Source organism: Onychomys torridus, chromosome 13 (genome assembly GCF_903995425.1).
Source record: "Onychomys torridus chromosome 13, mOncTor1.1, whole genome shotgun sequence".
NCBI classification, from domain to species: domain Eukaryota; kingdom Metazoa; phylum Chordata; class Mammalia; order Rodentia; family Cricetidae; genus Onychomys; species Onychomys torridus.
In genome coordinates this window covers 22,902,343-22,974,431 of record NC_050455.1, presented here as the reverse complement: position 1 = coordinate 22,974,431, position 72,089 = coordinate 22,902,343, and the positions used below count along the sequence as shown (strand labels likewise).

The window sequence follows — 72,089 nt, the reverse complement described above, 5'->3', positions numbered from 1 at the left end:
CTTGCCACTCCTTCTTCCAAGATATCCCTTGAGCGTTAGGTGCAGGGTTGTATTGTAGGTGTATCAGCTCTACTACTTCTTTGGCCAAAAGATTCAGCATCTATTCCACAGATACTTGCTCAGCCACGCTCACTGCTGCTCGATCTATAGATAAGAAACGGAAACAGCCTTAAACATCCTCCAACCGGTGAATGGACAATGGAACACACAATGGAATTCCATTTAGCTGTAAAGAAAAACGAAACCTTGAACTTTTCAGGTAAATGGATGGGACCAGAGAATACTAAACTGAGTGATATAACACAGTTCCAGAAAGACAGTCGCCACATGCTCTCTTTTAATTGTGGACCCTATCTCCAAATGTTCTGATGCAAGTATGTAATTTTGAGTAAACACAGAACCAGGAAAGTGAAAAGGGACCAGTGGGGTCTGGAGAGAAGGGAATATCAGGACACATATGCTTTGAAGGAGGAAACTGGAAAAATTTGAGACAATCCAGTAGAGGAAGGAAAGGTAGGAGAATATGAATGGAGAAGGGAGAATAAATGACAGACAATGCTGGAAAATCTCACAGAAAGCATTATTTTATATTATCTAAAATTATATCATATATTTAATTATAGATATATAAATATACATCTGTTTACATGTAAATGTATCTTAAATTACATCATATGTGTATATATATATATAGTAATTTCAGATAAATATATACCTATGGGTATATGTAAAGATGCATATATTGCTTGAATGAAGTTATATCATTTGGGGTGATAATACTTCCCACCAAGAACCATAGTCTAGGCAATAAAATCCACGGTACCAGGCATGAAAACTTCTTTTTAAGTTGCTGGTCGGGGAGCCAAGAGACTTCCAGAACAATATAGGCTATTGCTGTTGCCCTTGGTTGCCTCCCAGAATCTGAAGACACTGTATTTCAGACATTGGAAGAACTGAGCTGATACTGACCTGGAAGCCACCACTATGAGGTCTAGCAGTCATTGTACTGGAAGGTGCTATACAATCTGCCAAGGGAGAAAATGAACCAGTAGTCTTAGCAACTGTAATGTTCACAAACTACAAAAATGACCTACGGGAGCAAGATACCCTCAAAGGTATCTTAGTACACTTCTGTCTTGGAGGTAACTAAAAGCTGTCTAATTAGACTTAAGGCTCACTCAGTAGGAGGGAATTCATGCCTGGTAATGTAAACCTAGTTAACTCCCCCTGGCTGGAGAGGCCATGGAAGCTAGAGGAGAACCTTCTATTGCCATTTTCCTAAATCAGTTTAATTCCTAACAGCATTCTTACTAGTTATCCTAATACCCACAGGTAAATGTCATTCTCCTCAACAAAAAAGCTTCTCTTTGCAAGAGACTCTCTTTACAGAGAGCCACAGCTGGTCAAAATGCAGAGGACAATGGCTGGGTGGTGCTCAGCATCATATAACTATAAAGAAAAATGCTTCACTGTAGAGATGAAGAATATCAGGTGATTTCAAACTTTATCATTGGTCCTAGAGTCTTCTTTGTAGAGAGTAAAGCAACATTTCGGCATGGGAATCTTGAGTATGACTAACCCAGAGGCAATTCCTACTGATCTCTGTTGTACAACTAAAAACAATAGGTCTCACTCTTACAATAAATTAAGGTAACCCCTCTCTATTAACTATTCTTAGTAACAGAGCAAACTATTTTGATGACTTAGTTTCCACTCTGTGGTTTGAGCAAATCAAAAGCACCCAGTTACCACTATTTCTTTTTTATGGTCAAGACCAAGAAGTAACTTCCAAATAATGATTATTCCATTTGCTTTAGGATTCAGTGTTAACTTAGTGTTCTATTGGATGTGAGTAATTCTGCTCCCTCAGCAAGGAGAGTTCATAGAGCTATTCCTTCCTTGTCCAAGGAATTCACTTTTAATCCAAGAACACAGTATAGAGAGGGTCTTACAGCAATTTCTTTTTAAAAGTAACAAAAAAAAGTGAAAGCTTGGAGAATTAAATAGAACACACATATCCGATAACCTACACAATCCTCAACTGTCTGTTTGGATCCAGAAGAGCTGTGACTAGATTTACCAGTTGAAAGAAAGTTGTATTGTAAGAGCCGAATAGTATTCTACTTTGTATATGTACCATATTTTCATTACCCATTAATCTGTCGATAGATAGGTATACTGGTACAATTTTCTTCCTGAAATGAATAAAGCAGCAATAAACATGAGGGTGTGTTGTAGAATATTATTTTAAGGTGTGTTACTTTTGTTTATGTTGCATTTATTTACTTCTGTGAGGCTATCTAAAACATCTGATGGTCTAATAAAGAGCTGAACAGCCAATAGCAAGGCAGGAGAAAGCTTAGGTGGGGCTGGCAGGCAGAGAGAATAAATAGAAGGAGAAATGTGGGAGGAGAGGAAGAGAAGAAGAGCAAGAGAACAAGGAGAGGAGGACCCCAGGGCTAACCACCCAGCCACACAGCCAGCCAGGGAGTAAGAGTGAAAGTAAGATTACAGATGTAAGGAAAGGAAAAGCCCAGAGGCAAAAGGTAGAAGGGATAATTTAAGTTAAGAAAAGCTGGCAAGAAACAAGCCAAGCTAATGTCAGGCATTTATAAGTAATAATAAGCCTCGTATGTGATTTATTTGGAGCTGGGTGGTGGGCCCCCAAAAGAGCAAAGAGCAATATACCAAAAATAACTAACAACAAGGATGCAAATATCTCTATGGTACAAAATGGAGTTCTTTGAGTATTTGCCTCAAGGTGAAATAGCTGAGTCAAATGGTAGTTCTATTTTTATTTTGTCAAGGGATCTCTGAACTGATCATTTCACAATCATTGCATCAATTTGTACCCCTGCCAGCAGTGAATAAATGTTCCTCTTTCTCTGCATTCTGTCTAAAATTTGCTTGTCAGAGTTCTTGATGATAGCTGTTCTGACTAGGGTTAGGTGGTATCTCAAAGGAGTTGTGGGAAAATGGATAGACTTAGGATGTATAATATTGAGTAAGGCCACACAACCTCAGAAATTTAAAAAAAAAAAAAAAAAAAGCATGTTCTCCTTTAAATGCAGATCCTAGCTGTGCACGCGCATGCGCGCACGTGTGTGTGTGTGTGTGTGTGTGTGTGTGTGTGTGTGTGTGTGTGAATAAAAATATGTATAGTTACAGGAGAACATGCAAAAAGGAAAATAAGGAAGGTAAATATTAGGTGATATGGAAGAGTGCAATATAGGTAATAGAAACATGTCATGAAGAAAGATTTAGAGCTAATCTAAATCTGTTTTTTGAGGTTTTAACTCTGTCACTTATATTTTCAGGGGTTTTGGTGATGGATAAGTTCATAAAAATATATGTGATAGTGAAAGTGTAGAAGCAACTTTGAAGCTCCACAGCTTCAGAACGGTTATTCTAACTGTATGGAAATTAATTGAGATGGCTAGACATTGGGTTAATTTCCCTGTATGACTCTTTTTTTTTTACTTGCAAGTCCTTTATAATGAAGTTTTAATAAATTTTAATTAAGGAAGCATTATCTAGAGCAGCAGTTTTCAACCTGTGGGTTGCAACTTGCATATCAGATACCTTGCATATCAGATAACTTGCATATCAGATAACTTGCATATCAGATACCTTGCATATCAGATACCTTGCATATCAGATATTTACATTACAGTTCCTAATAGTAGCAAACTTACAGTTATGAAGTAGCAATGAAAATAATTTTATGGTTGGAAGTCACCACAACATGAGGAATTATATTTTAATACAGTTGCAGCATTAGGAAGGTAGAGAACCATTGATCTAGAAGAATCTCAAATGGCTGAGAAACAAAGTTCAAAATTCTTATCAGGGAAATGCAAATCAAAACCACTTTGAGATTCTATTTTACACCTGTCAGAATGGCTAAGATAAAAAAAAATGTGACAGCCCACGCTGGTGAGGATGTGGAGCAAGGGGAACACTTCTCCTTTGTTGTTGGGAATGCAAACTCATACAGCCACTATGGAAATCAATATGGCAGTTCCTCAGAAAATTGAGAATCAATCTACCTCATGACTCAGATATACCACTCTTGGGCATATACCCAAAAGTATGCTCCATCTTACCACAAAGACACTTGCTCAACTATGTTCGTAGCAGCTTTATTCCTAATAACCATAAACTGAAAACAACTTAGATGTCTCTCAACCAAAGAATTGACAAAGAAAATGTGATGCATTTACAATGGAGTGTTACTCAGCTGTTTTATAAAAAAAAAAAAAAATGACAGCATGATATCTGAAGGCAAATGGATGGAACAAGAAAAGATCATCCTGAGTGAAGTAACCTGACCCAGAAAGACAAACATGGTATGTACCCACTTGTAGTGGATATTAGCTGTTAAGTAAATGATAATCATGCTATTGTCTACAGACCCAGAGAGGCTAAGTAACAAGGAGAACTCAAGGAAGGATGCATGGATCTTCCTGGGAAGGAGAAATAGGATAGATATTGTGGGTGGACTGTGGGTGGGTGGAGACAGAAGCAAGAGGGATCCAGTGATGGGGGATAGGAAGAAGGGAGATAGCGTGTGGAGAGAAAGCTAGAATTGAGGGGCATTTGAGGGGTGGTGTGGACACCCACTGCAGTGGAAACTTCCTGGAAAGTATGAAGGTGATCCTAAGGAGGATTCCCAGTAATGGAGGATAAGGAGTCTCAAATGGCCATCTCTTGTTGCCAGGCAAGGTTTCCAGTGGTGGGACTGGGTTGTATTCATTTGAGTTGTTGGCTAAGGGGGTCCATGGAAATCCCCCCCAAAACTTAGGCTGATGTTAACAAAGGGTTGTTCTCTACAAACTGACAGCATGGTGGGTGGTATCATTGCTGAGGACAACATTCACATAACTTATTGAACATGAAAAAATTGAGGTCGTGCCTACATGGAGCCCTCACTCCTACATTCTGGTCTCTTTGGTGTGGGAAGGTATTCTCAGGCCACTAAAAGAGAAACATGGACACCAACCCAGCCACAAAAAACAACAATACTGGTCTAAAAAAAAGTATCAATAAAATGATTCCTAATGATATCTGCTGCATTCCTTGATTGGTTCCTTATCCAGTCGTCATCAGAGAGGCTTCCTTTGGCAGCAGATGGAAACATTTGCAGAAACCCATAGCCAGACATTATGTGGAGAGAGAGTCTAAATTGGAGGTCTATAGTGGGTAGCTGTTCCAGCTTTGATATGGAAGTACTACCCCCAGTGAGTCTTCTGGTAACTGTCATACCTACCTATAGCCTGCCCCTGAAGTGGGGCCAAGATGGGAGCCTTTAAGACCCAAGATCCCAATGTGCCAGCTCTCTTGGTTCCTGGTAATCCTGGATATTGGATGGTAGACCCAGCAGAGTTCTCCAGAGAACACCGCTGGACTACACTTCACCTCTCCTGGACCCTGTAACCCATCCCTTTACTTGTTGTAAGTAAAACCCCCAATTGAACCTCCCTTTTAACTATGTGGAGTTGCCTAAATACTTCCACCAATAGAGGTCTTTATCAAATCCCTCCCCTTAGAGATTAGGGAATCCCAAAGAAGAGGAAGCAGAAAGATTTTAAGAGCCAGAGGGGATGGAGGACACCAGAAGAACAAAGCCTCTGAGTGTTGAACAAAACTAAGTGTTGTGAAATATTCCTTTATACTATGTGAAGATATGTCACTGTGATTGGTTTAATAAAGAGCTAAACGACCAATAGCTAGGCAGCATTTTCATGGTAGAGAGAATACTGGGAAGAAGAAGGGAACAAGGTATGAGTCAGACACACAAAATGGGATGGAAGTTAATTCCATGTGGTAGAACATAGATTAATAAAAATATGGGTTAATTTAATTATAAGAGCTAGTTAGGAACAAGCCTAAGCTATTGGTTGAACTTTCATAATTATTAAGAAGTCTTTGTGTAGTTATTTGGGAGCTGTTAAGTGGAACAGAAAAATCTACCTACAAATGGTACTCAGCATCCAGCCATGTATATCCACATAAGACCAGAGAAAGCTTTAAAAAAAAAAAGGTTCTAAACACACAAAACCAGCCAAATCCACTTCCTAGTCTCATGTCTCTCCTGCTGGCTGTGGTATAGAAACATGTCTCCTAGCAGCTATCTGTGTACTTGAGCTGCCAGTGTGCCATGAGCTAAGCTATGTGGCTGATTTAAGGTTTTTCTCATGCAGACAGAAAAGGTTACAGACACACAGTAAAGCAGGTTCAGATGGAAAAAAAAAGAAAAACCTTTAAACAGATTATGGTGTGTTAAAAAATGTGCATAGACTTAAGAAATAAAAGAAAAGGGGTATAGACAGTCATAAGAAAATGTAAAGTCTTTAAAGAGAGAAGTAAAGTAAGAAATGTAAAACAAACAAAAAAGAACAAATCACACAGAGATGGGAAATACACAGGGAGTCTGAATCATGAATATTGCTGTATTGACCTTGAACTTTTTTTTAATGCTGATGAGCAAATAGCAGCTGCTAGAAGACATGGGATTGTGAAAGGAACTGCTGAATTAAAGCAGCCTAGATACTTTAGGAATGCCTTAACTTTAAAATGGGAGTCAGTTTTGCTTTAGGGAAGAGGTTATACTTATGTTTCCACAGGAAATGAAAGGCTGTGGATTCCTTCAAGGTTAAAGAGAATCAGGTTTGACTGGGGGAGACCCCCCCCCTGAAAATTCTGGCTACAGACATAAAGAAATAAACCTAGAAAAACTACAAGACAGGTGACATAATTTTTACCTGCTGAAACAAAAAACAAAACAAGAAAATCTTTGCCTGGCTTATGTACAATGCACATTCCATACTTATGTTAATGTAGATATTACGTTACCTTTGAAAGTTTATGTTTTTTCAGACCAAGGGGACCAGGTTAGCCCAGGTGATCCAGCCCCTCAAAATGCTTCTGTTGCAATTTCCTCAGAATTCTGCATCTAGAACAGCTTCAAGATTGCTGGCTGAGATGATCCAGCCTCACAGACTATTCTAGCAGGATTTGACCATTATCCTAATTTTCTCAGGGTCCTCCAAAGATGCCAGAACACCTAGACAATAAGAAGAAGTCTAGAGAACACAATGCTCACATTCCTAAGATGTAGGATGGTGTTTTTTATTTATTTGATGGGTTATAGATATTTCTCATCATTTAGTGGGGTTGGTTACAAGTTGTTATTGGTCATGGTCAGGAAAAAAGCCAAACAAAGAAGTTAGATTCAAGAATCTCTTTCTGAAGAAAAAAAAGGGAATATAGTATAGAAATGATGAGATAAAAACATAAATTGTGGAGTCTACTTTTAAACAACCACTAGTCTCAGATAGTTTACATTTGTATGGATTTTTATATATTGATACAAATTTAAGGTTATTTTTGTTATACTGCATATATGTTTCTATTCTTCTTTAAGGTTTTATACCTATGCAGCTCATTTTAAAAGGTCTTTGAAAGCTATTTAGGATATAGTCACCTGTCAAACTTATAGTCATGTTAGGTATGTTTTCAAGGTTTATATGGACATATATTTTAGATAGATAGGTGATCTTCAAAGACTTCAAAGACCTACAGAATATGGCCCTTAAAATGTTTTAATAACAAAGGGTTTTTTCATGACAGTGAGACAAGTGTGCTCCTGGCAACACCAGTCTACTTCAAAAAAGGATGGTGAACACTAAAGAACCTCCACATGGAGTTTCCTTTTTTTAATGGCAAAAGCTAACCATTTGGTCAAGAAACTCCTCTTATCTTGACTGCTGACAGTATGCTGTCCAAACTGGACCAGCAGGATGCAAATAAAAGTGACTGATGAATTTTTCCAAAACAGGGTAGAACAGTCCTTCAGAAATTCCTGCTTCACAGAAAAGTTTGTCAGATATTCTAGTCTTGTGGGCTGAAAGATGGATGCCCCAACATTACAGAGGAACCTTGTGTGACTGTCCAGACAGCCAGATCTTTCTATCATTTCCTTTAGTTTTGGAAGTTGCTTGCTCTGCACTTCCTGGTTACTAAGGTAATATATCCTTCTGGGTCTTTGATGGAGTTGAAGACTAGATAGTCACAGTTATACCCTTCCTTAGTTATGATAGGAAATAAATTAGGTACAGGACTTTGAACTCATGAAGATAAGATAAATAAAGAAGTATTTTCTCCAAAATTGCCAAATACAAATGGACTAAATGTTGTGAATATAATCCTTACCTGATAATTGTTCTTATTATATATAGATTTACTGTGTTAGAGTTAAATCTTTTTTTTCTTTTTATGTAGACAAAAGGGGAAATGTTGTGGAATAATCTTTTTGTACGCTGTGAAGATCTGTCATTCTGATTGGTTTCATTAAAAAGCTGAATCACCAATAGCTAGTCAGGATTTTCAGGCACTCAGGATGTCAGTCTGACAAGGAGGAAGTAGCATTGGTAGTGCAGACTAAAGATAATAAAACCACCAAACAAAACATAGATTGATAAAAATGGGTTAATTTAAGTTGTTAGAGCTAGTTAGTAAGAAGCCCAAGCTATCTGCCAAGCTTTTATAATTAATAATAAGTCTCTGTGTTATTATTGGGGAGCTGGTGGTTCTGATAAAAAGGTCTGACTAAAAATGCTCAAAATAATTTCTATATATTTAGTGATATAGGGTGAATAAAATGTCAAAGAAATACTATTTCAAAACTATCTAAAAACTCTAAATTTAAAATTAAAAAAATACAACCTCTATATCACCTCACTTCTGATGATTTTTTTGGTGCAAAGAGACTATTAAAATAAGGTATTGATGGGGCTTAAAATAATAATTTACAAATCACAGCTTAAGGAAGACTGAAGAATTACATATAGACATAAAATATTGCTTGTAAGTTTTCACACCATAATTCTATCACAAATTCTAGTTCTAGTTCTGGGACTTTTTAGCTAGAGTGAAAGGAAACTGAAGAACTTTTTTGTTTTAAAGTTAATAGAACCCATAATACTGTCACTTCCTCTAAAAATTTCCTTAGTTCAGTGTTTTATGATGTTATATTTAGCAATCTATAAACTATTGTAAAGGAAGGTTTAAAAATCATGAATTTTTGCTCACACACTATGACTGAAGTCATAGAGAGCACTCTTGTGGATTTTGACCTAATTTTGGTTTACACTGAAATAGGGAAATGCTGATTTTTGTTGGCATAGTAAAATTCTGTTTCTTAATATTATACTAGCACATAGATATTCACATAATACCTGCACATATATTCAAAGTACATGTATATATGATATATAATGAAGCCTCTGGTCAGAAAATATTGCTTTTAAATCCTTTGTTGCTTATTAACTCTCTCTCTCTCTCTCTCTCTCTCTCTCTCTCTCTCTCTCTGTGTGTGTGTGTGTGTGTGTGTGTGTGTGTGTGTGTGTGTTGTCTGTGATTTCAGCAAGATTATTTCCTTGGTGATCCAAGATCAGATGAACTGAATTCAGCCCCAGTGGATACATTTACACCACAGCTCCTGCATCTGTGGCTCAGGAAACATCTTGGAAAAGAGGGTATGAAGACTGTAAAATCAATAACACCAGGAAATCTGCTGTGAAACATTCTCTCAATGAAATGACTATACAAACAGGATATAAACAATGGCACTATCACTGGACATGCTGAGGTGGAGTCAGGAGAATCTCAAGGGGTCACATCTCTGCACAGGGAACTGTGGAAGGACAATGACAGCTGAAAGGGAGCATCTCCCAGGGATGAGCCCTCTGATTGGTTGTCCAGTGCAGACCCATCAGCCTTGAAACTATATGCACACCAGCAACAATGACAGACTCAGCAGGTTGGATTTTTATATTTGTATATATGTGTATGTATGCAACAACAGTGATTGGGGAGGAAGAGGCTATCAATCTGAGAGGGGGCATGTAAAGAATTGGAAGAAAAGGATCGGGGAGGGGCTGGATGAAGGAAAGGGAGAGAGAAAAGTGGTGTAATCATATTTTAATTAATAATAAAAAATGTACATCCCAAAGAGCTTTATGACACTTAGGAAAATTATGCAAATGAATGTGTTTACACAATGCTTCTCAAAAGACACAGACTCAACAGCTTTTCCTTCCAGTCTTTGCTCCATCCACTCCTGTGTCTTTACCGCTTCTCAGAGGCACTCTGCATGGATTCATCCCAGCATCACCTGGAGGCACTGTCTGACTTCTGGTCTCCTCTGCATCTTACTGTGCTCTGGCTATGTCGCGGCACTCGAGCTGTCCCCGTCTCTTTGAGATTCCCACGAGTTCATGCCTGAAGCCTTGTTCATTGGCGTTTGCACACTGATAAGAACGTTCATCCCCCAGCTCTTTCGACTGCTGGCTCCATTTCATGATGCAGCTCTCAGTGCAAGAGTCAACTCAGAAAGGACTTTCCTGAACACCCCTCACATCAGTCTCTTCCTGGCATCCTTTGGCCACATCATCTGTTGCTGTGGTTAATTTTCTTTATCTGAAAAAGCCTCACTGTTGTTTGTGTCTTCGTGATTGTTTACAGCATGACGTTCCACCAGGACAATGCTGTTGGGTAGATCTTCTCCATTGTTCTATCTGAGATGCCTCACACCTTGTTTTAGGCATAGTAAACAAATGCGCAAAACATACTGAAGGTGATGAACTGCACCAAGTGCAGGAGAGGTGTTGTGATGCTTCCGCCAATGCTTGAAGGATTCTGTTTAATATACAGAACTTACGAAAATTCAGAATTAAGAGGAAGAGAGATTTAAGGATCTTTTTAACCTTGATTGAGAGAATATGTGGAAATGTATTTACATAAACAGGGAATAGAAGATGGTCTCAACTTTCCAAGGGAGATGGCAAATTCAATTTAGATAAAGCATGTCTATGATGCTGTGGATCCTATAGATGGTGATGTTCTGGGGAAACTTAGACAAAAGGAAATCTATGTAGGTGCCAGATATTACTGTCTTAAAAAGGCAAAACACTGTAGTAAAGCCACTGAGAAGAGTTGCTGGTGAATTACACTTACGCCCAGCTTCTTTAGGACTGACGTCAACAGTTGAGATCATAAAATTACTGAAAATGTGCTTTATATCTAGACTTTCAAGAACCTGAACCCTGCTTATTGCATGAATTGATTTCATAAAATATTCCTTTGTACACGTGTGTACAGTTCTATTTGTGTTCAGTTCATCCTAACTCAGGCTGAACTAGCATGGTAATTATTTGAACTCCTGAGGAAATGGTCAACCTCACCAATTGTTCATGTGCTTTTAAATCCCTAGAGTAGCCAGTAAATTAAACTAATTTGTAACTTATGGGATGTTTTAAAAGAGTTTAGGGCATTTAACCAATTCTATAATGACAGTCAGGCTTACCTCTTTGGAGAGGGGAATTAGAACAGGAGATAAAAGTTGGCTAGGCTTAGTAAAGTGGTGGTTGTAATTTCTCCTCCAAGATCCACGACTACACTAGCCCTGGGTGGTCGACTAGGTTTCCAGTATCATCTGTGATTTTTCTCGTGTTGAGTGGGTCTTAAGTTCAGTTACAGAGCTGTTGGTTACCACCAAGATATGCATGCCACTATTGCACCCTTAAGGTTACTGTACCATGCTGGTCATTGTTGTTTATAGGTGTCATAGCTGGATAGGACTATTGTTAGCTTCCTTCCTATAGAAGCTGGTGTGGCATTTTCTGGTACCATGAAGGCTAGACCTCAGGGAGGGGGCATTCGGGTCAGTTCCAACTTGGGGGCCTTTGGTTCCTGTTTCTGAGGTACATGGTACCTTGCTTAAGCCATAGCAGCTTACCCTCCACCTCTGGGGGGATAATAGCCATAGTCCATAATGTGTGGCAGCATAATCTCTAACTACATTCCAAATATTTGTCCTTATACCTATAGATAAGAGTAGTCCTCAACCCTCATCAAGGTAACTGTGCAACAGATAGAGACCATTGCAGAAAACCACAACCAGTCAAAATGTAGAGTTGTGGAGCCCAGTTCCAATGTATTCGTCTACTATACAAGCCATGCACCTAAAAATCAGGGAACAGTGAGGAAGAGGAAGTGGAAAGATTGTCAGAGCCAGAGGTACAGGAGTGTGCGGTGAGATTGTGTCTCCCAGGAATGTCAGAAACTACATCCACGAAGTCTTATCAACATGACTGCTTGAACATGAGCTGAACAAGAACATCACTAACACACATGCCGAAGTGGAGAAGGGAGAAGCACAGGAGACTTCAACACTATACAAATAACCGTAGGCAGCTGAGGAACACTGAGAATGGGAGAAATAGTCTTCCCCAAATGATCAGCCTTGAAAACATTTACATTCAAGTAACATTATACAGATAGAGCAGGGCTGTATTTATGTACTTAGGAACACACACACACACACACACACACACACACACACACACACACACCAATAACAACAGAACAATTTAGAAAAAGAGAAAGTGAATTTGAAAGAGAACAAGTGAGGGTGTATAATAGAAGGTTCTGGAAAGGGAAAGGGAAATGATGGAACTGGGCTATAATCTAAAACAAAACACAAAAAAATCCTACTGATGAGGGCAATGAGTTGGGGGGAGAGTGTTGGCTATTTAGGTTGAAAGATCTTGGAGGAAGGATACGTTTGAGTAGCAATAATGACACATTAAGAAAATGCCTTCTGGTCAAGAGAGTGGAATCTCTGCCTTGGGTGGAGAACTAACATTCTAGTTGGGCTGGGTCAAGCGCTTGGCCTAGAGACCACAGTAAGGTGTGGCTGACCTTAAGTCACACAAAGGAGGTAACAGAATTATTTTTCCTTTAGGGTGATGCTGTACTTTTTCTACCCAGAATTCCTGCTCCACCCCCATCCCCACCCAGTACAGCCCCTGTAAGCTGCCATGAGATGAGGTTCAGTGGGGTTGGTCCAACTTTGTGAGGCCTGAGTGGGAAAAGCAAAACTGTCCCTTTTTCTTTGATCTTTCTTTTTTCTGGTGGCCAGCACCTAAGTTCTCTGAGACTTTGGGCTTTCTTAGTTTTTCTTCAAAGCTACCCTTTCCTCCATGTAGCTTCTTGTCCACCCTGTGACCTCCATACTGGCTTAAACAGCATGGCTGTTTTTCCTTCTCTCTTCCACTCCTCTCTGGGAAGCTGCTGAGATTTCCAGTTGTCTGTCCTGGTGTGTGTGTGTGTGTGTGTGTGTGTGTGTGTGTGTGTACACTAATAAAATAAAATTGTCCTCAAACTTAAAGAGGAAAAAAGAAAAAGAGTTGAGGGAACTTAAAATTGTGAAACAATGTTGACAGAAGAAATTATCTCATTTATGAACTTAGCAACTATATTAGTCAGGGTTCTCTAGAGTAACAACTTATAGAATGAATATATACAGCTGTGAATGGAAAGTCCAGGAATCCAGTAGCTGCTCAGGCAGTGAGGCTGAATGTCTCAGCTAGTCTTAGTAGATGCTGAAATCCTGAAGAAATAGCCTCTAATGCCGGCAAAGGAATGGGCTTGTCAGCAAGGTGAGGGCAAATAGTCAAAGATCTAAAGCTTCCTTCTTCCGCGTCCTTATGTAGAAAATGTGGTCCAGATTAAAGGTGTGTCTTCCCACCTCAAGATATGGATTAAAGGGATGTGTCTGTCTCCCTCAAAGATCCAGATTAGTGAATTTTCCTACTTCAAATTAAGCAAGAAAATCCCTTACAGGTGTGCCTTCCATGTTTTGGATTTTAGTTAATTCCAGGTGTAGTCAAGTTGACAACCAAGAAGGGCCACCAGAGGAGCCAGTGAAGACTTGTCACTCCTACAGTTGGTGAGACAAGGACTGTTCTTGCCAAACCCTTCATGGAAAATGCCCATGTTCACCCCAACCCAGGCCACCACAAATGGAGAGAAAGCAGCTCCACAGAGCAGAAAGCCATGGAGTAACAATGGAATGTGAGATGAGAGAGACAATGAGCTCAGAAAGCTAAGAAAGCTGTGAGGAAGGCAGCTCCAGTGTCTACCTGGTGTGGACCAAGATCTGGGCCGGGGAGGAGTAGGAGAGGGGAGGGATTTGAACGGGCAGATAGGGAATTATTTCCTGCAACTCTTCCCATCTGAATTCTTGATCAGCTAAGCCTGAGGTCACTGTCTGAAGGAGCAGGTGTGTCCTGTCTCTCCAGCTTTCAGGGTGTAGTTACAGGATAGCAGCTGGATGGTTAAAGATGCTGCTGACATTTTGGTGCAAAGTGAAGCAAAACTAAGCAAATGAAAACTTGGCTTTTTTTCTCCTTCGAACTGTCCGAATTTCAGCTGCAATCTCAGACTTCTAAGGGAAGTCCCATAGATCGTCCAAGGCCAACATCAATTTTTTACTGTTTCATTTATTTCTACAAAACACAGAGTTAACAAAAGCAAAAAAGTTTACAATAAAATATTGATTAGTATTTTTTTTTTTCATTCCTGCAAAGTGATTAACATGGGATAAGAAAGCTGGGTGCAACACCAAACTCAAGGTGAAATTGAAGTTGGGAAGTCTGGGGTGTAAATGAGAAGAATTGGTCAGAGGACTAGCCAGACAGCAAAGCCAGGGGTTAAGGTAACAGAGACACACGGTGTGGTCATGTCCAGTGGACCATGGTCAAACAGAGCAGTTGTAGTATAGGAGCATGCTGGTTAATTGGATCCTGGATCCAAGTTTTCTGAGTTCAAGTCTCTTGCCCTTCGTTTACACTGTGTTAAAACACAGTAGATCTTATGTGCATGGTATTCTATTTCCACATTAATTCAACCAACCTTGGATGAAAAATATTTCAGCCAGAGAGGATGTATATAGACTATCTTGGCCATCATTCTCTAAGTAATGCTGTGTGGCAACTCTTCACACAGTGTTCACACTGCATAAATTAAGTCATCTGGTGATGAGTTAAAGTATAAAGTATATAAGCCTGTGCACTTTGGTTCATACAAACATTACATCTATTTATTTACACAAGGGGCTTTATGTTCAAGGATTTGGGAATCAGAGAGAGACCTTGGAATCAGTCCTCTGAGGTTACCAAAGGAGGACTGTGGTCTGATGGCTTAACCTCTCTCTACCCAGTTGTTCACCTGTGAAATATGGATGCTGATGTTAGTATGTAGGCTAAGCAACAATATAAGGACTCTGTCATCCATGGAGAATGCTTGGTTTGAAAGCAGTTTTCTGGGGGAATGTATGCTCTTGTGAAAAGTAGTGCAGTCTAGTCAAGATTTACACTGCCTAAGCAGTTTTGCTGGTGAAAGCTGTGCTCCTTAATAAATCTTTTCACTTGCTTTTTTTTTTTTCTACCTTTGTTTCTTATCTTGAAATGGGAATAAAGAGATATGGTCTTATTGCTTCTAAGACATGCAGTAAAAGATACATTTTTTAAAACGAAAGTGTAATAAACCCATGATGTTACTATTGTCAAACACATACACACATACATGCCTTTTGTTAACTTTTACATGTCTATTTCCACAGATTCTCAGGGGACCACACTGTCTGATGTACCAAGATCTTGGAAGGGTCTTTCCACAGGCAGGAGGGTAATGACCTTACATATTTTAAGAAGAAGGAGGGAGAGGAGAAGGAGAAATAGTAGTAATGGTGATAGTATTGGTAGGAGGAGGAGAGGGAGGAAGGAGGAGGGAGGGGACGAGGGAGGAGGAGGGGGAGGAAGGAGGGGGGAGGAGGGGGAGGAAGGAGGGGGAGTAATAGTAGTGGTGGTAGTACTGGTAGGAGGAGAAGGAAGGAGAAAGAGGAGGAGGAAGAAGAAGGAGGAGGAGGATGGATAAGGAGGAGGGAGAAGGAGGAAGAGGAGGGAGAAGGAGGAAGAGGAAGGAGGAGGAGGAGCCTTCTCATCCTAAGGGCAAAGACCCTTCTGCCTTCCAGACAGCTGTGTATCTCTTGTATAGCTCTTTCTATCTCTAAAACAATCACCACATTTAGTGGGCAGATGAAAGAAGACAGTTAAATGGAAGGGTCCTAAGCCGCACCCCTCTGTACCTCAGGCTGTAGTGAATCCTGGGATCTGAGGCTATGGTCACTAAGGGGACAGACCATTGTTTAGCTGTCAGGTTCTTGTATTAATTTCAGAATTGTATTCCATATGTTCAAGTTTGCATTCTAACCATACCACAATACCAGAAAAATGTAAATCTAGAGGTGCTTTTTGTTTGTTTGTTTGTTTGTTTGGGTTGGTTACTCTACCTGATCAATACAACAGGCAGTACCCTACTATAACAGAATACAGTTTTTAGCAGCTTTGAGTATATTTTGGCATTTTACCAATGTTGTGGAAAAATACTCATTCACTATTTTAATCTTTAATCAACTTTAAAATTCCAAATTTAAGCAAGGTAGGAATTCTTTGTCAAGGCAAATTAGTATACACACACACACACACACACACACACACACACACACACTAAATGCTAGGATTTTAAAATAATTTCCCTTTACTTATTTTAACATGGCATTAAGAACTAATATTACTTTTAAATTTCACCATAGTTCAAATCAATTTTAAGGCAAGGAGAGGAAAACATTTTAATGTGTTTAAAATGCTTGGTTTTGTGGGGTGGGTAGCGGGAGAGCTTTCCTTTGAGACTGCCTTCTCTCATCTCTTTGCTTCTGCAACAGGCCCCCTCTTCTCCTCTCTAGCAAGCTTGACTTTTCCAGGGAGTTTCAGCTATTTCCAGATGTTGAGCAAAATAAAAGACCATGATACCAGATCTTCAAAAATTCTTAACTCTTACATTTACCCTTTATCTTCTAAATGCTTTGACTTTTTTTTTTTCATTATATTTCACAGAACAATGGCACTTTCGAGCCACACTTCATCAAAGTTCTGCGTCTGTTCTTCACATTTTGGCAAGTTCCTACCTGTTTTTCTTCCACTGTCTCTGTCCTCAGTGGCTCAGTTCTTGGTATTTTACGTCATTTCTCAAGACGCACCGAATCCCTCCTTAGGAAGGCCACTCTCTGAGTGAGTGTGTTTTCAGTGTGTGTCTCTCAGGGGCGAGGCAGAGACTCTCTCTGAGCTGTCCTCAGCAGCTGTGTAAACACAGCTGGAAGCTACAAGTAGACAGGGCAGTCGTAAGTCATTTTCCTTTCTGTGTTCTGGAATGATGCTCTGAGCACCACGGACCACGAACTGCGTTTGAGCCTCTACAATGGCACCTTTCACATGCATGTTGAAGTGACTTTTGATGGTTGGATAAAACTCTGTCTTTAGTGTGTAAGGACAACACTGTCTTCCACTCTACAATAGCCTGAGTCTCATAACCAACATGTGGTTCAGGCCCTTTACTTGTCTATATTTTTGGTGCAAGGGAACTAACTATATTAGTTTGCTAGAATTGGCATGACTTCACAAAATACCCCAGACTAGATAGTTTAGACAATAGACAGGTTTACTTATAATCCTGGAAACTGCTAATACAAGATTAAGATACCACCTACTCTGGTTTCTCTGGAACTCTGTCTTATAGATCGCTCTTTTCATCCTGCGTCTTCATGGGTCACTCCTTCTGCCTGTGTCTGTTTGTATCTCGGTTGTTTCTGGTTTAAAGGGAAAGTCACTTAGCCCTATGACTAGGCCAAAATCCATATGATCGCATTTGACCGTTATCACTTTAAAGACCTTCTCTCTGAACATAGTAATAATCTGAGATACTAGGATCAGAACTTCAGCATATGAAGTTGGGGGGGGATATAATTTACCTCTCAACAGAAAGGAAGCATAAGGATAAAGGAGACACTGGTAAGAAACTTACTCTAGGTGAGTGGTTAGGACATTGCGCATGCAGGCTATACCCTTAACAGGCACAAAATGAACTCTGTTACCACCAATTTCTCTACCCAAACCATCGATTTCTCTGCCCAAATTCATTTTCTTTCTGTGTTTTGAGTTTTAGGAAGGATCACCATTATTCCAGCAGGAACAAAGCCAGAAGCCTGGCATCATCTTATCCTCCCTTCCAGCTAATCTCTTGTGTTGTGTGGAGACCCCAGGGGAGCCCGCAAGCCTACCTGCATAATCAACTGGAATACCTCCTTCTTTCTCTGGTCTCTAACCTAACATGAGCCGCTCATAACTACTCACTGGTATTAACCAACTCATATTTTTATTAAGTTCATTCCTTCAATGCTATCCCTCCTCCATGCTCAAATCCATCCTCCAAAATACTTTGAAAATGTTTCTTGGGGGAACAAAAATCAGTCATGTCACTTTCCGGCTAAATTTTCATTTGGTTTGCATTTCAATAAGAATTGCATTTAAATTTTGTAACTCAAATACGCAATATAATTCTTCCCTGTCACTGGGGTTGGTGGAGTTTCCAATAACTCCATTCTCACTGTTTCTAGATTATTACCAAATCCAAGGATGTCAGTTCACATGGACTAAATAATTAGGATCTGCTTCTCAGAGCCATCTCACCTGTACTTGTGGGTTGTATGCGGAGTGAGGAACACCAGGAAAAAGGCCAGTGTTTCACCAACGATGAGGAAAGGCAATCAATCAATAATGGTGTAGTCTGCTTCCAGTGGAGAAGAGAGAAAAAGTGAAGTCAATGTTACTATGTCACGTGATAAAGATCAGTGTACAGTTCAGCATAGAGGAGCACTTTCTAAATTGTGCTGGAGCTCAATGATTGATTCCTAAAAGATACAGATTGGTGTGTGTGTGTGTGTGTGTGTGTGTGTGTGTGTGTGTGTGTTGAAGTGATGAGAATTGAATCCAGACATTCATGCTCAACACTTGAATGCTAACCACTTCCACTATGCTATCCCCTCCCCCTCTAAGCTAAATTCTCTTGTATGGTTGTACATACATCTTCATGTGTCTGCACATGTGCATCCATGGGGGGAAGGGTCAGAAGTCAAAGCCAAATCTCTTCCTCAGTTGCTCTCCATCTTATGTTTTTGATACAAGGTCTCTCACTGAACATGGAGCTCACTTGTTTGACTACACTAGATGACCAGAGAGCCTCGGTGAACTTCCTCCTTCTGCCTCCCCAGCCAAGCACTCAGCTTTTCACATGGGTGCTGGAGATCCATAACCAGGTCCTCATGCTCACACGGTGGAGAAAATCTCCCCAACCTTATTTTTTTTGTTTTGTTTTTGAGGTAGGGTTTTGTTGTGTTTGCAAGGTGGCCTCAGACTCGAGATTTACTTCAGTCTCCCCTGTCAGAACGGCAGGTGTGAATCCCCACACTGGGCATCTGAGATAATGTTTTGAAGAAGCAAGTGGCAGCAAATTGAAGAAGGGGCTAAGGGCTGCCCCAGCGGCAAGAACAGCAGGTGGGAAGATGCAAAGCTGTGGAGTAGTGAGACTCACTGGGGGGCAGCATATCATTCATTTTCACCAGAGAAGGACAACAGCCAGACCAGACTGAAAAGCCGGGGCAGGACATGACATGTCATCTAAGATTTATTCTAGAAACTTACCTATGAGGCTTATTGTTACCTTGTGTCCAATGCCCACTATATGTCAACCACTGCCCACAATGTCACATATGTAACTCTGTGGTATAAACCTCAATGAAAGCTGATGAAGTGTAGACAAAAGATTATATATAATTGATCTAAAGCTTCATAGACCTGTTTTAAGCCACTCTCTATGTAGTCCTCTGCCTGGAATTAGTGATTCCAAGCAAAACACTTACTGAAGTCACAGGACTGCACATGGGAGATACATTGGGCTGTATGAGGATGTATTTGGGAATGAATTTTCCACGTGGGTTGCCTGCACCCTTTCCTTCCGATCTACTCTCCGATGGAATATTCCCTCATGTACTTGCAGCCAGGGGCAGAGTGAGTGAGTCAAGATCTGACCCAGGCTTCACCTTTTCTCCTGCCACTTGGTGTCACCAGCTGTAGAATTTCTCAGTTTATGATCCTGCCCTGCTGCCTGCCTGTGCTTGATAAGCTCCCTCCCCTTTCTTCAGTTTACTGCCTCCTTCTTGTTCAGCATAGGCATTGGCTCCTCATGGGACTTTCTAGGATGCCTGATTTGACTTAGAGCTTGCTGTCGATGGTGTGTCCAATGGAGGGTGTTATAATTGTCCTTATCATACCACCGCAAACCTTTGCCGTTAGTTCTTTCTCCACTACCTGACATTGTCAAAGATGAAGCCATTGTCTACTTCATTTTTTATTTTTCTGAAGAAAACCTTGATTCTATCCAGATGCTTACCCCTTCTCCATGCAGTCCGCCTGACTCCAGAGAGTCAGTTTCTCTCAACTAGGGGTCAGCTTGCCTCCAGAGAGGATTTGGCAACATCTGGGCATATATTATTAGACTGTCACAATGGGTTTGCTACTGACATCTTATGATAGACTAAAGTCTTCTCTCCACCTTATTCCCTGTTCCAGTGAAGATTCATCTGGTGCCAAATTTGAGGTTTGAGACTCCCTTGCTCAAGGCAATTGTTGAGAGACCATTGTGGGATATTCGTGCACTGTGTGAAGATGTATTGCTGCAATTGGTGTAATAAAGAGCTGAATGGCCAATAGCGAGGCAGGAGAGAATAGGCGGGACTTCCAGGGAGAGAGAGGACTCTGAGAAAAAGAAAGGTGGAACTGACAAGCCAGACACTGAGGAAGCAGGATGGGAAATCCAGAGGTTCGGAAATACCGTGTGGCAGAACATAGATTAAAATAAATGGGCTAATTTAAGTTAGAAGAGCTGGTTGAGAACAGGCTGAGCTTTCACAATTCATAATGTCTCTGTGTCATTATTTGTGGCTAGCAGCCCGATGAAAAGTCTGACTACAAGAGACTTTGTTTTCCTACTGGTAATGGACTAGGACTGAATATGTGTCCAGCAGAACTGGTCAGACCAAAGTGAGGGGCTTTGGTCTGATCAAATACTCTGTGATTAGGAGAGAAATAAATGATTAGGAGGGGAAGTTGGTCATTTCGAGGTTACAAATGGCCTTTACCTTGTAACAGAGCATGGCATGGCATGATTAAGAAGAGCAGCTGGCCCGCTGCACAATCTATAGGCTAGACAAGAGTGAGTAAGACATAGTAGTCAGGCAACCATGGAACTGCTATTGCTAAAGCTCTCGAGAGAGGTGACCTGGTGTGAAGTCCTCTCTACCTTGAGTAGTTGGTCCCATCCCTTATAACCTAGAAGGGACTCAAGGATCGTTTGTATTCTTTGTATTGAATAGTTGTATGATAACTGTTTTCTGGCATATAACAGATGGCAGGGCTATGATTTTGAGCCATCATTCTTAATTATCTGTCACCTGAATATCTACAGTTGCAATGATGAAAAACTAACATTTAATAAATACGAAATTGTCCTGGTTTCGAAAGGACATCCTAAGGTAATTTTGCATAAGCACTAAAGTCTGCGTTGGTGCCTGTGTGTGTTTCCATGTCGAACCAGTGTGTATGTATGTGTGTGTGTGTTGGATGTTTATGGGTTCATGTTTGTGTGTGCACAGGTCCATGTGAAGGCCAGAAGTCATAAATAACTTTTCCTGGGAAGACATACTACACACATGTTCACTTACTCCAGAAAGGCATCCCAGCATGAAGCAAAGTAACGATTGCATCCAACTTCAATTTGGTGGACTAGTGAGTTTTTATTGTGGTTCCTGACAGGACTATGGGTGAGAAGTTACTCACAGGATGACTCAGAAGCAGCTGCATCATAGAAAAGCCTACCCCAATGCAAGTCACAACTCAGGAAGGCTACATCAATGGGACTCTGCATCCTTTGCAAGCAGCTTGGCACACTGAAGAAATTTCTTCCCCACGGCTTGGTTGGTCAGAGTCCCTTCCCCAGACCTCTGTTTAATGGTGCTACCAAGCTGGAGAAGGAATGGGGATCTTCTACATTTCACCTTCGCCAAGGGAAGTGTAAACTTGATATCCCTCTTGAGTTTCGTGAGCCCCAACCTCTACCCTGAATGTGAATATTTCAATTCAGAGGGAGCTGCTATACTGCAGGCACTGTGTGGTCACCCTCTGCCTAATTTTTTTATTTATTTATGGGAGAAAGTCTCTTGCTGCACCTGGTGCTCACTTCTCCTGCTAAACTGGCTGGCCAGAGAGCTCTGGGGGCTTCTGTCTTGGCTGGTATTCGCGGCCTCAACTGCCTTTCTCCAACTGTCCTGAGGAGCTGAACTCAGGTCCTCATGTTTGCGCAGCCAGGGCTCTGCAGACTGGTACTACCACAGTGTGCATGTGGAGGTCAGAGGACAATTTGCTGAAGTCGTTTTTTTTTTTCCTACCACGAAGGTCTTGGGGATCAACTCAGGTCCTCAGGCTTGGTGGCATATCCACTGAGCCATCTCTCTTGTCCAAGATTCAACTTCTAACAAGTTGCTGGCATAGGTTTTGGTAATCTTTGGTGGTGGTGACTTTGGGCCGAATAGCAGAGGTCCCCTGTGAAATCCCCTTGGCCAGCCTTTCAGGGGTTCAGACTGGAGAAATGGTCTCCACTCCCACAACTAGACTAGTGTGCTCCACACTTTCTTTCCAGTATTTTCCTGACAGGAAAATATTGACCATGAATGCATCAGGGAAGTTCGATGAATTATGTTTCTTTCCTTTGTTCTTAGCAACCCTTCTCAAGTATTTCTCATTCTCCTCTCCTGGGGGGAAAATAGCGGTTAAATTCTCAATGAACAGAGATCTCCTGGGCCTCCCAAGCATCACACTCATATTCTTCTGAAAGGTACTTGTTGCTATAGTGACTTTTGGAGTTTGAAAAGCACTACAATAAGCTTATATTATTTTAGAATTATGCTTGTAAAAGATTACTTTTCAAGATTTGCTATTTCTGTACCCAGTGCTTGACTCTTAAAAAAAAAAAAAGACACTCTGTAAACATATGGCTTAAATTGAGCTTTGTAAATCTGTCTTTTCTTTGTTAAAATAGAAACATTTCTTTTAATGACTAGGGGTAAAATATAGATAGAAAATTTAGAAGAACATTAGGAACCTTTATCCCCCCCCCCCCCCCCCGCAAAGCAGTTTAATTAGGAACTAATCTTCGCCATGAAACATCTGACAGTTACCATAGTATGATATCCTGCCGTCATGGCAACACCACCAGTTTGTTGCAACATTTTGAGCTATTACATTACTACGAAAAGATCGATTTTTTTTTACATGAATTTAAAAGACAAAACATATTTTCCCCTCCTAAGCAATCCACAACTTAAGGAAAGTTGCTCTACAGGGCCTGAGCATGAGCACTTTGAAATCCTTGAGAGAAAAAGAAAGCTCTGGGTTGCACCCACCAGGCCGCCGCGCTTGCAGTAGGAGCGCGCGGGGGCGCGCACGCGACTGAAAGTGTCCGAGTGCGCGCGTGAGATTGTGCACGCGACCGTGTGCGTGTGCGCCCTCCTGCCCGCAGCCCCTGACCCGCTGCGCCGGGCTGGCGGGCTCCAGGCTCGGGCTTCCCCCGCGCGGGGGCGGGCGCAGCGGGGAGCCCGGAGGAGCAGCTAGGACGGGGCCCTTGGTGCGCGCCCCGGGGCTGCCGTGGGCACCATTTTCTGCTGTGCTCAGGACAGGCACATAAAAGGGAAGGCGGCAGGGCCGTGGCTGTCCCGGTTCCCTCAGATGCCCCGGCCGCAGGTTTATTATTACAGTAGGGCTGCACCGCCTCTCCCTGGCGGGCCGCCTCCGCGCCTGGCACGCCCCCAAACCGCCGCCTCCGCCTCCTTATTTGTCTGCAAAGCCGCCGCGCGGCGAGGTGGAGAACCCGCCAGAGTGTGCGCTGCGCTCCCGGGGCGGCTCGGCGCGGTTTTCCCCCGTTTCTCCCCACCCCTCCACCCCTCGAGGGCCCAGTGCCCTACGGCGGCGACGGCGCGGGTGCGGGGGCCGGGGAGCGCGCGCGCGCGCTCGGGTTGGCCGCGCGCCCACGGGGCCGCGAGCCGCCGATTCCTGCCGAGTAAGCAGTCTGGCTCCGCGGTGGCAGCAAGGCTGGGGCGCTGGCCGCGTGCCAGCTCCATCAGAATTAGCTCATTGTTCACTAGTACACTAGCAGGAGAGAGGGGAGGAGGTGGGAGGAGAAAGGGGGGGGTGGAGAGAGGAGAGAGAGAGAGAGAGAGAGAGAGAGAGAGAGAGAGAGAGAGTTGAGATTGAGAGATTGGTTTAGAGGAACAGAGAGACACAAGACACACACACTTGGAGAGAGCGCGCAAGGCAGGGAACCCTTCCCCTCCTTTTCCGAGGCTGCACTTCTTGGAAGTGGAGCGGGTTGGGGTTTGGTTTCCCTTCCCCCTCCGCCCTCTTCTTCCTCCACCCCTTTCCCCTCCCCCTCCCTCAGCTGTCTTTCTAGCATGATGCCCTTTTTCATCCACATTTGTGTTTCAGGTGTAGAGAGGAGAGAGAGTGAACAGGGAGCGGGGCTTTTGTCTGTAAGTATATGCCTTTCTCATCCCCAGCTGGGAGCGCTGCTTTCTCTTTTGTGTCCATTCCTTGCCTTTGCTCTAAGCTGGACCCTTCAACCTTGCAGAGTTCATGCTTTCTCCCTCCGAATTTTAGAGCTAAAGCTGACACCTTGGAGAAATTATGTCATTTTGCTCCTGCTGCATTAAGGCTGGAATTTAACTTGATTCCCACCCCCCCCTCCTTTGTTTAACGCACAAGTTGAGAGAAATGAATTCTTTTGTGAAGGGGTGGGGTTTTGCTTGCTGGTGTGGTTAATTTTCTTCTTGCTCATTGTTAGGAGCTGTTTTGTTCCTTTGCATTAAATGCACTTTGGTGCATGCAAGCTTCCCCTCCCTGTATAAAATCCTTACACTTGATTACTCTTTCAATGTTGCTGCTGCGGCGGTGGGTCTTTTCATGTTTTCGCTCTTGCAACACTTTCCTCTGTATTTTCTTATAAAGCAGTTGAACTTGGGGTTCGGGAGTATTAAAAAAAAAAAAATGACTACTTTTTCGTGGTGTTGCTAATAACCTGATTTGTATTTATGTTTCTATAACAACATTATAGGGAAACTCTAGGTGCCTCTGATGCCCCGTTTGGAGAACTTCTAGTTTTTCCATTCATCTTAATTTTGCCATAACTTATATTAACAAAGAGTTGCGCTCTAATAGAATAAAGGTGGAGGGTGAACCACCGAAGCATGTACGTGAATGTTTATTTGGTTTCCGGAGAAGGGCATAATGGTGTATATTCCTGACTTTCTCCCCCGTGTAGTTTTTTAAAAAAAAAAAAACACGGAAGGTTATGTAATGCAGTGCCATTTCCAAAAATATCCACTCTGAGGCATTACACTACGGTGGAAGGCTAATTCTTGTTCTGCTGTCTTGATTGCAAATATACTGCCAGTAGTATGTCTGGGAACAAAGAGCAGCCAGAAAACAATCTATTTTTATCACTTGGGTCTACTTTTAAGTTGCTAAACCTTTTGAACTGCAATTTAAAGATGAACCAGACACTAAGAATAGCCCAGGACTGCAGAGCCAGGTGCCAGGGATTCCTTTGTCCCCTATGTAAACCTGTAGACCACTTGGAAAGCTCTTCCAGCAGCTCCGGTGGTTAGAATAATTTGCATGGAACTCATCTTCAGCACACAAAGTAGTTATTTGTCTGTGACCTCCGAGGAGACATTTTTGCATTTGCTGACCTGTGGTGAAGCAATGTGTCTCCTGTATTTAAACGTATTTTGCAGGTTGGTCTCCCTGGACTGAAGAAAGGGGGAACAGCAGCCCGAGACTACTAAGATTCTCAAAATGGTAAGAAACGGTCACCAGAGGAAATTCTCAGTAGCTTCTTATCAGTGATTACATATAAGTATCAGCCACCCACCTTCATGCAGCCTGTCTCTCTATTGTTCCTATCCCATCTGACCTTTAAAAGGTTCTGTCTCCAGTGGGTGAGTGCTTTGCAGTACAGCAGTCTATATGCATCGGATGTGGTGAATTACCTCTATTGACTTGCAGTCATTTTGAATAGACAACTAAAATTCTTATTTTCAGAGCAAGGACGTTTTAACTCTAACAGCAGGAACTATTCTGTTTTTTAAGGCAGATTGACATGCTGTGACATACATGAAGGGGGATGGCAGATGGGCTCAAACAAAGCAGTGGGTCTTCTATTGCAGATAGCCTGAACTTCTCCAAAAACTGAGTCTGTATCTAAGTAACAAGCTGTAGTATATGCTGTCCTTAACAGCAGTAGATATGATCGTTTTAATGAATACATCATGTATTGTTATTCAAATTATATATGCATTTTTCCTATTTATAATTTCCTTTAAAAGAGACATTTCAGTTTTAGAGGGCAGACATATTAACCTCTAAAGTGAAATATAGTGGTTTCTCACAAGGAGTGTGATCCACAGAGAGGGTAGTTAGATTTCTGATAAAGCAACATAGGAAAATACACATCAAAAGCAGCTGAATACATATGTTCGTTCAACTTCTGTGGGGAGGAAAAAAAAAAAAACAGACAAAAACCTTCTGCAGCTTTCTTGCAACATGCCTCCTAAAAATGTTGATGGTCCTCAAAGCACTTATTCCCTACTTAAAGTGTGTGGCTGCCCAATTTACTTCTTTTCTTTCTTTTCTTTTTTTTCTCTATTAAATGAGGGTGGAATTTAGTGAATTAAAATTGGATCTGATATACTTCATGTTTTCTTTGAGAACAACCAAGAATTAGTTCCAAGGAGAAAGATGAATCAGAGGCAGTTAAATGAGTTCAGATTGGCTTTCATTAAGAAGCAAGCTTTCTCCTTTTTTTTTTTTTTTTTTTAACCTGTGCCTTGCCTGGCATTTCAACAAGTGGGTGTCGAAGCCCTGAGCAAAGCAGGTTTTGCTTGGACTGGTTTGCTAACGATGGAATTAAAGAATTGGGGCAGAAAGACAAAAGAGGTGAACAGAGAATCAAACTAATCAATGAACTCCTTGCAAGCAGTTACCTTCAGGTTACCTTCCCAGTCAGCCATTTTTGCAAAGTAGTAGGTAAGGTGGTGGTGGTGGAATTTTCATTACTCGGTTTTTTTCCTGGGGTGGACGCATGACCTGCTTGCCCCTGTTCTAGAGCCCTGCTCACTGCATCACCCTTGGTAAACCACAAAGGCTGTCTGTTGCAATGTCTCAAATGACAGTTTTAGTTAAACATAAATAGGACCCTTGAACCCGGCCAAATCCAGGCCTATAGATCAAGGTCAAAGCCAAGCACCATGTCTCTGTAGTAGGGAGTGAAGTGTGTTTTGTGGAAGGCAGACATGCATGCCAAGCTGAGAATAGAAGTTGGAACCATTCAAAGGCAGAAAAGCAGGGACAAATTAATATTAAATGCTGATTTCCCTCACTTGTCCGTGACGTGTGGTGGCAGGGGACGGTCACACTTTGTTTCTCTTGGGAGGATTTTTACTCATGCAAAAAAAAAATATTCTCACAACTTTTCGATGCTCCTTTCATCAAGATGTCAGTTCCTTCTGGCACAAGCCCATTGCTGGAAATAAAACCGCCGGCAGTTATTGTCTGAGGGTGATTCCAAGTCACTTTCTAGAAATTCTTGTATCTGGAAAGCCTGAGCTCTGAAAAATCTCTGTGTATAGTAATGTAAAAGAAAAAAAAAGTTTCAAATGTGTTTTTTAAACCCTGATACTAGAGATGTCTTTAACCTCTTTCTTTTTAGCAAAATGAGGTTCATTTCCTTTCTTTGATTAAAACTGGGACTACTTTATAGAACTCTGTAACTAGTTTACTTGAAGGTTTGGCTCACATATGATAGAAATTACTTACAGGAAGCAGGGTGTTTAACTGCTGGCCATCTCTGGAATATATATAAGCATTGCTTTTTCTCCTAAACATACCTTTTTATCTACATAGTATAAAACACTACAGAGAATCCAGTTTCCATATATTATAGGAGGTCGGTTCAAACACAGATTTATAGTCTGTTCAGGCCAATGTAAGAAGTTAGTGAACTCTGGAATTCCACAGGTTATGACTGAATATCTGGTCTTTTTACACTAAGTTGGTAGGGTGTACTGGTTAGTCTTTGTCAACTTAATGCAAACTAGAACAACCTGGGAAGAAGACCCCTCCCCCAATTGAGGATTCCTCAATCTTATTGGCCTGTGGGCATGTTTGTGGGTCGTTTTTTCTTGACTAATGATAGATGTGGAAGGGCCCAGGGCACTGTGGGTGGTGTCACCCCAGGCAAGTGGTCCTGGGCTATATAAAAAAGCAGGGTAAACAAGTTGTGAGGAGCAAGTCAGTAAGCAGTATTCTTCCATGGCCTCTGCTTCAGTTCCTGCCTCCAGGTTCCAGTCCTGGCATCTGCCCTGGTGGTCTCCCTCAATGATGGACTATCACTTCTAGGCCAAATGAACCCTTTCCTCCCCAGGTTGTTTTAGGTCTGTAATATTATTCCAGCATCAGAAACTGAACTAGAACTTAGGGTTCCACAGTAGTAAATCGGAGGCATTCAGGATTCATAGAGTGCTGTTTGCATTATTAAAATAATAAATACGATAAATACATACAATGATATACATGACTGTCTTCAGCTCTGTGCCGCCTTTCACAGCACAGAGGGTGCCAATCATGTGATGGTGTTGGACGTGATGCCTGAGGTGGTAACAACCCACGAATACCATTAAGTTGTTATTCTAAGCATAGTTTTCTGCTTCTTTATTGACCATAATATTTTTTATCAGTGACCCATTCTCCAGCCTTTTCAGTTTTTTCACAAACATGCCTTTGCCTTTATTGTTTGCAACTTGTAGAGTTTTGCATGTTTTTTAATGATTGGTAGTCTACAGGGATCTTTGGGATTTTTGCTAAGTTTCTAGACCTCTATTTTATGATGTGTTATTGATTTGTGTATTTTGTTTTAAAAGTACTTGACTTGTATATGCCAATGAGGAGAAAACATTTCAGAATATATACTGAAGTTGGTTTGACAAACCGGATTTTTTAAATCCACTGCCAAAGTGAAAGTCCTGGTTTTACCCTCTGTGGAGTAAACCTGCCTCCCAGTATGTGTTTGCCCTAGACTCCCAGTGGCATAAGAATGGACTTGCAATGTTCTAGCAGAGATCTAGGAACTGGACCAGTTTCAGTTCTCCTTATGGCTGATGCTGGTCATTAAGAAAGATGGGTTGACTCTGTTGTGCTGTTCATGGCCCTCTGCTCCCACACAAGCTGTGAAGGAGCATTCATGGGCCCATGAGAGAACTCCTTCAGCAGTTCCCCCATTAGCATAAACTTCCTGGTTTATAGAGAAAGGCAAAGCTTGGGAAAGGTTAGTCTTACTGGCAGCCTGTGTCACTGGGTTGGGGATGTAAATCGACAAGTTGCAGCAGCGACTTTGGGTGTTACCTGGGAGGTAATTTTATATGGTGCCATCTTGTCTTTCACCAGGCCTTCCTGTGCCCATGAAGGGGAGAATTGGTGATTGTTTGGGGAATTAGGACAGAAGAGATAATCAGTCTATCTGGGTTTAGGCCCGGCCCAGCTTCCTCTTGAGCTATAGAGATAGTCAGGTTGGAGATGGTACTCAAGTACTTACTATCTTGGAGTAAGAACACCTTGGAATAAATAGCTATTCATTTTAACACTATGTATTTCTTGAAAAGTTAGATATAGGACAGATTGCCATAAATACACAAAAGGAATTCGCTTCATTTTAAATCTTAAAATAAATTCTTCCAAAATCAGAAAATGGGCTTCTGCAATATAAATATTTTGCACAGATGAATGAGTAATCCCCAAATAAGAATTTTGAATATTTAAATACTCATTTACCTGGTCACTAAAAGTCCTTGAGTGCATTCAGATGCCTTGAAAGTGGGCGCTGGAGCTTGTTAGTGCTGCTCGTGGCTGGGAAGTCTTCAGACCATATCCTTACAGCTTCAGTGACATGCAAGACTGAAATAATTATCTGAATAACCATGTTTTTAAAAGACTTTGATTTCATCTGATTCATCTTGGTAATTCAAATGATGCTGGAGTGATGTAGTGGTGGAAGGATTTGCTTGCTTTCTCTGTATAATTCTTGTGCTGTGTAAGAAAAGGCTAGGGATAAGGCAGTCTTATCAGCAAATTCAATCCAGATATACAAAGGGGAAAGATTCGAGTGTGCTTGGACTGTGTTATCTTGTCTGAGGGTATGTTGCAAGAGTCCAACTTTAAACTGCTCTTCTGGCTTGAACTAGAAAACAGCTTAGCACTGGGTCTAAATTTATCCAAAATAGATACTTTGGGACATTTTTATCCTTGAGAGAGTGTCAATAATATTTCATCTCATTGGCTGGAAAAAAAATCACAATGCTTCTGTCTTGTGTGCTGTAAGTATTACCAGCCTTGTTAGTTTGTGACATAAGCATTTAAATTTCTCTCCACTAAATTCTCAGTGTCAACCCATTCATGAGTAGCAAAGACATGCTACTAACCCTGATGATATAACTTGTTAGTAGTTCGTAAGCTTTTTTCGTATTGCCCAATTGATTATAGGCCCACAGAGGAATTATCTACTTCATATTTCATGCTTAGTAAAGTTAGTAAATATGGAGTAGAAGCTTAATAAATATTTTGTGTGTGCACGCTAATATCTATTAAGTTGGATATTTTACAATTTAGTTCTAATGAGTCACCATGATTAGTTTTGGTGAAGTAGAGGTAATTTGTATCATTAACCTCTCCTTGTAAAGTGCCAGGAACCCAAAATGAATGTAACTTTCATTTACACAGCAAATTACCTGCCATTATTTGTTACAGGGGCAAGAAACTTCGTGGTTAAACCATAAAGTGTGGCACTTGCCAAAAGAGAGTAGCTTGGACTGCTCGGATTCCCAGTGTTCAGAGCCATGCTCTGAGTAGGCAATGAGGTTCTAGTACTCTGGGTTTGATCCATCTGCGGTACTCAAAGCTCACAGCAGCTTATCCTAGGGCTATAAAAATCCCCTCCTGAATCCAAGAGGAGCTTCACTGTCAGCCTCGTGACTCTAACACTCACTTATTTCTAGTAGAGTCTGAATCTGTGGTTCCAAAGACACAAAGGCAGCATGCCTGAAAACACAAAAATAAGAAGGATTAGCAGTGGGAATATACACCATTTGCGTGTCAACTGAATAGCATTCTCACCTAAACATTGTGCATAGTTCTTTAGATTGCAGAAGGCACATACCCAGCCCCTAGCCTCAGTGGGTGCACATTTTAATTGTAGAAGGAAGACTAGCTTATACAGCAGATCTAACAGACAAGCAAGCCTCCATAATTCAGGACTAAGTGTCAAATTCAGAAGCGGATAAGGAGGGTGAGGATGGATGGTACCATTGGAAATCTTTCCTATTGATGAAATAGAAATGATCTAGAGCTAGACATGGCAGGTTTCTCATGCATGCCACCTCTGGCTCCTCTTGCACCTGTGACCAAGCATCAGTCAGCCTCAACATTTCTTATTCACCCTGAGTGTAGTGTCAAAATCCTCATTATAGTATTTCAGGATGACATGCACACTTGCCTGGTGTTAGCACAAAATCTGAGCCCTAGAAGTGAGTTGTTCTTTTTCCTTGAGAGCGAATAATATGCCGTGTTACATTCTCTATTCTAAAGTCTTGAAAGTAGTCTTTGATAAACATTGGGTCCACAAAGAACTGAGGATATTTGGGCAGATAAGACAATCCCAGATAAAAAGGATATATACTTGCAGTAGTACTTCTTCCCTGTTAAGGACCTCTGTGCTGTCAAGGACAGATCTAAAAAATTAGACCTAGAAGTCAAGGACTTGATGCGCTAAGCAGAAGAAGCCACTCAGTGGGCATCTTCCAGATGGCCCAGCGCACTCACTCAGGTTACCAGACTATCTTGGGTTCTTTTCTGATTGAGCTGAGCATGTCCCCGACTCACATACACTCTGGTTAAAGGTACAGCTGTCTCTATTGCGCCCTTTTACTGACCTTGACCAAGGGTCAAAGGGAAAAGGGATGCCCTGGCCAGTGGTCTGGAACCGGGGAAGAGAGCCTTCCTCTTACTCCTCCCAAAGCAGCAGCAGCAGCCTTTCTTTGGGACAAGTCCCTCAGTGGCGTCCACTGAGCCTCCTGCTGTGCCAGATGCCTGAAAGGAGGCAGGGTCTCCTTCCGTTTAGGCAGACTGGGTGCATGCTCAGGTTGACCAGATGTGTTAGGGATTCAGCTGCTGTCTCCCTCAGCTCTTCCTGACTAGACAGACTTTGAAGTACAAGCCAGCTCCGAGGAGCATCTTAATAAAATTACCGTTTGAGTCCTGTAGACACTTGTTTGTGTCGTCAATAACCATGAGTATCTGAGGGGAATCTGAGGGGAATCGCCTCACATGACTCACCCGAGTTGGGAAAAGCCAAGTCTGTCCACGAGGGACTTTCTCAGAGCCTCATATTGGGAGATGTTAGTTTCCCCATCTCCACAGGAAGTGTCAAGGACTAGGCTCTATGGGACTGACCTGTAGCCTCTTTAGGTGAGTTGGGCTCATCCCTGAGCTTTCCAGTGAGGTCAGTATAAGTCAGCTGCTGTAGTTCCTTCAGGTGAGTTGGGCTCTTCTCCAGGCCTTTCAGCAAGGGCAACATAGGTGAACATTGCTTCTGGAACTGCTTATCTGTCCTCCATCATTTTCACAAATATGTTTTTTTTTTTTTGTTTTTTTGTTTTTTCCAGTGTACTAGATATCCCTAAGTTTAATTTCTGGGGTGAAACCAACCTGCCAGGAACCGTTTGAAATAATCCTTTATTTGTAGCCATAGCTGGGTTTAGCCAGGTTGCTTGTCCCAGGGTTCCTTTCTTCTGGGACTTTTTTTGCTTGGTCTATATGGAATGCACCACCTAACAAAATAAAGCTGTGCTTCAAGACTGAGAATGATCTCTGTGAAATAATCCTAGTATCCCTAGTGGAAATAATCTTACATGCCTTGTCCAAGTATCACACCAATACAATTCCTCTTTGTGTTAACTTACTAAAGCATGTTTTCCGAACCCTCTAAGGTTGTGACCTTGAAGTACTGACACCCTGATCACCACACAAGCCTGCCTTTCTTGGAAGCAGTAAGGCTGTGATGTCTTGCTTTCCCCCTTACTTTTATTGTGTGTGGATAAGGTGGTGAGTTCAGAGATGGAAAAGTTTCATCACTCAGAACTTTTGGACAGCCAGTAAAATAATTTGACATAGTTATTACATATTGTGGAAGCAAACCCTAGCCTTTATTAACATGTTCTAATGGGACCTTGGAATGGAGCCTACCTCCATCTATAAGCCAGGTTGATCTCTGCTATAATGCCTAACTGGGTCCTGGCACAGCCCCAGTGATCAATAAATACCCCAATGCTTGTGGAATAAACAAATGAGTTAGTGTCATAGATACACGACAGTCTGGCGTTTCTGGGCAGAACCAGGTGGCCTACTTCAGGGTTTATAACCATTAACAGCCTGACCCTGTGCAGAGTTGCAATCTCTCAGATTATTAATCTTGTGGTCCACGAAACGAGATGAGTCTGGACAGATGATGCATTCATTGACCAAAGCCTTGATCGCTGAACATTCTGGAATACTCTGTGTTAGGGAGGTGAAGGGAACAGTTAAGCCAGATCCAACCACCCTAAAAGCACAACTCTTAAATTCAATTCTGCACTCTCTTCTTTTGTACCCCTTTAAGCAGAGTGGCACTACATTAGCTCAGAATGCTGGATTTCTATGGCTCACTGTTTCCGGGGAGAGTCCCAGACCTCATCCAGGGTGCTGGCTGTGGAGCGCCATTATGCCCTTAGTTAGCAGTGATGTGTTTCCAGCAGGCAGCAGGGATCGCCTCTCGGTACTCTAATGGATGCAGTCGAGCAGAATCTTCTATGGCTTCACAAAGTGATGAAATCTCTTAAGACAGAGTTATTGCTGAGTATTTCCTTGGCCCGCTTCCTAAAACCGTTTGCCTTCAGGGTGTTATGATTGTATATCTGGAGGCCTCTCAAAGCCCTGGTTCCAGAAGGCTTGGTTCAGTGTCCATCCTAACTTTCATGGAGGACAATGCAAGAGTAACTTGAATTTGAGATGGAGGAAAAGATGTAAGAGAACATGGCGGAAGAAAGGAAGGTCTGTTTGCTCCTTTTTGGCTGAAATTGGCAGTTAGAGACACTGATTGGAAAAGAGGGGGAATAGCCAAATGGTTGTTGCCAATGAAAATACTGAATCAGAGCCTTCCCGATAGGTAGTTAAAACAGAGGGAGTCTCACAAAGTGCAAAGAAGTGTTGGTGTGGCTGGCTGGCTCTAGTCCTTCAGCTCCCGCACTCAGATCACTATCACACACAACTGTCTTTTGATTACTGAGGCAGGTAACAGCCTTCCTGGTGAACTGGGTTTGATACAATTCCAGCAAGGAAAAATACTACAGGCTGAGCAGGGAGAATTTTACAAAAGTTGTTTTGTTTAATATAGGCCCAGGCATTTTGAGGACACTTTTATTGGATAAAGTTGGTGTCTGCTAAAGGAAACCATTGTTTGGACAGGAAGGAGTTAGAAAGTAAGGGAAGAACCTGCTTCTTGGACATTCTGTATGAAGGAAAAACTATCGTCAATAGATAGGTGGATAAAAGCAGTGGCAAACATGGCCCCAATAAGTGTTTGGGATTAAGTACTCAGTACTTCCAGCACAGGAGTGTTTCCTACCCTTCACTAGGTCGTCCTTGTGAAAGTTACCCCAAGGCTTGTTGAGACCATAGTCTGAAAGTTTGTCAGACACTTGCTAAGTGGGCATATTAGCATGTGTAGGGTTGGCAGATTATGGCTGAGCATTCACCCTAATGCACTGTAGGAACTCAGTTTAACCAGATGAAAAAGAGAACAAGTACAAGGCATACAGCCATGGTTCAAAGCCATGAACGTCAGAGGGTTTCAGATGTTATATGATTAAGATAATTAGAACTTGATCAGATGAATTGTATTAACCAGCACACTGCTTTCTTGAACATACTTTCTTTAATTTGTGGCTTATGATTGTGATGTGTGTGTGTGTTGCTCACCCTTGTATGTACGTGTAGAGGCTAGAAGTTGATTCCACTGTCTTCTTCAGCTGCTCTCCACATTGTTTTATGAAACCAGATTCCTTACTAAACATGGAACTTGCCATTTCAGAGAGACTGACCAGCGAGCCCTTGACTCCAACTGTCTCCTCCAGGACTGAGGTTACAGACACATGCTGCCACACTCAGATTTTACAAGAGTACTGGGAATGCAAAGTGTGGTCTTGGTGGTTGTGTTGAAGCACTTTTTCCACTGAAACATCTCCTTAGCACCCCATCCCCCCAAAATCTTTTCGGAAAATTGTGTTTGCTTCTTTGATAGTCCCAGCCCAAATCAATGGGACATCACTTATTGATAAAATAAGTGATTCTGCTTTTGCAAAGCGCCCGCCACACACCTACCACTTCATAGGAAGTAAGGACTTTGTAATATTTTTTTTCATGGATTGATTGGGCAATTGAAATTCCATACTTAGCCAGTTAGTTAATACAGAATCAACATATCTGCTTGTATCTTTAAGCCCTTTGTCTTTATACATGTGTATCATGATTATCTGGATTTGGTTTCTTCCAAAGCCCCAATGATCTGTACCAGGTCAAGTTTCCGAGCTTTGCTCTCTTGTAGAGTTGGGTCTAACTACACATCATCCAGTGCTTTGGCCTGGCAGTTTGCTGAGTTCTTAATAATAGAATCCTAAATTCTTCCAAATCTTGTTATCCTGGACTGGGAGCCAGGTCTCCACATCCTTTTATTTCATCTTTACTGAGTCTCTCCTACACCGACCTCTTTGTCCAGAGGACTGTTTTTTAAGCTTTAATTTTATTATATGAGGCTTGGTTATCTACACTGTCAAAATCAATTCAATCAGAGGTTCAATTAAATTTATTCTTTGGCCTCATAGAAACAACTTATTTGATAATGTGAATTTTTACTAAAATCACCAGCTGTTCTTATAACTTTAGTTATGGTTGAATGTAGTCTTCCATGTGGTCTGATCATGAAATAGGACACATTTTATTGCTTGTTATTTGGAGTCTTTAGACCATGACTACCTAGTAATTGGCTTGTTACCCCTTCTCCATCTCTTCATTAGCCTGTCTTTAGAACTGTCTGGATTTCTGCTACATTAATTAAAACTTTCCAAATTAAATCATGTTAAATCTATTTTCTTTCTGAATTTCTAATTTCTAGTAGCTTGCTCACTGCCTCTCTGCTTTAATTAGTATTTATTTTCTTCCTTTTTAGTCAAGATCACATTATATTTTATGCAATGCCTGGTTTGTCTCCACATACCATTGCTAAAGAGAAGACTCGAATTCTCTTAGTTAGCCATGTGTTTTAAAGTTGGCTAGAATTTTGAAAAGCAAAGGTATAGTGAACAGGATTTCCAATATCTTCCATGAAAGAGCACAGTGAGGAGAATTAGAACGGCCTTTGGAGGCCGTCCGAGGAGGAGCCATTGGAGAGTTCATTTGGGGGTCAGAATAAAACAGTGTGGTTTCTCGGCAAATGGTTCTTGTCATTTGCTGCAGCAATTGCTAGATACATTTGTGCTGTGTTGATCATTTCCTTCCAGGGAAGTCGAAATAGAGGAAGGGAGGGGGAGCAAGGGAGGGAAGAAGGGGAAGGATGGAGAGGAAAACCGAAAAACGGAGACTGCCAGTGTTTTTTTGGTTGGGTTCAGTAACATCCAAAATCTTAATGTCGCCATGTTGAAGTTTCTGCTCACCTAGTAGACTTCCTCAGCAGCAGTGGAGCACTGTGGAACAAATCCTGTGTCCTCGAAGACTGCTTTTTTTTTTTTTTCTCTTAAGGTTAGTTCTATTTGAAGGAGTGACTATTTGCTGGAAATAGGTTTTAGAACAACAAATAATTTGAGAAAATTACTTTTGACAGTGGGTATCAGAAATGTATCTATAGTTCATCTCCGGGGCACTAAGGGGGGGTGATCAGCACCCTTGGGGGTTGAAAGCAGGCCTCTCCATTCTCTGGAGAACCTCAGGGAGACAATCCAGATGGCTCCAGGGAAGGCACACAGTGTCAGTCATGACCAGTGACCCTGGGAAGGACCCCCCCCCCCCCAGTGTCTTCATCTATAGAATGGTAATAGGTGAGTGCTCCCAGGACACTCACCTATGTACTTGGCTCTGGTGCGAATACTGCGCATCGGCTCATTTAATCTTTATAGGAAAATGGTGGGGATTAAATTATTGCCCAGGGCTAAGGGTGTAACTTTGTGGGGGAATGCTAGCCTGGCATGCGTAAGGTACTGGGTTCCCTCCCCAGTACCACTAAATGCACAAATAAATCCACATGCCTACAACTGTTTTTCTAAAAGCACACATGTAAATTGGGGTGTGTAGCTCAATGATAGAATAAACACTTAGCCCTGGGTTCATCTTCTGCAAGGGGGAAGGGAGGTAAACAAACAAACCCTAAGCATTACCATGGACTCCATGACACCTTACTACATGTGCCTGTGGGTCCATGAATTTATACATTCCGTCCCTGGGGGTTCCCACAACACCCACGTGTTTCTCATTAGTATCCTCTCCTGGGAAAGTAGAGTTTTGATGTTTGGTTAACAGTGGAATGAAATCTCAGGATGGGGGTTAGAATAGAAGGTTGGTGAATACAGTCAAGGTTTATGATGATGCTTTAAGTTTAAACAGGGGTTTCACGCTGGTTAGAATACAGGTGGGATCTTGATCAGGCACTTTCCCTTCAAACTTGGAGAATAAACAGTCAGCTTCACAATTCTTCAAAGCATTGTTTCTTCCTTGGTGCCTTGCTCAGAAACACCCTTTCCACTTGGGGTGGAGGTCCTCTGGAGGTCCTCTGCCTTCTAGGACTCTTCAGGAGACAGTGCCTTTAGCCTTCAGCCCTTGCTTCACCCAGTAATTGGAAACCGGGCAGTGTCCAGAGCTGAAGCACATCCATTCCCAGCTTCTGTCATCTCTCTTGTCTGCTTAGACATGGGCTGGTTTGTCCAAAGGGCGGGCTATGGGAAACTGCTCAGTGGCTGACCTCTTTTGACCTGAGCTTCTATAGGATGTGCATGCAGATCTATAGACACCGCTCCTTTTCTCGGGAAGGCCAGGCTTCTTATAAACAGTGTCTTCTTATGGAGAAACGACTTTCCCTCCAGACCTGGTTATGAGGCTGTTAGGGTCCCTCAGTCTACAATGACAGGACAGCGCTCGCTTACCAAGCACCTGTGAGATGACATTTGCCCAATGCCAGGGTGGCTGTGGCTGCCAGCCGAAGACTCTGGACTGATGGAAAGAGTGAATATTGCCTTTTGGAATGAACATTTGTGGAGGAAATGCAGGTTTTCTGGAAAGCTTCTTCTTAGGTCTTTTACAAAAGTCAACCAGATGAATGCTCTGGAATGTCTTCAGACCTTCAGGGCAGCAGTCTGTCATCTGCCCAGACCATGGAAATCTAGCATTCTCTGTCTAGATTATTAAGTAGCTCAATAGTCTTTGAAGGCTTTAACAAAAGAAATATGGTTTTAAGCAACTTCAAGGTTTTTTTTTTAATAATAAAGTTTATAAAATTTAAAATGTTAAAAAATTTTTAAGTCTGGAGTTTCCTGCTAGCCTTGGGATGTCCGTAGAAGGATCTCTGAGGTTCTGGACTTGGAGGTTGGGAAGAGAACAGCAGCGCTACTCCAGTGGGAGAGAGTGCTGACCTGCAGTTTACAGCGGCAGTTGGGCACACTGCATGTAAATCAGAACGAACAGCTCAGTGCTCTCTTCCTGGATGGACCCTCAACGTTGGAGAAATCTCACAAGACGCAATGTTTCTCCTTTCTTACTGACAAATGCAAGCAAATTCATCCAATGGGATGAGGTGGTCCAGACTTAGAATTCAGATGTGTTAAGTAAATATTTACTCCGGTTCTACTCCAGGGAGGTAAAAGATCTTAATAACATATTTGTTGGAGTCATAGGGGTAAAGAAAAGCTTATGCTGTGCTTAACACGCCTCAAGGGCTTTTTGGCTGTAGCTTAACACAGACTCAGTTTTCCTCTTTTATTCTATCTTTCGCATTTGGGTTTTTCCCCCTTTACTAAAAAGGGCAAATCTACTGCAGTCTCTGCTTTAAAACAATTTACTTACCTTTGTTTAATTACTTAATTAATTTGTGTGTGTGCCCATGCACACATGCATATACGAGTGCACATGTACCATAGGACAGTTGTGCCGGTCGGGGACAGGAGCCAGCTCCTACTCAGGCCATCAGCCTTGGCCGCAAGCCTTACTCACTCAGGCATCTTGCCACCCAACTCTTACGTTTTTGTCTATCGGCTGCAGCTACATAATCTCAGAATTTCAAAAGCTTCCCTAGCTTTAGGCTCTTTGTTTGGAAAGTCTCTTCTGAGACACGACGAGCTGTTTCCCAAAGCTTTAGTCTTGTGCTTTCTCTCGTGGTTTCCTTTGAGCGGTTACCAGCTGTTGAGACTTTGTTTTGTCTTCATTACTGAGAAGTCACCCATTAAAGTCCAGATTTGAAGCACGGAGCTTACTTCCTCAAGTCTAGACCACACTTGGCTCTGATTCCTGTACCAGACTGACCTCCAGTCCCGGGGAGGTGTCTTGGCAGAAAACTGATAATTCCTCGGTGCATGCTCTCTGTTTTGGGTGTCTGTAGTCTTAGACGGATTTCATTGTGCTAAGCAAGTTCCTATCGGGCAGGAACGAGGCTGGGATAAAGGGAAGTTGTAAGTGTTTGCAGGTGACCTCAGTGTTACTCTGTTTTATCAAGCCAATGCACTCTACCTGGACTTGAACTGTGCCCCAATCAAAGCCTAGAAAAGTCACATAGTGAATGGGTTCATACAGTAGTGTCAAAGAAAAGCCAGACACAGTTGTTAACCTTTTGTGGCTTGTTTCTGCCTTTGTTTGTTGCTACCCTTGAAAGTCTTTGCTGTTGTTCTTAGAAGACAAAAATCTAAAAGTCAGCAGCCAAACAGACTATTACATTGTGGAACAGAGGGGCTGTGAAAGCTCCTTGTGCTGACGATTAATTTCACATGTAAACACTTTCATTTGGTTGCCAGCAAGGAGATTTTCATTTCCTTTCTCTGCCTAGTTGAAGTCTAGAAATAAAATTCCACAGCTGTCAGGTTCCCACGTATTCATCAGCGGCCTCTCATGGCGGCTTTACAATGAGCAGAAAGAGTTCAGAGGATTCTACTATTAAAGTCCACACAGCTTGTTGCAAGTGCTCTGACAGCGCCAGCAAAGCATTACCAGTCTTTGGATTGTCCAACACATAATGTGAAATGGTCACACAATCTGCTACAGAATATGGAATCAGACAGGAACATATTCTCGGCCCATCAGAGAAACACGCACCTAGGGTCGAGTTGATACCAATGGGTAGGATCGAGTTGGGAGCCATCCTGATCTTTTTTGGGGTACAATTATCTTCCCCCACCCCACTTTCTCTGTGTTAGGGACTCGTCAAACCATGGGGACTCTGGGAGTGTCAGCAGAGCTACAGGGGCCAGCTATTCCTTCTTGGCAGGATGGCCCATAATGTTTTCTCTCTAATTACTCATTGTTCTAACAGCCAGTATGTGAAGGAGTGTGTGTGTGTGTGTGTGTGTGTGTGTGTTTCAGTTAGTTACCAACACAGAGTATTTGCCAGCCTAGGCACTAACACCTTTCTTCTGCTTTCTGAAGTTTGTGAGGATTCTGTACATCATTTGGGTGGTCTGGTGTTTTCCATGCTTTCCTTTCTATCTTCCATGGCAATGGATTTCTCCCCATGTGCTTTCCCTCGCAGAAGCTTTGTCTAGCTAATGCAGGCCTCTAAGACCAGGGCTCTAGAGAGCCAGCACAATGCATCATTTGGGGGGCATCATTTGGTCTTTGGTGTGATGCTGCTTAGGGAAAAATGATCTTTCTTCCTCATTTATGGTTTCAGTTTACATCCTTCACTCTTGAGACCAGCAACACTTGGGACTCAGTGGCTTTTGAGGAAGATTTGTAATTGTGCCACTTCAGAGGATTTTTTTTTTTTTTTTTTTTTTACCAAAACGAGGTGTATGAATACGCACATAAATTCTCTTCAAATTATAGGACTAGGTTTCACAACCTCCTTACCAATTAGGCATAGTAGAACACGTACATATGTAGGCATACACTGTTTAATTGGCAGCTAAATTATGAAATATACCCCTTTGCTATACAAAGAGTTAATTATGGAGGTTGGCCACCTGCTACCCTACTCTGTTTCCTTAATGGCAAGGGGTGGGCATCTCTCTTTTTAAGTCTTAAGCAGGCCATTTGTCTACATCCTTGAAACACAATGGACCCCTCCAAGGGTAAAAAAAATACTGCATTACAGTTATGGTCATTAACAGCTAAGCCATGCAGCAGTCTTTACTTCAGATTTCTTCGAAGGTTTGTTAATAACTAAGTAAGTGGTATTTAGCTATGTGGCATATATTTGCTCAGAGTAAAGATATAATGGTGCCTTTGTTGGCTGTTATCTCAGAACAGTCTTCTCAAAGAAATGTTGATAAAAGCAGTAAACAAATAGGGAAAATGTAGAAGCCTCTAAATTACCAGCTGGTAATACATAGAAATCAAATTCTGCTGTGGAATAATGGGAATGATAGGAAATTGGACAAAAGACTTTTCCATTCCCCTAAATGTGGACCACGAGACTACTGGAAAAAAATAAAAAGAAAAAACAAAAACCAGCAAGCTTTCCAGTGAAAAGCTTGAAAGAATTTAGGCAGTGTTTTAGGTTGCATTTTTTTTCTTTTGAAACATGGAAAGATTGGTCTTTGATTCCCTTCACACACACACACACACACACACACACACACACACACACACACACGCAATTTTTGAATTTACAGTACTAGTTCTTAGTTACAATCACTACCAGATAGCAAACTGCTTTCAAGCTTATGACCTAGAGATTTAAAAATTGAAGTTCTTTTTATTATGGACTTGACAGTAAAGTAGTCTTCCAGGGAAGGAGAAAAGAGGGAGAAAAGGTAGCAAGAAAAGAAAGTGAGCATTTTATTCTCAATATGTATGCTGTGCTGGGATATTTAAACTTAAGGCCCAGCAATCTCTTTAGAGAATAAGAAATTATAAATTTTCATCATAAGCCATCTGTAAAGACACCTTCATACAATTCTGTTGTTCCCAATCTAATCATCAGTGAGGTAGGGAAATGTACATTCATTAGTATGCTCAGAGACAGATATGAACACACTTTCAGGCAAAATCGAGTAAATGCTAACTTCTCCCTCTATGTTTTTGGAGTAAACAGTCATATTTTTGTAGTTCTTGAAAATATAGCTTTTATCTGTGGGTCCCTATTTGAATTTTAAGAGAGGAATATTCTGGAAGAATTTGATGGAAAATGCTGTTTATTTTTCTACACCGGAGACAGTTTTGAAAGACTACATGCTTCTCTTGTGATGATCAAGGCACACTTTGTTTTTCTTGTTTCATAAAACAGTTTTAGGGTATTTTCGTGTACATTATCTAGAACATTGGAGTTTCTGAGATACAAGCTCCCATCCCTCAAAGGAAGAACTCAATAAAGTGTGAGAAAGAATGTTACTTTAGTTTTCACAAAAAACATGAACTTGAACTCAGAAAAGCAAGCACAGTTAGCTCCACCTGTGTAGTTGTGCTGCAGAACCGACTGGTACCAAGGAGAAAGAGAGGCCTTGAGCCAGCATCCATACAGGGACTCCAGATGGGTCCATAGCGCATTCCTGTTGTCAGAGTCCCGTCCGCATTCCCAGGCCTTCATCGTGAGTCATTTCCAGCTTGTAATATTTCCAACAGATAGAAAACCAGGCAGGGTCCCACAGCCTGTGTGCCGCTGTGTTGGGTCCTGAGAGCCACAGTGGGCACAGGGGTGTCATGCCCACTTGGAGCACATTACCATCAGTCTGTTCCTGGATTTGCATCTAAGAGTAACTGTCCTCCCAGAACTTCTTACTGCCAAGTAGCCTCTCTCCTGCCAGAGGTTCTGAATGTTACACTCAATGTTGGTTTTGCTGCTTCTAGCTGACACAGGCACAAGTACCTTTGATACGCTAAATGCTAAAGCAGTGGGACTTTGTTTTAAAACGGAATATCCCCAGAGGGAACACAATCACAAATGTCACTTCTTGACTTTGCCTTTGGTTCCTGAGGAAACCATTTCTCACTGTTTGATTTTTTTTTGTTTTTTTTGTTTTTAACTGTAATGGTCATGTTGAAAAGTGATCAGTCACTGAGGTCAATTTCTACTAAGTGCACTCATTCCTGATTTCAGTTTGGGGTCCAATTTGGAATGTCAGGCTATACTGGGTCTTATGTGCTATGATTTTTGTTCCATGCCTTGAAACAAAAAAAAAGGCTTATTTATTTTAAATTGTCATTTTATTCCCTCTTTTCTGGCTAGAGAGAACTCCAAGACTGGCTGCCTGTCCCAAACAAGGCAGATGGTATCATTCTTTAAGAAGGAGCTGGGCAGAGGAGAAAAAGATGTGGGAAAGGAAGGTGGGGTAGACTTGAGGGACTCACATGTCTCAGAAGGAGCTGCACTCCAAGGGGAGGAAATGGTTCTCACAGGATGAGCCCTCAAGTCTTTGAGAGCCGAAAGTGGGTGGTAGCTGTGGGCTGGTATTGTTTTGAGAGAGGGTAGGGAATAGACATGTTGCTTTAGGGAAATGTGAGACACCAGCATCCTGGGAAGAAGAGAGCTGAGATCTAGGAACCTAATTTGAGTTGCAGTCCTGACCCAGGATGTGTTACTTTGGGCAAGTTGTCCTGACATTTATGAGTTTTCCTTTTTCCCATCTGTGTAATTAAAATATTCCTATTCATAGGCCTACTACCGGGCTCAATTAAATAGTATATGTGGTTACTTTGTGAGCCATGGCTGTGATGTGCCGTAAACACTGATAGAACAGCAAAGACAGTTACTATTATGTTATCCCCAAGAATGAACACATGAACCATCCACGCTTCCTGCTTCAGACCCCCAACCAACTAGCTTGATTGAGACACACAAAATATTAACCGCTAATTCAACAATTAGTACCTTCCCAAACTGAAAATGACTCCTGAGTCTCTTCGTTAACCTGCTAATGAGATATGCTCCTTAACAGTTACTGTGGAGGAGGCTTATTTACAAAACGTAGATCTGGAAGGCGTCCCCTCTAATTTCATCCCTCTCTTCAGGCAGTATGGTATCAAATGTGAATTAGTTCTGACAGATGGCTGTTGGATTCTGTTTCTAAATTTTCTTAAAGAAGATTTCACAGTTTTCCACTCTAAATTCATTTAGTAATTTAACGATTCTTGTGCCAAGTTCTTTCTTATAGCTGACCTAAATCTGCAATTTGTAGTTTTAAGCCTCCCCCGCCCCGCCCCACCCCACTTCCTCCATCTTGCTTTCTGGAAATAGAGAACAGCTGGTCAGCAGCCTTATGCTAATAACCCTTTGTATATTTAAAGAAGACTTGCTCAGCTTGCCTCCCTCCCTCTACCTCTGCCCACCCTCAGAATTCATCAACTCTTATTATCTGAATCATTCATTGCACAGCTGCCCAGCTCCCTGCCCCCTCTCAGATACTAGGCTGCTTCGGGGAGCTGGCTACAGTGTGGAGTGAGTGGCCGCATGGAGCTGGAGAGAATATAAGACATTTCTACCCTCCTCCTAGTCTTCAACCTTCTGATAAATGAAGGATAATTCCTAACAGTGTGGACCACTGCCTGAATAGTTACATCATAAACATTGAGGCTTGCAAGGATACTTCTGGAATGGAAGATGCTTTGAAAGCCCTCTGTGGCCCCTTAAGTGCACCCTGCCATACATGCCATTCAGCTGCCACTTTGCCTGCTATAGCTAATGTTGATTGGTATCTCTGCTCTGTTGGACTCCATCTTGGAAGATGAGCCAAAGCTCTCCTGAGTGCAGTGCATGTTTGGAAAACATGTAATGAGTTTCCTGGTGCTCTGAGCAGACGGGGGGGGGGGGGGGGGCAGGGGTGGTGGTGCAGGCAAGAGGACAGCTTATAATCTAGAATAATCATTGAGAGCTGAGCTTGTGGGGGTGAGGCCATGTGGTTTCAGGATGGACCATGTGATTTGAATGTGTGTGCTTTTGTGTCTCCATAGGTTTACTACCCAGAACTTTTGGTCTGGGTCAGCCAAGAACCATTTCCATATAAGGAAATGGAGGGAAGTCTTACTAAGGTAAGAGCCCCAGCTGCTGTTGGTGAACCCCATTTTCAAGTTTGAAGCATAAACACAAAGAAATAGATCAGGCTTACTTCATTTCATCTTAATATCCATTGTACACTCCCAGAATCATCCACTAATATGATTCTATGCTGGTCTTGGAAAGAACATATTTTTAAAACCATAACCTACAAGGTAAGTCACCAGTTTTCCCTGTACATACTTTGCACTACAGTAAATATCAATTTGACCTCCAGTGGATGGAAGGATTGCGCTTCTTAGCACTGATCTGCTAGTTTCACGAGAAAGAAAACATACATTGAAAATAAAATTTCCATTCAGCAGTTTCTTGGGGCTGGAGGCGTGGCTCCATGGTCAAAAGTTCTGCTCTTCCAGAGGGTAACGGTTTGATTCCCAGTGTCTACATGGTGGCTAACAACTGTCTTTAACTCTAGTTTCAGGGGACCCAATGCTCACTTCTGGCCTCGTGGGCACTATATACTCATGGTACACAGACATGTTGCAGGCAAAAGACCCATACACATACACTATTATTCCACCCCCACCCCCCAAAAAATCAAAGTTTCATGTCATTGAGCAATGGTACCACCCCAGATGTAATACTGTTGTAATTCTCCTGTATGAGACGGACCTGATTTACACTAAATGGTTTAAGCAGTTCCCATTATTGACAGAATTTTTAGAAATCTCAGTCCTGTCCTCTGGCAGTTGACATGGAAAGAAAACAATTCTAAGTCATTTTGAGACCTTCAGAGACTTTCTGAAGGTCAAGTTGAAACTCTTGGCAGAAATGCAGATGGACGAAACTTTCTGGGACCTGATGGAACTCAATTTGTGCTAGTCTTGTAGAGCTGGGCTAGAAAAGAACTGACGTGTAGACCTCATCCTCATCCCACAACTCCAGCACCACCACGTACAGCAGTAGCAACTTAACCATTTAACACTACCATCACCCCCTCCTCTCCCTCCTCATTACTACTATTATTTATTATTATTGTTGTTGCTATTGTTTTTATGGTGCTAGAGGTAGAACCCATGCTAGGTATATATTCCGCCCTGGGCTACATGCCTCACCCTTTAAAATTATTTCTATAGATACATGTGTATTTTTGTCCTTAGACATCCTTTTCTGGGCCAAATCAGGGCATAATTCCCCTGAAGCAGCTGAGGGTGATAGAGAATCAGCTCTCCCCATAGCATCCTTTGATGCTGGCAATATCAACCAAGTGGGAAAGACTAGCAGAGCCCTCAGGTGTGTGAGGTCAGTGGTGTGTCCCTTCACTCTGCCTCCACCAAAGCATGCTCTAGGGTGGGCTCTGTAGGTAGTCAGAGCCACACTCAGCTCTTTGTTATTTCTTCTCTAAATATGCAGTGGTATTTTAAGCATAATATACTTGTCCTTTGTCCAGAAGGAAACTCCTGGAAAAGCACACCTTTGCATATCTGCATGAAAGATAATCTCACTTTACTTGGTCCAAAGCACATTACTTAGTAACTGGGGCTGAACTAGCAGTCATTGGAAGGAACTGCATCCATCTGGAGGTGGCTTCCGGCAAAGCAGGCCTGTTGTGGACACAGAGCATCTCTGCTTGCCCTCCACCCTCAGACTTGCAGATTACTCAGGGCCCTCTGCCTCACTAGAATCATTGTGTGTGGATGGTGGAGAAAGGTGATGTTTCACCTCAACTATCCTAAGGCCTGACTTCTGGGGAAAAAGGTATGCTGGACACAGACAGTTCTTTTAAACAGAATGGTAGGAGTCAAGGAAGAAGATTGTAATCTAGTAAATCCAGGCTCCAGGGAAGAGGTGCAGAGAACTGTCTCTTTGGGAGCTCCTCCCCTTGAAGGCATTTTAGTTTATTGGCCCTCAAGGTCTTTCAGTAGCATGCCTCTGCATGACCTACTGATGGTCTTTCATGCAGTTACTTGGGTGTCTCCCCTAGAACCAGTTAATTAAGGGCAGACTGGTGTTTTTCATGGAGGTCAAAGGTTAGTGGTACTGAGTCTCATAAAGCAAGACACAGCAGATGAGGTGGTGGCATTACTTGGGAATTATCAGTGGGTTTCTTTTTTTAATTTGTGAGTTGTATACCAAATTTCAAGGTTGAAGTTATTTTCACAACTACTAATTTTTACTATGTTTTACACACTATTATTGAGTGCCCCGATAATATGCTTTGAGGAATTTTGATTAGATCCTTAATGGTGTGTGAATAATTATATTTTTCTGGCTGTTTACTGATACCAAAACACTATCACAACCTAGACCAGATTGTTAAAGGGCACACTGTGTGGGTTTCATGTAGGGAAATTTCATGTGGAAATGCTTTCAAAGATGTAGGCACACTGGGTGTCGCACACAGAAGGCGTTGTTTCTTCAGCTTGAATGATCTACCTTGAGGCTACTGGAAATAGTATACTCAGCTTCAGGTTGTTTGGAAGTCCCTGGCTCCCAAATTCATCCTCAACATAGATCCAAATGTGATAATTTACAAGTCACAAAATCAGAATATCACTTCAATCCAAGTACTTCCATCCAGGTAACTTCATTGAAACTTGCTTGTTAGAACCTATAACCCAAGAAAAAAGATAAAAAGAAAAAGAAAAAGAAAAAAAAAAAAGAAATACTGAAAGCCCACAAAGGCTATTTCCTCCCTAAGGAAACCAGTAAGTAATGGTTTAATTAAGAGAGACCTTTGTCTTAACTGTGAGGATGTCTGGATGGGGCATGCCCTCTTTCTCTTTTAATGAATGAAGATTTTTGTGTCAGTTGTTCAGTGGGCCCCACTGTCCTGCTCTCTCTCTCTTTTTTTTTTTTTTTGAACTGAGGATCAAACCCAGGGCCTTGAGCTTGCTAGGCGAGTGCTCTACCACTGAGCTAAATCCCCAGCCCCTGTCCTGCTCCCTTTGCTGCTGGTTCGGGTGGAGGGTGAGGTCAGCCTCACCTGTGTGTCAGCCAAAGCAGCACAGTGGTGGTCATCAGCCATCCATCGGGCCCATCGTCTTAGTCATCAGCTCTGTAAGGAGAAACCGGAGTCCTAGGCTGCCTGGATCTCACCATCTCTGGATGTAGTTTCTCACCCTCCTTCTCTTTCCTACAGCTGCCATCTGGGATTCCTTTCCATTGTGTGCATCTCAAACACTTGGATCGTGGGTACCATTTTAGTCCTGACATTAGCGCTTGGAAAGTGTGCCAGTTGCTGATAGAAAGTTCACACGGAAAGATTTATGCACTTGTGATAGTTAAAGTCTTTTATTGTGTAATGGAAAATAGACTACTGTCAGCCCTCCATCACATCACTCACTGAAAAATAAAAAATATGAGTCTAGAGAGATGGCTCAGTGGTTAAGAACACTTTCTCTTCTGGCGGAGGACCTGAGTTCAGTTCCTAGCATCCACATCATGGTTCACAACCATCTGTAACTACAGTTCCAAGGATCCAATACCCTCTTCTGGCCTCCATGGACACTGGGCATACATGCTGTAGACATACATACATGCAGGCAAATGCTTATACACACATAAAATAAATCTTTAAACAATGCATTGGCATTCTTATGCATACTCCTAACCCAGTTCGATCCTGGGTGCTGTCTATTACTGGCAACCCCTCCAGAGATCTGACTCTGAGGAATAGTGCCACCACCATGACAGAAACACTTGCCTCTGCACAAGCAAAGGAAAGCTGGCCTTTGGTTGCTTCACCACCTGCTGACCTAATATTTACATTCAGGAGAATACTGTTAATGTATAAACTGTTTGCAAAATAGCACAAGTTCAAGGATAAAAGTGGGTAGAAGAAGAAAAAGAAAACCTTTTTGAATGGTTTAAAAAGTGACTAAGTGTATCTTTGTGTGTCTGTCTGTCTGTGTGTTCCCTGCAGGGAGGACTTCCTGTGCCAAAGGAAGTGAACCGTAAGAAGATGGAGGAGACCAGCGCTGCCTCTCTGACTCCACCGGGCAGCCATGAGTTCTGCTCCCCGAATATCAGTTACCTCTACTTTTTTTAATTGTAACACCTCCATTTGTATTGCATATGGTGTATGGGATTTTGATGAGGTCTTGGTATCATATATGGGATTTTTTTTCTGTGTAAATCATCAAATATAAGAAGAAACTATGGGACTCTAAGCCTTGCTTTAGAGAATTTACAGTGGACAAATAGGTATCATCAAAACAGTTTCTAATCATTCTGACTCAAGTGAAAATACTCAGAATTTCACACTGTGAATCCACGTTTACAACCCCTACAGGTGGGCCTTCAGGCCTGGTTCGCTACAACAATGTCTTCCACAACTCAAACCCCTACTGCGCTCACATGACTGGTCCACTCCCACCTTTTCATCACATGGCTCCCGACTGCTTCTTGCAGAGGCTGAGAGTCCCCCCACTTTTTTTTCTCTCACTTAGATGTAACAAGCCTAGTAGTTTATGTTCATCAATTGTCTGTATATCTCTATATTTTATCCATGTACTCTTTTGATGTATAGAAGTAGTTTGAAACTCATTGTTTCCTTGTGGTAAGTGACCGAGATGCTGCCACAGGACCTGAGACACTGATGAATGGTGCTATTTTGGACTTTCAACATGCTCCTTGGCGAGGTAGCTCTGATGGAGTTATTTTTTATTTCCATGTTCTGAGAAGGTGTTGTTGGTACTCTGTTTCCCCGAATGTTGTTCTCTAGACTGGATTGTCTTGTTTTCCTTGTGTCTTCAGTGTGGCTTTCTTCTTCAGTGTTGTAGGTTGAGCGGATGCTACCAGGAGTGTGAGGGGCTGTCCCTTCATGGCTGGCTCTGGTGGATGTGCAGTCACGTTAGCGGGAGCAATCACAAAACTGTAATGTAACTACCAGAACTCTTCCGTTCTGCAGCCTCACCTGCCTGACTTAGAAAAAAAAAAAAGCAATAATTCCCCAGGCATCTCGAGGTATCTCTTTGGATTCTTTTTGTTTGACTGGATATTCAGGGGGGTAAAGGTCCACTCTTTTTCAATAAGTGCCATGTGGGAAAAACAAATCTAAGTACTGACATCTGAGTAGGAATTTGAAAATTATACCTGTCCCAAAGTAGAAATTGAAAAAAATCTCTTTACAAAATGATGATGATGATGATGATGATGATGATGATGATGACGACGATGATGATGATGAAGATAAAAGGCAAAACACCTTTTTTGGGGCAGTTTTGATAAGCAAGGTGTAGAGTTTACATTTTTGTCCTTGCTCCCAATGAAATGGATAAACAAAAATAAAATCCGATAATGCCATCTCTTCACGGAATGTTGTTGTGTTAGCCAGACTGAAAGCCCACCTTAATTTTTATATAACGTCTTTAGCTCTTCCTTTGACAGGGCAGGCCTTGTTCTGAACTGTTTGCGCTTCTGACTGTTAAACACCAATGACGCATGCACTGTCCTTCTTCCTTCTCTTCTTGATCCCCCACTGGCCTGTTTTTCTTGTGCATTCCCCCCTCCCACCTCCACCTTGGTTAGGATAGATATATCAGCTATGTAAATAGAGCAAGAAAACAGTATTGTGCATTTGTGGCATTTATGTAGAGTTGCAGCTGTGCACTGCTGGAGACGCAGGCTTTTGTAACATGTGGTCCTTACTGTTGCTCTCATAAGTACCCAATGTATTCGAGCTATTTTAGTAGCATTTGTTCAATAAATATGCAAGCTGTAAGACAACTGTGATGTGGCTCATCATTGCAGTCATACTTTTTAATGCCTATGCAGATCCATGGTAATATTGTGTTCCCAGGATCTCTCACATCAGGCCAAGTCTTAGAAGGGAGATTTACCTTTCAAGGTAAATGTCTCTGAGGGTTTTATGAGACTAGGGGCAAGGTAGGGGCTTATTAAGATGGTATTAACATCATTGCCTTGGTCACAAAGGAGAATTAAAATCCAAATCCTTTCATTTCTAGACATTTTCTTTCTAGGGCATTCCCACACACCTCAGAATGCACTTTCTCACCCCTTCCTTGCCATTGTGACCCATTCTGAAGTGTTTGCACCTTCACACAGAGAAAAGGCTTACATGTATAAGAGGATACAATTCTGAACTAAGCATTTAAGCCATTAATGTGTAGGTATGTAATCACTCAGCCCTGTGGGTGATAAGATGCCATCATCAGAGCCTTTTAGAGGTCTCAGTGACTGAAAACAAAATTGGGGGATTCATACTCCATGGTACTTGGGCTTATTCCTAGCTCGTTTTTTTTGTGGTGTGTGTGTGTGTGTGTGTGTGTGTGTGTGTGTGTGTGTGTGTATGTGTATACATGTGTTGTTATAGATAGAATCCAAGGTTTTGTGCATACAAGGCAAGCTACTCTACCAACTCAATGATTTTCCCAAACCTCTCAATGTATTTTTGTTTGTTTGGTTGGTTTTTTTGTTTTTTGTTTTGTTTTTGGGGGGTGTTTTGTTTGTTTGTTTGTTTGATTTTTTTGAGACAGGGTTTCTCTGTGTAACAGTCCTAGCTGTCCTGGAACTCAACTTGTAGACCAGGTTGGCCTCGAACTCACAGAGATCTGCCTGCCTCTGCCTCCCATGAGTGTTGTGATTAAAGGCATGCGCCACCACCACCCAGCTTGATATATTCTTTAGGAAGGCAGAAGTTATGGGAACATATAGATAGCTCTAAGCAACACCTATGAATAGAGGGACTGAGTTGCCCAGCCAACAGCCAAGGGAGTGGGCATGGTTCTCCGACCCCAGCCAGAACATCATATGGTTCTAGTCCCATTTGCCATCTTGTCTGTTGAGAAATTTCTGCTGTTTTTCTCATGTGTATGGGTCTGAGGCATCCCCTTGGTTTATGGAACAGCTTCAAAATTGACTGGTGTACTGTAGATACTGAGATTTCAACTCAGCAGAGGATAAAGAACAGAATTATAAAATAAGAGAGAGAAAGGAGGAGAGAGAGAAGAGAGGGAGGGGAAGGAGAGAGAGAGAGAGAGAGAGAGAGAGAGAGAGAGAGAGAGAGATAGAGGTCTTACCATCCCCACACTGGGAGTATATTCTCAGCAGGGTGTATCCTCAGTAAGGTGAGCAGAGATGCTTTGGGGGAGACCCTGGTTCCTGATTGTTCATGACAAGGGATATCTTACAAATTGGAAGTTTATTGGGTTTAATTTGAAATTAATGTATATCTCAGGTGAGATACCAACACCTGTATACACACCCAGAGGCTAATGCCTCTGCATGTAAAGGAAGGTCTTCTTTTATTTCATTACCTTTCTACTTATAAACATTCCTTATTTTCCTACTCAACAAGCTCCCTTAGCTTGGAAGGGTATCACAGCAGCTATGAGGGGATATGCTCTGCCTTATGGCCTTCTTAAATTAAGAGTATGAAAAGTGATGAGACCGGAACATTGGAGTGGCATTTCTCTGTGATTTTATTTCTATCCATCTTAATTGTCTGTTGCTACTAAAGAGGTGGCAATTACATTTTGCATATTGAAACTACATACTTTCATAGAATCCACAGGTTCTATGGGTTAGGATTTATGCAGTAGTATATAGCTGGTGGTTATTATTATCTCCTAGCAGCCAAGATGTCCAATGAGGCTACAGCTATCTGATGTTCTGGTTGGGGTTGGAGAACGGTGCCCACTCCCTTGGCTGTTGGCTGTGCACCTATCTTAGGGTTTACTACTGCTGTGAAGAGGCACCATGACCACAGCAACTCTTACAAGAAAACATTTAATTGGGGTGGTTTGCTTACAGTTCCTGAGGTTCAGTCCATTATGATCATGAAGGAGAGCATGGCAGCATGCAGGCAGATGTGGTGCTGGAGCTGAGAGTTCTGCATCTTGATTCAGAGGCAACAGGAAGTCGACTGACTGTCACACTGAGGGAAGCTTGAGAAAAAGAGACCTCAAAGCCCACTCTCATAGTGACACACTTCCTCCAACAAGGCCACACCTCCTCCAACACTTCCTAATAGTGACACTCCCTTCGGGGGCCATTTTCTTTCAAACCACCACAGCACTTCAGTCCCTCTATTCACAGGTCTCTGGGCAGAGCTGTCTAGATGTCTCCATAATTTCTGCCATCCTAAATAATATATCTATTAAGAGACATTTGGGAATATCATTGAGTTGGTAGAGTAGCTTGCCTTGCATGCACAAAACCTTGGATTTTATCTACAGCAACACATACACACGTACTACCACCACCACCACCACCACCACCACACCACAGTACACCACACACAATAAAGAGCTAGGAACAAGCCCAAGTAACTGGTCAAGTTCAGACCTCACCATTGTGCTAGGATGGTGGCTCACATCTGTAATCACAGAACTAAGGAGTCAAGTCAAAGTATTGCCATCAGCTTGAGGCAGCCTCATTTGCATAGTGAGTTTCAGGCCAGCTTGGTTTACAATCAGAGGCCAGAAAAAAAGAAAAAGAAACTAGAAAGCAAGCAAACAATATTCCCAAACCAATACCATATTCTGTTCATGTGAATTAGCCACTAAATTTACAGCCTTATGGTATACTCTATGAGATAGAAAATCAAGTTACATCTCTTCAAATGGGGAAAACTAAAGAATTTGGGGATACAATTTTGAAATAATACACCATATCTAGTAAAAAAGAACCTAGGGTTTATTGTAGGTTTCTTATATATTGTGTCTATAAGAAAATCTGAAAACTGGAATTACAGATGCTTCTTCAACTGAAAATTCTTGGAGCTCTGGGGACCATGGTTATGAGGAGCATATCTAGAGGAAAACTGGAGGCTACAGAGCCTCCCTTTACTAATCAGAGTGCTGGTACCCCCAAAGAAATAGTTGCCGGCAGTTGTAAAAACAGAAGTTGGAATACATGATGTTTGCAGTTCTGAGAAAAACAAACAAACCTGTGATAATCTAGGAGGCCACTGAAGATGGCTCATTCAGCCTCTATAAGCTTACAGTGATAGATTGTTGACCCTGCCCTCCACTGTAAACATACAAGAATCATCCAGGAGCAGCCATTAAACTGTTAATGGTTAATACCTCTGTGGCAGAGCAAGACTAAATTTGAAGGCTGGCTGGGGTCAAGCAGGAGCTGCAAACTTTAATCAAAGACTTTGTTCTCTTACCAGTGGGGGGGGAGCATTACCATATTGTGATGGAGTACAGATGGTCAACCAACTAGGGACCAGATATAGCCTATTGACCCCTAACGTTTGTCTACACTGTGTTTTTTAAAGAGTGTTGATTAGTTATAAGTGCTTACAAGTTGAGAGATTCCACGTAAACATCTAGGTAGAAAAATGGCCGCTGTAACAGTAGGAGAATGGATGAAACAGCGGACTCTACCTCGGGGTGAAACATGTCTTCTCCTTCGTCTGTTCTCACTCCCTGCCTCACTCACTTCAGCATTAATCTTCTGGGCCTAGGGAGTAGCGGGACCCTTGTTTTACTAAAGGGTAAAGGTCAGGACCCTTCGTCAAGAGTTGTTTGACAGTGGAACTACTTGCAATAGTGCTAAGCAGACTGGAAACAAGCTCCTCCATGCTGTTCCAACAGCCTGACCGTGGTACCATCTGCAGCTCCTCAGGTTCTCCTTGGAAATGTCCAGTAATTCTCCTCCAGGCCTTGAGATTCTATGACTAAAAAAAGAAAAGAAGTCTTGGATTGGTTCAGGGAAGACTATACATGAGCAGAAGAGACTCAAGAAGTTCAGACTGGGGTATGTGGCAGCTTTCCACAAGAGTGTGTACTTGTATGTTTATGGGTACCTTTGAGGAAGTTTGTTTTAAGGTCTTCTGTATTCTTTGCCTAAAATTGATCTGCAGAAAATGGTTCTGGGTTCATAATAATCCTTTTCCACACTATTTCTTCTTAAAGAGAGATTTCATCTATCTCAGATATGACACATGGCCCTTAACATGACACCCAGCCCTAGATGGAGGGAACAGAAGGTTTCTTCTAATTAATCATGAAAACAGAGTCTCAGGCTTTTCCTTCTCCTGTTTGTGTTAACAATGAGATGATTATAGTGTTAATGAGCAAGAAATGGGGTCTTTGGACTCACATGGATTTTCAGATTTTAGATGTATGGAAGGTGGAATGATGGGAAGAAAGACAATATTTACTTAGCTCTTCTTCCTTTTCCTCCCTGTGCTTTTGAGGGAGATCGTGGGGAGGGTGGAGCAATAACAACAACACAACAAAGTGGTAGGAGACATCAGCTGGGGGAAAATGGCTTCTGCAAGGGATTGTACAGTTTTTAACATCTGTCCATAGGGTAGATTTTGATTACTTCACTAGGAAGATTACTCGACTAACAAGAAACAGAAAAGACATCACGGACTGGCAGTGCTGATTTTGTTTATTTGCTCATTCACTCATTCATTTATTCATTCATTCATTCATGCATGCATTCATTCTGATACCAGACCTTGCTATGTTGCCTAGGCTGGCCTTGAACTCCTGGGCTCAAGCTATAATCCTGTTTCAGCCTCCTGCGTAGCTGGGACTACAGGTACATGTCATTGTGTCTCTTGCTGACTATTTTAAATGGAATTATAAGGCTTTCTGAAGCTATCAAGTGGCTAAATCCAAAGATAGAGATACTTCCATGAGGATTCTTTCAGATGGTGTACATTGTTTAATAAAATTGTCAAAACTATTGTACAAATTATGACATGAAATGTTTATTCAATTATAATCATTTCTCCTCACATTATCATATAAAATATTTAATATCTTTTCCTAATTGGAACAAAATTTCTGTGCTGTTAGACGGATTAACAGCCTGGAAGAACCTTTTCATTCTTAATGGTATTCTTGATTTTGACATGAATTCTTACATAATTATTCTTCAAAGCCAGTCAACAGCATTCAAGAGTTATGTACAAGTTTTCTGGAGAAACGACCTACCTTGTAGGTTAGTTACTTTTCTGCCATTAAGTCCACATACCTGACAGATGCTTAGAAGAAGAATGACTTATTTTGGCTCATGGTTTGAGAACTTAGAGTCTCTTATAGTGGGAAAGGCATGTTTAGAGCCTGTGGTGATAGGTTCATATGGCTGGGAATATTTAGCTCTCATCCCAGGAAGCAGAAAGCCAGGCCTGAATCAGGGTTCATCTATATCCTGTAAACCCAGTGCCCTACCTCTGCTAGGCAGGCCCCATGTCCAAAAGTTTCAGTGACTTCTGAAATAGAGCCTTTGAAAGACATTTCCTATTCACATCATAACACTTTTGTCTTAGGGGTTTGCCATGATGAAACTCCATGACCTAAAGCAACCCAGGATGGAAAGGGTTTCTTTCATTTAATGATTCCTGGTACCAGTCCATCACTGAGGGAAGTTGGAGCAAGAACTCAAGGCTGGACCCTGGAGGCAGGAACTAAAGCAAAGGCCATGGAGGATGCTGAGGATGCTGCTTACTGGCTTGCTGCCAATAGCTTGCTCAGCCAACCCAGGGCTGCCACCACTCACAGTGAACAGGGCCCCTTCATGATAATGGTCAATCAAGAAAATGCCCCACAGGCTTGCCTACAGGCCAGTGTGGTGTGGAATTTTCTCATTTGAGGTTCCTTTTTCTCAGATGACTCCAGCTTGTGTCAAGGTGACATAAACTTGCCAGCATGACTTTGCTTTATGTCAGAGCATGTTGATCATCTTGCTTAAACATGTAACAGTTAGAGCTGCATTACCTTGATTTGTATTTTTAGGGATCAGTTTCACATTGTTTTATAGAATTTAAAATAGCTATTTGAGTAGAAAAATTAAGTCAACTTTTTTTTTCTGATAGAAATTATACCTTATTTAGCTATTTGATAGTTCAGGTTGCCCTTATTGATGAGGATTTTTGAAAGACATTTTCCATGATTGAGTTAAATCTCCAATGCTAAAGTGGAACCAATACACTTAAAGCAAAAATTAAGATCGAAGTATTTCATCAGAAAACATTGTTTTGTCAAATGTTCAATCAGCTTTAAAAAACACGTGGTTTTATTCCTGCCATTTCTAAAATGATGGGTTTTCAAAGGTGGCACTAAATGCAAGTGCCGCTGCATAATTAACAATAATTGGAGAAGTCAGAGTGAATCTTTCTTGGTATACTTCCCAGAAACTGAGAAAGTGAATTATTCAAAATAACTGGAGAGTAAGTCTCTGCCACTCAGAGTCCCCAATGCTCAGAGTCCGCAGTGCTCAGGGTCCCAAGTGCTCAGAGTCCCCAGTGCTCAGGGTCCCCAGTGCTCAGAGTCCACAGTGCTGAGTCTGCAGTGCTCAGGGTCCCCAGTGCTCAGGGTCCCCAGTTCTCAGGGTCCCCAGTGCTCAGAGTCCGCAGTGCTCAAGGTCCCCAGTGCTCAGGGTCCCCAGTGCTCAGGGTCCCCAGTGCTCAGGGTCCCCAGTGCTCAGAATCCCCAGTGCTCAGGGTCCCCAGTGCTCAGGGTCCCCAGTGCTCAGGGTCCCCAGCACACTAAAGATGCAGAAGACCCTTCCCAAGCCAACAGGCGACAGAGAAGCAAAAATAGTTTTGATTATAGGTCATTATATGAATTTTGCCACATGGTGTTGAGGATTGAGTTTGATTTCCTGTTTCACATGAGCAGGATAATCTTCATTGATAGATGCATGAATTAATGACTAAAGTTCATCATCTCATTAATGCTGGCACTGGGATGTGATTTCCCATTGTTTTTTCTTTGTTTTACCAAGTATAAGGTATTCAAGTTTTTATCTGTAGTGCACTGCTTCTATTTTTTTCTTTTTTGTTTTTTAAGAAAATTTTGTTATTGATTTTACATACCAATCAAAGATCCCCCTCTTCCTCCTCCCACCCCTCTAGCCTCCCCCGCAACCCATCCCTCATTCCCTCCCACAAGAAAGTAAGGCCTTCCATGGGGAGTTAGCAGAGCTTGGTATATTTAGTAGAGGCAGGTCCAAGCCCCTCCCTCTGCCTCAAAGATGTTCGAGGTGTTCCACCATAGGTAATGGGCTCCAAAAAGCCAGCTCATGCACCAGGGGTTGATCCTGATCCTACTGTCGGGGGGCCCTTAAGCAGACAAGGCTACACAACTGTCTCGCTGTGCAGAGGGCCTAGTCCAGTCCCATGCAGGCTCCACAGCCATTTATCTAAACTTCATGAGTTCCCACTGAAAGGGAAAAATCAGTAGCCATCTTGAGAGATGCTCCCACCCAAAGGTATTTGCTGATGCCCCTCCAAAGGTATTTGCTGACCAGCAGTTTTAGAACTGACCAGAAGTTGAACTCATAGGAGGAATAAGGCTAAAACCGTAAGTCTATATATCCTGGACTTGGCAAAACAGGATATGGGGAGTAATGGACTCAACTGGCCAGAAATTGAACTTATGGGAAAATAGGACTGGAACAATAAATCTGAATGTATATATCCTAGGTTCAGCAAAAGCAGGACATAGGCAGTAAAAAATTTATGTTTCTGTAGATACCCTGAATCCTTTTAGCCATCAGTAACCTCATGCTTATAGTTCAGCCAGTAACTTCAAAGAACTACCTCACCCCTAGCCTCCTCTTCTAATCCCAAACTGCATGTAAACCTTTCCTATATAAATGCCTTCAAGTGAGTGCTCAGGTAGTCCTCCTCCATCCACTGTGTTGGATGTTGGATGAGGACCAAGCCCGACCTTGCTTGTTATCGATAAACTCCTTTGTGTTTTGCATCGGATATTGGCTCTGTGGTGGTCTTGCTTGGGGGTCTTGCGATGCGGGCACAACACCACTAGTTTGGTTTGGTTGTCTGTAAGACGAATCTTAAATGGTCTTATTAATAGAAAAAACCTGGAGCCAGATATTGTGATGAAAACTGGAAGATCAGAGAAGCAGAACAAGCTACAGCCAGCCTTACTTCACCAACTCCTCAGCTGATCCTGTTTCCTCAGACTGAAAGCCTCTGAGTCCTCACCTGGAAGAGATCTCAGCTGAACTGCTGCTCAAAGCCTCTAGTTCCTGGTCCTCATGCCTTATATACTTTTCTGCTTCCTGCCATCACTTCCTGGGATTAAAGGCATGTGTCCTTCCAAGCAAAGACATGAGATCTAAAGTGCTGGGATTAAAGGTGTGTGTGCTACCACTGTCTGACCTCTATGTCTAATTTAGTGGCTGGCTCTGTTCTCTGATCCCCAGATAAGTTTATTGGGATGCACAATATATTGGGGGACACAATGTATCACCACAGTTGTCTCTGTAGGTTTCCCCATCATGATCTTAATGCCCTTGCTCATAGAATCCCTCTTCTCTCTCTTCGACTGGACTCCTGGAGCTCAACCTGGTGTTTGGCTGTGGATCTCTGCATCTGTTTCCATCAGTTACTGGAGAAAGGCTCTATGGTGACAGAGTATTCACCAATCTGATTACTAGGATAAGCCGTTCAGGCACACTCTCCATTATAGCTAGTAGTCTAAGCTCGGGTCATCCTTGGGGATTCCCGGGAATTTTCCTAGCACCCAGTTTCTCCCTATCCCCATGATGTCTCCCTCTGTCATGGTATCTCTTTCATTGTTCTCCCACTCCATTTCTGTTTCAGCTTGACCATCATGTTCCCTTATGTTCTCATCCCCCATCCCCTACCCTCCATTGCCCACCCCTCATACCTACTTTACTCATGGAGAGCTCATCTATTTCCGCTTCCCAGCACAATCCCTGTGTCCCTCTTTGGGTCCTCCTTGTTAGGTAGCTTCTCTGAAGCTGTGGGTTGTAGTTTGGTTATCCTTTGCTTTATATCTAGTATCCAATTATAAGTTAGTACATACCATGTTTGTCCTTCTGAGTCTGGGTTACCTCACTCAGGATGATATTTTCTAGTTCCATCCATTTCCTGCAAATTTCATGACATCAGGGGCCTAGAGAGATGGCTCAGGGGTCAAGATCACTGGCTGCTCTTCCAGAGGCCCTGAGTTCAATTCCCAGAAATCACATGGTGGCTCACAACGATTTATTGTGAGATCTGGTGCTTTCCTCTGGCCTACAGGCATACATGCAGGCAGAACAATGTATACATAATAAAAATAATTTACTTTGCAAATATTTCTTTTTATACTTAGAGATTTGTGGTCACAGGAAATAAAGTGAAAGTTTAGGTGCAGATAAGGCAATAAGGAGATAAAATATTTTTGACCAGAAATAAAATGACATTACGATAAAGTTCTTGAATAAATATAAAAACTATTAGTTCAAGAGGAAAAAGAAAAAAATACCAAATTTCTGAAAGTTATAGAAGTATTTGTTTTTGAAAAAAATGATGGTATCATACTCAATACCATGATGTTTAGATTCTGTTGTGTATATTTGTTCAAGAATTACAACTTTCATTTTAAAATGCAAACTATTATAATGTCCTTTAAATTACAGGTTTTTTCCTTTTATTCTTCTTTCATATATTATATCCTTACCAGTTTTCCCTCCCTCCTCTCCTCCCAGTCCCTCCCTCCACCTCAACTCTCCCACATATCCACTCCTCCTACCTTTCTCTTCAAAAAAAAAAAAAAGAGCAGATATCCCAGGGATATCCACCAAACATGGTCTAACAAGTTACAATAAGACTGGGCACAAACACTCATACCATAACTGGACAATTCAACCCAGTAGGAAGAAAAGGGCCCTAAGCACAGGCAAAAGCTGCAATGACCATGTTTGAACAAATGTCCTTGTGGTAGGATGGAGCATCCTTTGGGTGTATGCTCAAGAGTGGTATAGTTGGGTCTTGAGGTAGAGTCCCAATTTTCTGAGGAATCACCACACTGATTCCCTTAGTGGATTTACAAGTTTTCACTCCGACCAGCAATGGAGGAGTGTTGGCCTGGCTTCACATCCTTGCCAGAATGAGCTGTCTTTTGTGTTTTTGATCTCAGACATTATGACAGGTATAAGATGGAATCTGAAAATAATTTTGATATGCATTTCCCTGATGGCTAAGAATATTGAATATTTCTTTAAGTGTTTCTCAGCCATTTGAGATTCTTTTGTTGAGAATTCTCTGTTTAGAACTATACACCATTTTTAAATTAGATTATCTCATTTGTTGTCATGTTTCTTGAGTACTTTATATATTTTGGTTATTGGCCCTCTGTAGGATGTTGTATTGCTGAAAATCTTTTCCCATTCCGTGGGCCAACATTTTGTCCTATTGAAAGTGTCCTTTGTATTTGGGGCATACATATTAAGAATTGAAAGATCATCTTGGTGGATCTTTCCTTTGATAAGTATGAGGCATCCTTCCCTGTCTCTTTTGATTAATTTTGGTTTGAAGTCTATTTTGTCAGATAGTAGAATAGCCACAGCAGCTTGTTTCTTAGGTCCATTTGCTTGGAAAATCTTTTTCTAACCCTTACTCTGAAGTAATGTTTATCTTTCCCGCTGAGGTGTGGTTTTTGTATGCGACAGAGGGATAGATTCTGTTTTCTCATCAGTTCTGTTAGTCTGTGTCTTTTTTTTTTCTGTTTGCTCTTTTGGGGGGCCTGCCACCTAGCTCCCAAATAATTACACACAGAAACTTACTCTTTCTTATGAACTAACTCCTGACCTTAGCTTTACTTATTTCTAGCCAGTTTTTCTTAAATTATCCCCTTTACATTTTGCCTCTGAGATTTTACCTTTCTCTATTTCTGTATATCTTTTCTTTCCTTCTTATTTCATGTCTGGCTGGGGGCTGGCTCCTGGCACCCTCCTCTCCTTGTCCTTTTGCTCCTTCTTCTTTCTCCTTCTCTGCCTGCCAGCCCCACCTATCCTTTCTTCTGCCTCACTATTGGCCATTCAGCTCGTTATTAGACCATCAGGTATTTAGACAGGCACAGTAACACAGTTTCACAGAGTTAAACAAATACAACATAAAGGAATGCAACACATCTTTGCATCATTAAAGCAAATGTTCCACAGTATAAGCAAATGCAACATATCTTAAAATATTATTCTACAAGAGCCATTTTAGTGGGGAATTGTGTCCATTAATATACAGAGAGACCAATGACCATGATTGGTATAATTACTGTTATTTTATTGTTGTTGTTGGTAGTGTGTGTGTGTGTGTGTGTGTCCCTTCTTTTGGTTTTTCTGTTGTGTGAGACTATTTTCTGTGTTTTCATGGGTGTAGTTAAATTGCTTGGGTTGGAATTTTCCTTCTAGTACCTTCTGTAGGGCTGGATTTGTGGAGAGATATTGTTTTAATTTGACTTTATCATGTTTTCTCCATCTAAAGTGTCTCTTAGAGTCTGCATGGTATCTGTTTAGGCCTTTCTGGGTTTTAGAGTCTCCATTGAGAAGTCAGGTATAATTCTAATAGGTCTTTATATGTTACTTGGCCTTTTTTCCTTGCAGTTTCTTTTAACATTATTTCTTTGTTCTGTATGTTAGTATTTTGATTATTATGTGGCGAGGGGACTTTCTTTTCTGATGTACTTGGTGTTCTGTAGGTTTCTTGTACTTTTATAAGCATACCTATTGTTGATTATTTTTACTCATTACTCTTTGGGGAACTGCCACTCAACTCCCAAATAAATCACATGGAGGCTTGTTCTTTTTTTTTATGAATGTCCTGCCTTAGGTTGGCTTGTTTCTACCCAACGTTTCTTAGCTTAAATTATCCCGTCTATCTTTTGATGTGGGCTTCTACCTTTCTACCTGCTTTTCTTTCCTTCGTACTCTGGCTGGCTTTGTAGCTGGGTGACCGGCCCCTTCTGTCCTTCTCTCACTCCTCAATCTTTGCATCATTAAACCAAGATTCCACAGCATAACCAAATGTAATGCATCTTAAAATAATATTCTACAACTCATGTCCTTCTTTAGGTTAGGGAAATTTTCTTCTATGATTTTGTTTAAAATATTTTCTGAGCCTTTGAGCTGGGATTCTTCTACTTCTTCTTTCCTACTATTTTTAGGTTTGTTTTTTTCATAGTGCCCCAGATTTCCTGGTTTTTTTGTGTCAGGAAGCTTTTAAATTTAGCATTTTCTTTGAACGATGTATTTATATGGTATCTTCAACACCTGAGGTTCTCTCTTCTATCTAGAAGAATCTTCTATTGTATTCTGTTGGTGATGCTTTTATCTATAGTTCCTTTTGACTTACATAGATTTTCCATTTCCAGGATTCCCCCAGACTGTATTTTCTTTCTTGCTTCTATTCCCATTTTCAAGTCTTGGACAGTTTTATTCATTTCCTTCAACTGTTGGTTTTTGTGACTTTCTTTAAGGGATTTATTCATTCCCTTTTTAAGGACCTCTATCATCTTCATAAATGTGGTTTTAAGATCACTTTCTTGTACTTCAGCTGTGTTGGAATATTCAGGGTCTGCTGTAGTGGGATAGTTGGGCTCTTGTGGTGACATATTGTCCAGGCTGCTGTTGATTTTATTCTTACGCTAGTGTCTAGGCATCTGTATGGGGGGGGGGAATTATAGGTCTGTGTGCCCAATTTCTGAGTAGTCTTTGTTGGATGGGTGTTTGTTTGCACTCCACCCTACCCCGGTTTCTATTTCTGCTCTGCTTTTCTACCTGGAGTGGTCTGTCATTGAGTAGAGAGTCTCAACCCAATTTGGGGGCTGGAGTTCTGGCAGCCTGCATGGCCTCTGGTCCAGCTGGGGGTCCTCTGCAGGAATTGGGGGCCAGGATACGGTGATGGGAAATGGTTGGTTGTAGCCTGGGTGGGCACTGAGAGAGGGCAGTGCTGGAGCCAGCAGGCTACCTATGGTTCTGCTGCCTCTAGTGGAGCTGGGGCTGGGCCATGGCGAAGAGGAGGGGAGGGCTGGTTGGGGGTGGACTAGGAAAGCACTGAGGAAGTAGGGCAATTCTCAGACAACCATCCTACCTTGGGTTCTGGCAGCTGGCATGACATAAGGTTGGGTAGGGGGCTTCCACCTGAGTTGTGGGCCAGGATATGGTGGAAAGGAGGGTGGGGGCTGTTGGGGGCAGGGTGGGCAGACTCTGAAGGAGTTTTAGCAGTCTTCAGGTAGGAGGTGCTTACCTAGGGTTCTGGGTGCCAGCGTGGCCTCTATTAAAGCAGGGGCTAAGTTACAGCTTTTGGAACTATGTAAACTTAACTGTCCAATTAAAAATTGCACAAAAGTACAATCTTAAGATTTCTATAATAAGGATATTTGGGGATGGGGGATCAAAGCACTTGCTGTGCCAGTGTGAATACTGGAGTCCAGATCCCCAGCACCCATGTAATAGCAGATGCCATCATGCAGGTTTATAATCTCCAAGAGCCTACAGCAAGATGGGAGATGGGGAGAGCAGAACCCCAGAGCCTTGTGAGCCAGCTGGCCTGGCATACACAGCTGTGAACAAAAGAATTTCCTTGGACAAGGTGTAAGATGAGGACTGGAACCTAAGGTTGTTTCCTGACCACGTACATGGCGTGACACATGCGTGACATTCCCCCAAGCCCTCACATGCATATGCACTCTCATACATATGCATGTATCATGTACACATATAAAAAGATGAGAGCAACACCCTTTGAAAACCTTTGGCTATACAACGATCTAAGCTCTGTGGTTTTGTCTTGTGTTGTTTTCTTTTTTAGACAGTATCTCGCCGTCTCACTGTGTCGCAGTGACTGGCCTAGAACTTACTATGTAGACCAGACTGGCCTCAAGTAGAGATTTGCCTACCCTGGCCTCCTGGGTGTTGGGAATAATGGCATGCACCACCACACCCAACCTAGTGCCTTGAGGAATTTATTCTTGGCTAGAAATACTTGCTAGCTAGTCATGAAGTCTGAATTCGAACTGCCCCTCCCCCTTGTGAGTTACTGCCCACTAGCTATGGCAGTGAGAGGGGAAAAGACATCAAGGGAGTCTAGCACCAGGTCTTTCTTGATGGAGAAAGGAAAACAACGTCCAGAGTACATAGTTGTGCTTAACTATGGCACCCTGGAAGGGCCAGTAAACCACAGGGAATGGTGGTGGCAGACAGCAGCGGGGTGCAACTGTAAATAGATTGTTGTGAGGTGAGCCTAATGAACACAAATGATAAGTGAGAAACCAGCCCTCCTCTCTGGCCCAGACTCCTGAGCTGCTTTCTGCACTGACTCTTCCTTAGGAGTGCTGAGGTCTCGGGACTGAAGATCGGAACCTAACTAATGCACTCTCTCTTCTCTCATTGGCTTGTCCTTCTCCCATGAAGTGATTGTTCGCCCAGACCCCTGGAATGTACTAGAGATGAAACAAAGAACTTTAAAAGCAAACACGACTGTGTCCAGTGAGCAAAGTATGAAAAGCTCTGGAAGAAGAGTTGCCTATGCTTAACTGCTCCACTCAGACCCATGCGTCAGGGTGAAAGCCTTATAGAAAGAGAATTTGAAGAATGTGGTGATTTGCTGAGTTCTTCAAGTTGAGCAGCTGTAATCATTAGTTGGGGTCTCTCTGAGCCCAAGGCTTCTATTAATTCCTTTCAATACATTGGTCCTAGCTAGCTCAGCTTCCTGGCAGCACAGACAGAGCTGTAACCCTCGCATCCCATGACCTTTCCCATCTTGTTCCCCTTGCTTTTCTTTTCTTTTTTTTCTCCCCCTCAGGGATGAAAAGCCTCAGATCCTTTAACCAGTCTGTATCTGTTTTCTGGGACTTTAAGCCTCCTTTTCAACTTCTTATATGAACCCTTGTCTTAGACCAACCCAGATTCTTTTTTTTTTTAATGATGGCTATGATCTGGAAGGAGTCAATGACTGAGGTTATTAGGGTGCGCTATGGTATAGCTAAATGGATGGGAAAGATGCGTGTTGGCGTCTAAGCACCTGCTCTAGCGCTGTCCCATGCTTTTCTCCACCTTGTGCTTTGGGCAAGCCCCAGCCAAGTGTCCACTTCACTCCTCTGACTTTTTTGTGCGAAGGCTCCAAACTCCTCCCTATTGTCTCCTTCCCTGAGCTTTATTGACAAGCTGCTGGTATCTGGGAGAGGAGAAGTTAGCCAGCAGTCTCCCCAGGCTTTCTCTGAGCTGTCAGTCTCCCTGGCTTGTGCCTTGCCATTACAAGACTAGTTTCTGCAAAGGCATTGTTCTTTGCAGAGCTCAGGGGCACCGCTTTCTGGGAGAGGGGTAACTGGGGCTCTTATTTGTCACTAACAGCTGGGATTGGCTTTGTCAAATGTGACAATGAGGGGGTACTGGATGTGTGTTCTTGTGGAGGAAGATTCGCTCAGAAGGACATTTTTAAAAAGTCTGGTGGCAGCAGCCCCGGGAAGAGTGTGGAAAATAGCCACTTGCTCATTGAATGTGTAGGACCTCATCACAGATATCATGGTGCAGATGGCCCCTCCATGACACTGGGAAGTCAGCAGCAGCCTGTCAGCTGAGGGATAAGTCATTGTACAGCGAAGTGTCGTTGCTAAAATGCAGAGCTACTTTACCTTCTCTGTGGGGCCATCTCGGGAAGCTGACTCTGCTGTTTATAACTTCCTCTATCTTTGTGATCTTTCTCATTTCCCATATTAATAAAGGGGAAACACTGGCCATCATCTGCAGAGAAACAAAAGAGACATACATATCCAGTTTTAAAGATATCTATTGTAAGGGTAGGTGCTTGAAACATCCCAGCTGAGCAGTCCTTGCCTTTCATTTCCTAGGAGACCTAGGATGTAACCAGAGGGCCTGAGAGCCAATGGCCTGGATTCCAGTTCTGATCTGAACTTCTGAGTATCAGAATGCCAAGGCCAAAATGTTTAGTTTTGTTTGCTTATTTGATATAGGGTTTTGCTGTGTAGTCCAAGCTGGTCATGAACTCATGGTAATTCTTCTGCCTCAGCCTCCTAAAAGGTGGAGGTATAAGCATGTGACACCACACCCAACTTAATCTTCTAGTTCCAGGAGTTGCAAATTCAGGAAAGGCAAATTCAGCTTCCTTTGCTTTTCTGTCATATTCGGATCCTCAATGGCTAGGAAGCTAGCCGTGTGGGGGAGGTCCACTTGTGTAGGGAGGTCTCTGTTCACCAACTCAGATGCTAATCTCTTCCAGAAAGGCATATAAATAGCATTTAATCAGCTATGTAAGCATCCTATAACCCAGTCAAGTCGACAAATTAAAATTAGTCACTGTATTTCACTTGTGTGCGAATATGCTCCCAAGAAGTCTGCAGCAGTTTCCACTTAGGTAACTGAGAGCACAGAAAATAAGCGACTGTAGAGTACACAGCCATGAATGGGGGATCTGTTTCACATGCCCACTCCCCAAGGCTCAGGAAACAGTGCGGAAGAGGGGGCAGAAAGACTTGAAGAACCGGAGTTGGGTCGGACTGCCAGGAAACAGTGTTGTCTAGACGTAAGTGTCTGCTGTCATGAACTCACAGCAGCTGTGGTTCCCTGCACAGGATCAAGATGGTGTATTCCAATGTGGATGGAGAAGGAGGGGCACAGGAGGCTGCGAGTCCCTGACTGAGGAGCTATTGGCAGCCTACAGCTACTAGGAGAGGAAGAGTCAGTTTTCTCGAGGGGTGTGGCCTCTTGCAGGTTGCCGGTGCTCCAGCGGATGGTACAGCATCCATGCTCACAAGGGCAGCACCAATTGGACCCAGTAAGTTAGAAACAAAAAGAAAAAGAAACACGTAAGAGGACATGAAGGTGGAAGGGAACCATGGGAGTCCAAGAGGAGCCAGAAACATGGAGTGGAGGTGTAGAGAATCAAAGTGCATTGCACACAGGTATAGAATGCTCAAATTAAAAAAAAAAATGACTGAACTTGTTGCCATGGTTTTCATGAGGGTATATGCATTTTAATGGAGTAGAACCTCTTTCATAAAAACATGGTGTGTTAGGGGAGAGATTTCAGACAGCAGAAGTGGAAGGTGAGGAAATCAAAGAGGGATTTTACACATGCCTGATGAAGACCCTTTTCTAGAAGCCTGACTTTCAGCAGCCTGACATCATGCATTTGTGTTTGGACAGGCGCCTAGCACAGAAACACTTTGGATTTCTCCTTTGGATTCCATGTTTGTAGGGTATGTCAACGAGATTTGCACACCATCTGGTTGAGACATCTGTTACCATGTTGATCCCAGGCCTGAGTCAGCTGGCCTGGCTGCCCGGGTAGCTGTCCCCTTCTTCCTTCTTCACTTACTATTCTACATAGTTTTCTTCTCAGAGCCATGTGGCAGTTAGAGACAGGAGACGCATCTCTGGCCAGGGACTACTACAAGGAACATATAGATTCACTTCTATGGCCTGATTAATCTGTTGAAAAAAAAAAAAAAACTAATAGTGGATTTTTAAAAAAATTGCTCTTAGGAGGATGGAGTTGATATGAACAATCTTGTTTGGCCAGGTACCATAACCACTTCCTGAAAGGAGATTTTTATCCCAGAATGCTAGGGGTGATGGCAAGGCTGTTATCAGCTCTCACAGCTGACTCCATCCCTGACAGTGTATTATCCCGGGTTATAGCCTTAGTCAGCCTGCATCAGGAGAGTGGATGGCCTAACGCAAATGCTCACACACTCCGATGACTGAGGTGCTGCTGCTTCTCAGGCTGCTGTTAGTACAACTTACCTCTTACCTGTCTTTGTAGACTTGCTCTAGTGTTAGGAGTGAACACCAAGAAATGATTATACAGCTTTGACAAGTTCAAGGTACTCAAAATGAGTCAAGAGCGTTGTTTGTTATACAAATTTAAGTAATGTGGGGGTAAGACGCTAAGAATGATTTTCATCCAGTAACCGTGGCTGCATATGGGGTTTGCCTGGGAAAACTTGAAAGAGTTTCTGTGGCTAAGACGGTTACTCTTCCTCCTTCTTTCTCACGGCCGAGCCTAGCTGTTTCTACCTCTAAATTTCTTCAAGCCATCCTGAGACAGACCTCCTAAGTTCTGTCTCTCTCCATGTGATCATAGCCGTTGACACCTGGGCCACAGCTGAAGGTCAAGTGGACCGTGTCTGATAAGCAGGAGGTATCGTGAGAGCACAAGAACCATCGGCAGTAAGAAAAGGGTTTTCCTCTTTCTGCAGACCCCACACGACTCGGGTGGAAATCAAATTACATCTTGCTTCCAGCCCCCCGTTCCTGCTCCTCAGCAGCTGCACTGCTATCCAACTATGGCTGAGCTCTTTCATTTGTTATGTGAAAAGAATTGTGCCTTGCATACTGTGAAGAGATGCTCTGACAACGGGGTGTGTGTGGACCTCTGTGTGTGTGTGTGTGTGTGTGTGTGTGTGTGTGTGTGTACACATCATTCTGAAGAAAAGGAACCACTAAGAGAGAATGGAATAATTGAGGACAGGTGTAAGGCAGACAATTTGAGGCAAGTATCAGGACAGTCAGGGTCAGAGATGAACTACAGGGAAGTTCGAGACGGTAGAATCTGTGGGGGGAAGGGAAGGCCGCATCGTTTGTGAACTGAAGTGGCATGTTTGGGAGATGAGGAATGGAGGACCTTCAGGGAATCGAGATTTGGCTGCATCCAGTTTTTCCTCCAAGTATGCACAGGAACCAAGAGACAGAAGGCCACGAGCAGAGACAACTTCCACAAGGTGTTATGGTATACTGGGGGTAGGTAGGAAGACTCTCAGGTGAATATCAAGACAAGGGCCCACAATGGTGTGACTTGGAAAGTCTGATTTTTACTATGAAGAAGTTGATGATTCAGGGGCTCACAGGGTGCCATTTTATTCCTAAAATAAAATCTGAAGAAAAATCTCACATCAGCAGGTATCCAGGTTCACTTTGAACACTGAAAGGAGAAAAAGACCAATTTTGGGGAAATCTGTGAAGGGGGAACAGGTCCAAGCTCAAGCCAAGTTTTCAGGAGTGGAAATCAGAGAACTTTGATTATTCCAATTAAACCATCTCCTTGGGAGTCAGTACTCATTTTGGTTAAAAAGGAATTCAGATCATTGTGGTCAGGGGGATTCCGTTCTAAGTATGTAGATGCAGCCACAGCAATGGAGCAGTGGGCAAAGCTGGTAACCTTGAGAGTTGACACGAAACACGTGGAGCAGAACAGGCCACCTGCACCTGTGATCCGGAGATGCTTCCCTGGCACAGTAAAAGGGGCAGCGACTCTGACAGCACTCAGTGAGGCAGAGAAGGAGTTAAAGGTGCTGAACTTGCTGTCCATGCAGAGAGACAAGGGCGACAAGTCGAGGAGCCAAATCTCTACAGCAGGAAGCTGAGTAAATCTGTACGCGATGGCTGGTGTTGGAGAAAGAAAACGTGAAATATGAATATGAGGTCAGCCATGCGGTGGAGGGAAGCAGGCTGCCGTTCTAACATGGAGAAGGAAGGATAAAGATGCCTTAATTAAAGATGAAAGTGTATAGGTTATTGTGAAGATGAGGTAACAGGCAGTCAAAAGAGAAATTACTCAGTTTGGGACAGAAAGTGAGTTACATGACCACCTCAACCAGTGCAGAAAATTCTAGAGTACTTCAGACATACACACACACACACACACACACACACACACACACACACACACACACACAGAGAGAGAGAGACACACACACACACACACACACACACACAAATTCTAATTCTGTAAAGTCAAAGGGAAAATTGAAAATAATAAATATACATGTCTCTGCTACTTATACTGGTATTTAGTGTAATTCATGACATTAAGTCTCACCACAGCAATAAATGAATCATTGCAAACAAATGTAGAAAAATCGTTTGAGGAATTCAAACCCACTACTGAGGATTATTCTTTAAAAATATGAGAATATTGTAGCTAACATTAAGTTTAATGGTAAAAAGCTGAATTGTTTTCTCCTCTGTCTAGGAAGAAGGTAAGAATTCTGTTTTCTCCCTTCTTATTCAACATAGTGCTAAAAGTTTTAGCCGGAGCAACAAAGCAAAGAGAGAGAGAGAGAGAGAGAGAGAGAGAGAGAGAGAGAGAGAGAGAGAGAGAGCATCATACTGATTACATGAATAGCAAATTTAAAGACAGAGGGACACACTATGTTAAGTATTTAGAATGGACAGATCTATGGATTTGTACACCTACCTGGTGACAATAAGAAGGAATGTGTTATTGTTATAGCCCAAAACTTGGATAAACCTCCAGAGAATTATGCTTGGCAGGGAAAGGACCAATCCCAGATGATTATTATGTAATTCATGGGCACAATTTTTTTTTTCGGAAATGAAAAAAAGTAGTGAATGAAGAACAGGTAGGTGGGTGTCACCAGGGAAGGGAAGGGACACCTGGATGCCTCTCTGCTTGGCAGCATGCTCTGGTCCTGGCTGTCAGGCAGTGTCCTTCTGTGGTGCTGCATTGCTCTTTTGCCCGGAGACGTCACCCGGAAAACTGGATAAAAGCTAAATGAAATCTCTGCACATTCGTAGGATTATGTGTGAATCTACAACTACCTCAAAACAGAAGGAATAATGGCAGCTAGAGACAGGAAACATCAACTGTCCTTGGAATATCCCACAACAGAAAGCTAGGTACCCAGAAGATGCCGTGGTGTGCCTCAGTGCCAAAAAAGCCTTATATTTCTGTTGAGTTTTCTTTCAACTGCTGTCCCCCATGTTTTTAAAAACCAAGTTACACGGGCATCAGTGGACTGAGTAAGAAGATCTAGCTCCGGGACACTTCGCCAGTGTGGGATTTTGGAGGCGCCTCGTCGCCTCTACTTGTACTCTGTATTAGTGAATTTTCAAACACAGATCACTCACATCATTTTTACTATTTCTCCATCTATCGAGATCAGAGGGATTCCTCTGGCTCTTCATGTGTGACCAATGGGCACGGGAGGCGTGAGCTGGTTAAAAATTGATTGCAATCTGTTAAAAGTTACAGTACAACTAACAGTTGGGTGTTCAGGGAATTTTCACTGAGTTGGGTGTTGGGGAATTCTGGGAGAAGTTTTTAGGATGAGTAGAATGTCAAGGTGAGTCAGAGATGGGGTCCAGACAGGATTTGGGTCTATGAGGACTCAGGAGATTATATCTTATGGATAGCTGTA

At 42.3% G+C, this 72,089-nt stretch overlaps 1 protein-coding gene across 2 annotated transcripts; it reads left to right on the top strand.

The window, feature by feature from the left end:
- Positions 1 to 23,352: 23,352 nt before the first annotated feature.
- On the top strand, positions 23,353 to 50,895 carry LOC118594949 (neuronal regeneration related protein). 2 transcript variants are annotated; one of them, XM_036205200.1, is made up of 4 exons: positions 24,172 to 24,379; positions 25,643 to 25,706; positions 45,123 to 45,200; positions 49,091 to 50,895. In XM_036205200.1, exons 2-4 carry the CDS (start codon positions 25,704 to 25,706, stop codon positions 49,214 to 49,216), a joined length of 207 nt encoding a protein of 68 aa, XP_036061093.1. In that variant the 5' UTR covers positions 24,172 to 24,379; positions 25,643 to 25,703; the 3' UTR covers positions 49,217 to 50,895. The 2 variants fall into 2 exon arrangements, with proteins under 2 accessions (XP_036061092.1, XP_036061093.1); XM_036205199.1 differs by lacking the exons at positions 45,123 to 45,200; positions 49,091 to 50,895 and adding an exon at positions 23,353 to 23,910 and having other exon boundaries at positions 24,336 to 24,379.
- Positions 50,896 to 72,089: the final 21,194 nt, after the last annotated feature.

What these genes read in the sequence shown, in the direction of transcription:
- LOC118594949 (XM_036205199.1), top strand. Translation starts at nt 23,580, where the DNA reads ATGCCCCGGCCGCAGGTTTATTATTACAGTAGGGCTGCACCGCCTCTC. An exon ending in GAGCCGCCGATTCCTGCCGA is followed by an intron (nt 23,911 to 24,335) that starts GTAAGCAGTCTG and finishes TTTGTGTTTCAG; the next exon opens with GTGTAGAGAGGAGAGAGAGT. An exon ending in AGGGAGCGGGGCTTTTGTCT is followed by an intron (nt 24,380 to 25,642) that starts GTAAGTATATGC and finishes CGTATTTTGCAG; the next exon opens with GTTGGTCTCCCTGGACTGAA.